This window comes from Colius striatus, chromosome 5, assembly GCF_028858725.1.
Source record: "Colius striatus isolate bColStr4 chromosome 5, bColStr4.1.hap1, whole genome shotgun sequence".
NCBI classification, from domain to species: domain Eukaryota; kingdom Metazoa; phylum Chordata; class Aves; order Coliiformes; family Coliidae; genus Colius; species Colius striatus.
Window position 1 is genome coordinate 15309258 of NC_084763.1, and position 60948 is coordinate 15370205.

Below are 60948 nucleotides of genomic sequence, written 5' to 3' on the forward strand. Positions count from 1 at the left end.
TTTTGTTTGGTGGTGGTGTGTTGAGTTGTTTTCCTACTCTTCCTTTGTAGCTGGAGCTACCAGTGAAGGAGTCCTAGCTAACTTCTTCAATAGTCTCCTGAGCAAGAAAACAGGTTCCCCTGGTAGCCCTGGTGGTGTTGGTGGCAGTCCAGGAGGAGGTGGCCCCGGAGGTGCTGGCAGCAACCTACCACCATCAGCAAAAAAGTCAGGTATGGTTAATGATAAAATCAACTCAATCTAAGTGGTTAGTGGTGATGGTTCCTGCTAGTGTAGTTTATCAGCAGTAGGACCGCTAACATATTGAACTGTGTGTGTTTCTGGATATGGTTGTTGCTTTTGTTTTCACAGTTTAGTAATGCCTGTTTATGGCACTCATCCGTGTAGCTGTTTAAGCAGGAATTGTGTCCACATGAGTTCTTTTCTCCTTTGTTCCCCACCACCCCAATAAAATGGCTTTTAATATTATTCAGATACACTGGGACTTAAGTTGCTTTTTTTTCTTTAAACAACACTGTCAGTGTTAAAATGATGTAAAATTTTCTTTTGCTGGTGATCTCCCTGTGGTGTGATGAAGGCTTTGATTGAGTTGAGCTTGTAAAAATACTTAGGCATTTTCTGTTGATAGCCTTTTTTTCATGTGATGTGGTTAATAAGTAGTATTAATCTAAAAATGTCTAATAGTGACTGCTGTAAAGCTAGATGCAAGACTACTCTATTGCAGATTAAAATGTTTCTGTATTGCTTAAGAACATACTTCTACGTACACCTGCCCTCCCTCCTCCCCAGAGGGTAGTGCTGTGCTGGGCTGGGAATGCTGGTCGAATTGGTACTTGACATTCATGTTTAGTTTTAGGCAGTAAGAGAAAAGAACACATTTCCCACTTATGTTTTGTGTAGACTGACCCTGGCAGTTTTTTTACATGTGCACACTTCCCTTTTTTTCAATGCAAAGTCTATAAGCACTTCCCTATCTGCAGGAGGCCGAGTGGGCAGAGTTAGTTTGAACAGCGCATGGAGACGGCTCAAACTACTGCAGCTGATGCTATGTGAGATGCCAAAGACACCCACTGAAAAATCCTGTGGGAAGTGGCCAGCACTGGGTTTGGGTGATGCCAGGCAGATGGAGGTGGCAATGCACCTGCCTTGTGTCTGAGGCCGTGGCAGAAACTTCAAGAACAGAATTAAACTATTAAGGAGCAAAAATGTTCCTGACAACTTTGCAATATGCAACAAATATAGCATTAAGGTGTAGTCAGTGGAATGTGACAAAGGAATAAGCTTTCAAGGAATTACCACAAATGCAAATTAGTTTGGCTTGGATGTAGCCTCTTCACCTTCCTGAGTATTTGCTGTCCTGTGTTATTTTAGTGTTTTCTATGACACTTTCTCCAAATCAGAAGATTTTGTTAAGAGTAGTTTGGGATTTGAGAATTACTTTTTCCCTCGGTAGCTGCAGCAATTTTTTATACTTATTAGTTGGAATATTAGTTATTTTCATTCTGATATAGTATTTGCTTTCATTAAATGATCTGAAGAGCAGGATAGTACTGAGGGGTGACCTCATTCATGTCTACAAATACAATAAATGGCAGGTGTCAGGAGGATGGAGCCAGGTTGTTCTCAGTGATATCCAATGATATGACAAGGGGCAGTGGGTACAAGCTGGAACATAGGAGGTTCCAAAGAAACAGAAAGAGAAATTTCTTCACTGTGAGAGTGAGGGAGCACTGGAACAGGCTGCCCAGATGGGTTGTGGAGTCTCCTTCTGTGGGCACATTCAAAACCCACCTGAATGAGTTGCTGTGTGACCTACTCTAGGTGTTCCTGCTCTGACAGGGATGTTGGACTTACACGATCTTTTGAGGTCCCTTCCAACCCTTAAGATTCTGTGATTCTGTGATAGTACACCTGGCAAAACTCGCTTTGTGGGTAGTTTCTGTTAATTTGTATCTTCAGAAAAGATGCTGGCACATTGCTCAGGCTCCATGTACGTCAGTTTTCCTTTCCAGTCTGGGATACTGTGTGTACTTGTCATGGCATTAGACTCTCAGTACTCTGCACTGGTTTTTCTCTTATTGTGTTCCCCAGTTTTGTGACTAGAATATGACAGGATAGAAACCTAGACTGGGGAGTAAGAATAAAGTGAGGTTGAAAAAATGGTATGTTTTAAGCTTGGAACAAGTCTAGGTGTGACTGCACATTTAGTCTGTGCCATTCCAAGTTAGGGAGGAGGCAAACAGTGGAAGGGAAGGGATTGGCCCTCTGAGGTGTGTGTCAACCCACAAGCAGCTGTATCAGGCTTTTGCTGACCAAGCATGTAGAACTGACTTTGGTCAATGATGAAGCTGCTGATTTACATTCAAAATGATTTTAAATAGCTAAAATGCAGAATACTGTATAGAAGTATTCATAACTGCTGGCCTTAATAGACTCTTCTGTGTTCTACACTTTCCAGTAACTCTGCATATACTGGCAATGAATACTTAATCATGGAAGGTTTCCTTGAGAAATTGGAAAGAGAGAAAGGTGCAACTTTCCTTCTACTGTTTCCTTTCTGCTTTTGGGTTTTGTCGTTATGTTTTCACTCTGCACCCAAAATGTGCAGTAATGGTCTTTAGGATTTGGCTGATTTGAGAATTAAAGATCCCATAGGCTTTCTTAAAAGGTGACAGAATGCTGTGTGTTTCTATTGTAGGTCAGAAGCCAGTCTTAACAGATGTTCAGGCAGAGCTGGACAGAATTTCACGAAAACCTGAAATGGTCTCTCCTACAACACCTACATCTCCCACAGAAGGTGAAGCATCTTGAAGACACCAAATAAAACCAATTGTTCATTTTTCTGCGATAATTCAAATTTGCCTCTGCCTCTTCCTTCAGTAACTGGAACTAAAGAACTGAAATATCTTTCAGATCACAAACAGTTGATGTCTGTCTTTCTTTCATATGTGTTGCCCAGCTTTATAAAAGGGAGCTGTACAGATGGAAAACAGTTATCACATCCTATAGGAGTGCTGTTCACAGTGCAAGAATAGTAAACTACATTTTTTCTGGGTTTTGTTGAAATGTCAGTGACATTCTGTAAAACTGCAAGTATGTTCACTTAAGTGACAGAGGTTGCTTAGAGCAGCAAAACTGATACACACCACAGGCACTTAATTTATATTGATTTCCCAACTGTTAGGCAAGTTTGATACTGTCTTAAATAGAATAACCTCTGCAGCGGAGAACAACTACTAGTTTTTGGGGAAGATAATGAATTGCATGAAGCTGTAACAGCAACAACAAACTTCAGTTATACTGGAACACATCCTTTGGAGCATGGTTAAAAAGAATCTCTTGGATCTTCACTGAGACTTACACTGCATCAAAAAACCCACTCAAAAATTTGTTCTAGGTAAAACTAAATTAGTGGCCAATTTAGGGGTGGTTTTTCATTTTTCTCTTTGATTAATTTCAGACACTGAATAAAAGATGTATAAAGAAAAAAGCAGAGGTTAAATGTACAGATTATCAGTATCCAGATTTGTCTATATGTATATGGCTCAGCCTTAATGTCCCCCACTATTAGTTATGGTTTAAAATTGGTCATCAAAACTGTAATCAGTTAATAAAGTATTCTCTGCATTCAAATTTAAATAACTTTCATTGAAGCCATGGTGTTCTTGTTTGTTTACAGTTCAATCTAAGGCTGTGGTGTAAAGTGTCTTAAACCATACTTTTATATTTTACCTCTGTGAGTAGTATCTCTGGTAGATATTTAACCTCCCTTAAAATGTGGTTTCTAGAAGGAAGTGTTTGTTCCTATGAGTAAAACTAGCGTATCCAACACGGGCGGGGTTCTGCTCTCCTATGTTTGAAAAGCACACTAGTTACACCAAGGGTCCTGCTTGTGTCTTCAGGATATTGGCCAAGAAGTAGCTGACCAAGATTAGGCCTTAAGCTTTCGGGACATAATTGCTGAGCATCACTTTACCACTCTCTGTGAAGTCGAGGGTTTCTTCCTACTGCTAGCCATGGAATAGAGAATGTATGAAGCATATCCTCATCCAATGATTGCTAAGAGACTAATGAGTTCAGGTTTTCTAAGGGTTTTCTTTTACTCAAGGTCTTACTTTAATTTCCCTGATTATTTAGAAAACTAATGCAGCACTGAAGAGGAGAGGGTAAATCCTCCTTATTTGGAATGCGGTGGCCCTCTTCTCCATCACATTCTGTAGCCTTTCTAGTTCAAGCTGGAGTCCTAAAAATTTTGCTTACAGCAGTGACTCAGTAAAAGTGGCAAATGAGGAAATGCAGGACTTGCTGCTGAATAGCTGTATAGAATAAATTATGTCTTGAAGAAAAAAAAAAGAAGAGCCTGTAATCACAGGTCCAGGGAATGCATCAGTATTGGAACAGTGCTCTAGATTCTGTACAGAAACATCTTGAAATGGAATCTGAAATGTATTTGAGAGAATGGATCCTGCTGTACGGTCGAGTTTTTTTAACATGGCAAAGGCTCTGTCAAAGCACAACACCCTTTCCAAACCTGGAAAACTAGACATGTAAAATATTAAAAGCTACTGCACTAGGTGCCCTATTTCTGTGGAGGCTGGGACAGGGGAAAGCCTTACTAATGACTCATTACAATTCCACTTCTTAAAGTTGGTAAATTACCCTTCTGCATATTTAAAGTTTCTAAATGTATTTCTTCCTTAAAGCCTGATAACTCTGGTTTGGTTTTTATTTGTTGATTAAAAAAAAATATTATTATTTACAAATGCCTGCTTAAAAAAAGACTGTCTGCCTACCCTGCCTTTTCCTTCTCTAAGGCTAAAGTAGCTTACTTCCCTCCTTACAAGTTCAATTCTCTTAATGCTGCTCTCACTAGCTACAGCCTGTGCATACTGTTTGGGGGAAAAAAAAAACCCAGACTTCAAGATATCTTTATTGCAAAAGGAAAACATCCAAGAATGTGTTTCTTCCTCACCTGAGGGTTTTTTGGCTTCTTATTTCTCTCTGATAAGACCAAGAGCACTGGGCTGGTTGTTCTGTCCTCTTGAGTTGCAATTCCTCTGATTACGGTTTTGGTTAGAGTAAGCAATTAAGGTGGGATTTACCAGAACTATCATGCAAAATTCTGTGACAGAAGTCCCGATTCACAAAATATAGTGCCAGTGAAGCCTTCTCCCTCCTCTCCTTCCTTCACCATCACGGCAGGCACCAAAATTAATTAAGCCCAATCCCCTATTGTGCTTTTATGACCTAAGCTGTAGATGGGTTAGGTGTGTGATGATCCCAATTTTAAAATTAATAACAGCATGAATAACACTAATTTTGCTTCTAATTGCTCTCGTGTGCCTTTAATACTTCAGTGTTATTCAGTACAAAGTTTCAGTCTAGCACACAAGATGCAGAATGCAGAGAGGTAACACAAGAACCACAGGGGATGATCTTTGGATAAAGAACAACTAATGTTTTTAAAATGCTTTGCAATATGAATACTTAAAAAACACTACAAAATAAACCAAATCAATCCTTTAGAGTTTTAAGGGCTACTTTTGTGTAGACAATGAGCTCATTTGCTTCAAACTAAACTGTTTCAGGGGAATTTTATGCATCTCCTCTTCCTCCTTCTCTCTATGCCTGTGTCAGCTCTTTGAGTATACTGGTGTAATAAAGCTGTTTTGCAGATTTTAAGCTTGAAAGTTTTGAGTAAATGGCCACTTTCTTGCTAGACAGTACACATTTTTCAGACAAAGATGCAGTCTCTGAAATCTTCATGTGAATTTTAGGTTATAGGGGCTGGCTATCATACTATACTAACCTTAAATTTCTTACGGCACATCTGAATACAAGTACCAGTCTGTTGGGCTGCAGTGTCTCCTCAGGGAGCAAACTTAGTTTGCAGTAGAACACCTGTAGCTGCAGAACCACTGCCTATTGAACACCTCATGGCTTTATGCTTCTCTGTGTGATGCAGATCAAGCAGAAAACCACTGAAGGTTGGCCTAACCCTGCATTTGGAGATCTGTAGGGTTTTTTTTTCTCTTGTGCCATAAGGGATGTTCAGAAATAGCTGCTAAAAATGCTAATGCTTCAGCTGTTTAAAAATCACACATTCTAGCACGTTAGTGTGGCGATCAGGGTTTGTGAAGTTCAGTTGCAATACTGAGCCCAAAAATAGAGCCTCGGGAGCTGAAGAAGCTTCAGCAGATCCAATGCTTTCAGATCTTTTCTGAGCTTTTTGCCGCAGTACTTGGAACATTCCATTTACTATCTAGTCATCCAGTAGGGGCTGCAGTCATGACCAAAAGCTCTGGAGGTGCTTGTGTGCAAACACCAGAAGTAAGACCAGGGAGAAAGCTGTGCTTCTGACTAGCTCTCCAAACTGTGCAGGAACAATAAAAGCTCATCACCCGTCAAATAAAACAGCATCCAGCTTCTTTAGTGGTTTGTCTTTTTCAGCTGCTTTCTCATTCCTCTACTTCCTTCTCCCTTGCCCTCCAAGAAGAAAAGAAAAAAATCAATCCACAACCAGATTCATACACAGGGGAAAAGGAGACTATTAGTTGGTGAGGTCAGTGGAGCCCTGCTGCCAAGTCTGAGCATGTGGGACTTGGGTTTTAGAGTCACACAGAAACACAGCACAAAGCTGGGTGCCAAAGAGTTACCGGAGGGCACTTGGTGAAAACAGCCATACAGCCTGGATCCACTTTATTGCAGTGGCTGACATTTACTCAACTGCTTCAAGGAGCTCCAGTCACAGGTTTTTTTGTAAAACATCAGTGGCAAGGAGTGCAAGTACTGCCACAGAGCTGTACTGTGTGCACACTGTCATCTTCCCTAATGAGGTGGCTTTCTCAATTGCCATCGCTTTTTGGCCACTGTGGTGGGAAACTTCAGAGAAGACGTAATGAGGGAGAAAACTAGGTCATTCATCACTAATCTGCTTCCACCGGTCTCTCACTCTCTGCCTGGACCTGTCACCATAGATCAGTATCTAGCTCCACGGCTGCTTCTCCACCACCATGTCCCACCTTTAGCTCTGGTCCTGCCTTTCTGGCAAAGGCTGTGGTGGAGTAAGACTTCTCTTCTTATAAAACTTCATTAGGTGTAACACATAAACAGAAGGAAAAGAATAGAAATGCATCTGCAATAGGATTTCCATTATATCACAGACAGTTACTTACAGTTTTTTGCAAGAAACAGGCTTGTTACTTATTGTAACTGTTGTTTCAATTTGCATTCCCTCTTTAAAGGGTAGTGTGCTTGAAAGGCAGTGCTGATTGAAAAGATGAAGAACAAACCTGCATCTGTGTGAATAGCAGCATTTGTATATTTTAACATACTGCCTGAAGTATTTTCAAGCTGTCAGGTGCTATGCTGCTGTCCAGTTTTCATTCCTTCTCTGTCATATCATCTTACTGTAGGCCTTGGTGGTTTGTTTTTTAATTTGCTTTTCCTACAACTCCTTATAATTAACTAACTACATAAATGACATGGTCTAAATATGTTATGCTTTAAATGGCAAGCTAGCCTTTATAATTTATGCATCATTGATATGTATTTCCTGGAGAAGACTGAACAGGAAAAACAACACTTAAACACAGCAGTAACTAGAAAAAGACTGCCATATATTTTATCTTCTGTAAGCTTGTCTTGTGTTTCTGTGACTTCTTGAAAAGCAGCCTCTCTTCCAGTCAGTTGTCTTCAATCCTAAGATCTGTGTTCATAATCTATCAATGCTGCATTTATACACTGGTAAAGATTCAAAAAGGAACAACTACAAAATAATCTAGGAGGCTACTGAACACATTAAAAGAACTGACAAGTGATTCTGTCCTGCCTCCCTCAGACCACAGCATAACCCAGTCACACACTTTGTGGCTTTGGAGTTATTCAGCCAGTTTTGAGATATAGTCAAGGCAGAAAACAAAACAAAATGGGAATTTCCTTCAGAAAAGATATGCCAGTCTGTAATGTAATCTTATTTAGAAGGTATTAATGTAAACAAACAAACAACCAAAAAGGTAATGAAGGCACTAGGGCCTTGTAAGCGGTAACAGGAACTGTTACTGACTACACTTACCTGCTCAGTCCTGCAGCCTGGGATGCTTCCAGCTGTTAGACCCATCCCAACCCCAAGCAGAAGCTAGGGCACACCCATGGTGACACCCCATTTAGCGGAGACTCCCATGCCTTGGGAGTTACAGGACTTTCCTTACTCATTTGCCTTTTGAGCCAGTTCCTGCAGCTGAACATTGTTAATAACAAAGACAAGTCTGTACTATCCTGCCTGAGGTCCTCACACGCTCCCTTGACTTGCATTGTTTTACTGGGAGAGGTCATATGTACCGCCTGCTAGTATGCGTTCAGCATGGAGTGTGGCTCAGCTCCTTCCATCTGGCCCATACAGCTCCCTCTGTCCAGTTAACAGTGGCCCTTGGCGGGGTGAAGAATAGCACCTACCTCATGGGTCACTGTGGCAGCCATCCTTCCACTTCACTGTGAGGTTCAGAAACACAGGCAGTGTCTGAATAGGCTGCTCTGTTCCCTAAGCACATAGAAAACTAAGGTTAGGAAAGCAAATAGCTGTATTTTTCCATCAGTAAATTGTATTTTAATGAATGTAAGCAGAGTACATCTGAACTTGGCTATGAATAGTTGTATAGATAACATAATAATGATATCATTTGTGTTTGTATATAATATAAAATGATTGTAACACACCTTTGCTAACATAAACCAGGCTCGAGCTACTCTTACGTAGCCATAGGTTGTTTTAAAAGCACGGCTGTCTCTTCGTAGAGACTCGGCAAAACCAGTGTTCTCTCTCACTGATAACGGAACGTTTCGGCTTAAATATATACATAAATATAGTTCTTCTGATATAATCCCGTGTTGCAAGTTTACAAATCTTGCGAAGCCTCAATTATCACCCTCACAACACCGACCGCAACCCCGGGCCCGGAGCCCGCCCTCAGCCCTCAGACGCGCCCACTGCAGGAAGCACCTTTGTCCCGCCGCGGCCTGGGCGGGCCGCCGCCTTCTCCTGCCCCGGCCGCCACCGCCTTCCTTCCCCTTCCCTGCCCTTCCCGCCGCCGCTCTTTTGCTTTCGCTTTCCCTCAGCTGACAGCGGTGAGGCTATGGAGAACGGAGCCGTCTACAACGAGACCACCGAGCCGCAGGCCAAGTCGCCCCGCCTCTCCCTCGGCTGCACCCTGCGGCACCTGGGGAGGTGGCGGCTGGCCACCAAAGCGTTGCAAACGGTGAGTTCCCTCCGCCTCGCTCCGCCCCTGCCCTCAGTCCGGTGCGGAGCGGGGCTGGCGCTGCTGCCCGCCCGCCCGCAGCCTCAGGCAGCAGCGACTGCGTCTCTCCCCTCCAGCCCGCCCCGCGGCCGGGACCGGACCCTGCGCGGAGTGAGCATCCGCAGCAGAACGGCCCCGCAGCGGAGCCGGGCGGGCCGGGCAGGGGGCAGAGGCCGCAGCTCTCCCCGAGGCGGCCGCTCCCGGGTGCGCGGGCCGAGGCTGGCTGGGCCCGCTGCCTCCGCCGCCGCGTGCTTTACGGGCGTCCCCACTTCTCAAAAGTGCCGCTCGGTACGGAAATGAGCGTGGTAACGGTGACTCGGGCTCAGCTAGGGCAATCCCCCGCCACTTTGTTATAAAGCACTTCACTGGGGGAGATGGCCGTGCACGGCCTTCAGGGGAATGACTCGTGTCGGCCGGCACGGGGCTGGCCGTACCTGAAAGCCCGGCTGCAGACGGAGCAGGGGCAGAGCCCATCGCTGCTGGTGGTCACTGAAACTATGCATCCTTGTAAATCGGCCAGAAAGCTGGCGTTGGGGTTTATGATACCTTTATCTGTACAGGTTCTGGTTACTTTATGGTGGGGAAGTAACAGGTTTGTTCCTGTTTGATGGGATAGCGGTGGGAGCAGGTGGTGACATGGGATGGGTGTGTGCATTGTGTGACCAAGGTTTGATACTGTGGCCACTGTGTTTCAGCTGGCTGCTGTCATTACATTACAGTTTAAAAACCTTAGGGGAAGTTTAGTATTTTCTTCTGAAGGCCAGGTTGGATGAAAGCAAGAGGCTGAACCACTGGGTAGGGCAGTAGAACTGAGAAGGACCTGCTGGGTCTTCAGATTCAGACTCCTCTCTCCTGCGGCCTGTTTGTAAGCTTATCATGCTTATAATTTTGTGACAAAATCAAGGGCACTCATTTCTCCCGTGATGCGTGGTAGAAAATTGCACCAGCAGCGTTGATGGTGACTTTTTGTAAGATGTTGCAGTCTATCACTTCGTGTTGGGCCGTCCTGTGCCTTCCAGGAAACAAAAGGCTTATATTCTGCTTGCTTTTTGCTACTTGTAACATTTTCCGGAATACATTCAGCAGTTGGAGGCATGATTCAGGTTCCTTTGTGTTCTGTGCTTTGCCAGGAGCGCTTCCAAAATGCACCAGTGTGGCCACTGCTACAGTTGCAATGAGCATTATTCTTCAGTACTGGCAGAGAGGTAGTGAAACTGACAATGGGAAAGGGCAGCTGACTGTAAATGTGTGTCAGGGTACATTTTCCAGTTAACTAAGAGGCTTTATAGTCAGATGTGTCACGATCACAGAAAACTGGAGGTGATTTCCAACCAGTTCTCATTAATTCACCACTGCAGAAAAGAGGATGTTTTGTTTGCAAACTTTGTCTCTCACACAGGCAAAACCCTCAACCAGAAACATAAAGTTCTTGAGTGCTGGTAAAGCTGACAGTAGCACTGCCAAAAAGAATGTTTTCAAAGAATGTGTAAAACAAATGACACCCAAGAATGCTTTAAATAAATAAGTAAATAAATATAAAAGGACATAACATTTACTTAATGTACTGGAGATTATTGAAGTAAGATCTGTTGGCTGTTGCACCCAGACTAGCACATCATTTATATAAGTAGGTTCACCGACTAAAATAAACTACTACATATGCAAATTTTCTGGTGTACTAAGGCCATAAACTGTTTACCTGAACAGAGGCATTATTTTTAAAGCTTTCTAGGTAGGAAAAAGGAAAATTATGATTATCCTAAACAGACTAAAGAGCTGCTTGCTATGCTCCTAAAGAATTAGTAGTTAATGGCCTGTACCTGTCCTTCACTGAGAGGAAAAAGAAAATGGAGTTTTAGTTGTTCACCTTCCTCATTTCCAACAGTTTCTGCCCCTCTTTTTGTTTCTGTTTACCCAAATGTAAAGTTCTCAGTCAAAATACTTCAAAAAAGTCCCCAAAATCACTGAAGGTTGAAGCCTCAGTATCTCCAGTAAAAGAAATGTTCCTGTTTTGAGGAGGTGTTGATTTTTGGAAATGCCAGTGATAGTGATGGTCATTAACATCTGTTAGCCTTATGTTGGCATAGTGATGGTGAGTTGTTGGGACTATGCGCTGATGATCCCTCCTGTGGACTGCTGAGCAGGATATTGCATTCAGAAGATCAGCTGTCTTCATTATGGGAGTGATCAAGTATTTTACAAAGTACCATGAAATCACCTGCAGAAAAGTGGGTTCTAGACCTTAGCAATTATTTTTCTTCTAATTAGTAATGGCATACATTGTAATCTTAGCCCGTTTTTTAAAGCTTTGGGGGCAATTAAAATAACAAAAAGGTAACCACCATGCTGGGAAACGTGCTCCTTGCTAGGCTTTCTAGGTTTGTTTATTTCATTTTAAATTTATAGGTGGGATGTTCTTGTTAGTCTGTGACTGGTTCAAATTCTGCATAAAGGTAAATGGCTCAGCACATATTGTGCCAAGACTGAGATGGAGATTAAATCTTATCTCAAATTGTGACCAACTGTTGTTTGACTTCAACTAAAATGCACTAACTAGAAAATTGTAATTCAATCTTAAACATCTGGTCTTTTTCTGAGCTGTTTGCTTCCTGTAGCCCTAATTGGGGAGACTGACAGGACTAAAATGTGTGCCCATCTGAGCTAGAAGGCTTTGTGCCAAGAATACCACTGCTTAGTATTGTCACAGGCTTCAGGTGTTCCCCTGGGCTTCAGAGTGACAGAGACTGTACCTAGAACGTTTAGCTCTCAAGAAAATGAGGAACTACGGAGGTGCCACTCTTCACTTGTTACTGACAGCTCAAACAAAAGCAGTAGTGATAACCTGGCCTTGGGCTGCCAGGGATTTTCCATGGCATTGATGGGGAGAGGGCAGATGTAAAACCAAAAAGCTTTGGCTGCTTCATGCAGGCTTGTAGAACTCTGTACTCAGATGAAGCTGGAGCTCCAGAAGAAGAGTTCTTGGGAAGCTGGATGAGATGTGCAATTTCTTGGCTTGATTGAAGAGGCTCGTCTGTTTATACTGGATTTAATAGTGGGATGTCACTAAAATGCAAATGAGTAATAGAGACAATACTCTGCTGGCTAATACTAGAACAAACTTCTTGATATATTATTTAGCTGTAACTATATAAAGTGAAGTTAGGAACTACTCTTATAGTAGTATCTAAAACTGTTCTTTATTTGGTAGCAGGACAACAGAGTAATCCCTTCTGTTTCTCATAGTGATACCTAGAAGAGAGTTAAGAAATGCAAACAGAACTCTCTGGCAATTTATAAATGTGTTGTTGATACACTTCTTTAATAATAATTCTTCAAGCCAAAGCTTTTTTTAATTGTGTACTGTGTTATTCAGCTTATTAATGAAAAATCAGTTATTGACTTGGACAAGTCCCACATAGAACTCCACGAGGTAAATCTCATTTATTTGACACTGAGCCCTTTATAGCTACTCTTTGAGTGGGATTTTTTTTCCTACTTGTTTGTACACTCAGCAGAGAGGGGGTTTTCAGTTATTTAGAACAAGTTGTGGTTATTTGGGCTGATACATTCTTTTTAGGACAGGTTTATTTCCATTCTGCTCTGTTTCATCCCAGGTAAAAGGGATGGCCTTCAGTTTTCAGTGATGATAAAAAGAGCTGGAACTATGAAAGCCTATCTCAGACTTTAGGTGACCTTGTGGAGAATGTGAAATGGAAAGTCATTGGATGCTGGTGTAAGCAAAAATGTTTCAAAATGCAAAAAGATGCTTAGAAACTGAAAACTCAGAGTTCAAAACATTCCTCAGCCAGCCATTGTAGTCACTGTTTTAGGTACTAGGGCTGCTGAGAAGATTTTCTTGCCACCCTCTGTGGGAAAGAAGGGAAGTATGTGGAGGCCTGATAGTAATATTACAGTTTGGGTTCTTTCCTTTTCTGAGATCTTGTTTACTGTACATGATTGCAGTGTTTTCAAAACATGATGCTTTGAAATGCCTTTCTGAAATCTGGCTTAACAGGGGGAATTTACAGTTCCTTCATACTTTTACTGTCAGAAAAGTGAAGCAAAGGTTATTTTCCAGGAACAATTCTGAATTTTAGGATTGTTTTTTAAAATTGTAGAATCATAGAATGGTAGGAGTTGGAATGGACCTTTAGAGATCATCTAGTCCAAGAACAGTCAACCTCATTGTTTCCCATATACTGTTATTAAAAATATGATTGTTGGCCTTCTATCAGTCTCCAGTTTTATGGCTGAGTCCGATTCCTACTAGTAGTTTTGTTTTAGTTTGGTGAAATCTTTACTACAGGGACCTACAATGCTTTGTTCAACTTTGTGGCATGAAGGAAGCTAGCAAGAAATGGCTAAATAGCATTTAAAGGGGTGTTTCAAATGAAGTGCAGTTATAAATAGTAAGCAATAGCATTGTTGGTTGTTCTGAGCAGGATGTGTGCTCTCCATGCTACTTGCTTTGTCTGCTTCCACCTGATAATTGCACAAATCCACAAATGAGGAATCTCAGCTGTCCAGTCCAGAAGCCTGGGTTTGGTGGTGTGTGCTCAGCTTACCTGAGTGTGGTTTATTGACCAACTTTAACAGCCAGTGTAAGCCACATCGCTACATAATTATTTCTGCCTGAAAGAAAAGAGTGTAGGATTTTACCAAGTTCTTTGTATATTGAGGATTTTCCTTGCAGCTGTCTTTATTAATGTCCATATCAGAGATGTCGACTTGCTGAAGATAGTAAAGACTTGATCCGACCCAAGCATGTTATTTGTTTGCAGATTCTCTCTCTTTTGGCTGTTATTTGTGAAGAAATTGTGGCTGATTGTATGAACTGTTCTGGACTTTACTTCTTTGAATTCATCAGCTGCAGTGCCTTTCTTTTGAACCTCCTGATCCTGGGCGTGTACTGCACAGGCGCATACGAAACATTTGGGGAAGACAAAGTACAGAAAGTGGTAAGGAAAATTGTATTTTTAAAAAAACCCAAACTACCATTTCTTTTAAGTGCTTAAAGATTACTGTGGAGTAAAAAGCCTATACAGAATGAATCTCCTTTTCTTCTCTATTTAAAGGATAGATTAAAGCAGGTTATAGTTAAAACCCAAATCACCTCTGAGAGTCCCTTTTATATTGGCAACTTTTCCAAACTTGTCATGTTGGTTATCTGCAGGAAAGTCTTTCACCCAGGCTAATACTACATATAGGTATGTATAGGGAACATAGTTTACTGCCAGCATGATGCTTGTCACTTTCCTGTTTGTCTTATCTATTTTCCTGCTGGGTGTAGCCTACCTCATTTTTTGCAATGGTCATACTTGTTACAGTTCCTGTTTCTATATTTCAGAAGATAAAAGTGGCACAAAGTTGCTCTGTACAGAATATTATAGTGTCTCATGAGCATTCCCTCCTGTCTGCAGAGCAAACAGGAAGGTTTTCTACGTGAAGGTACAGATAAGGGAGCGCAGTAGGAGATTTGAATGAGCACTTTTACTTACAGGTTTCTGGTTTCCTAGATGTTTTACATAGGGAATAATGCTAGCATCGTTGGTCTGAGCCTGAATTTGTTTGGGATAGAAGTTAAGAGGAAATCAATGAAATACTTAAAGACAAAAACACAGGAGTGCATAATGCTGATGCTTTCATGTAGCTGATAATGTTGAATGTTGTTTGTAGTCTAGCTGTAAAATATCTTTTCTGAAGCTCCCATTAGCATCAAAGCTTCAAAGCATAAATTCACTGGCATATTAGCTCAGCTGCTGTTATGGTGCTTGTTCTTTTTCAGGCAGTATATCTATAATGCTGTAACACTCATTTTTTTATGTTTGCAGAACTCTTGGGCCGTGGCAGTCATAGGTATCCTTTTCCTGTTAGCATCAATAGTGTTTACTGCAACCAGCTCTGGGTTTGCTGTTGAAAAAGCTGCATATGTAAGTCTTAAAAATGCATCATTTACTTTTGGTATTTATCTTGCATGTTAATTTTCCTCTGCCCTCTAAACTTCACTCAATTTGCAGGGACGAAACTGAGCAGGGAACAGAATTTGGTGCATTGCAATGTTTTAGGGAGGAACTGACTATTTCAGACCTTTCAGAAAGTTATCATAGGAAATCCAAAGACCAAGCTTTCCTCAGGATTGCTGATAGCCTCTGTGTACACTTGCAGCTCTCCAGCATTTACAGCTTGCTTCTGGGATCCTCAGACTTCTCTGCTTTGGCTCTGTATTATTCCTTGTCATCTGTTCCTCTTTCAACACTGCAGCCTCTCACGGCTTCCCCAGTTCTCTGATACCCTCATCCTCAGTTGTCCTTTCATAATGTCACCCTCTGACAAAGTCTGCAAGAAATCATGGGTTTTTTGCCAGGCATGATAGACCATGTGTGGAGAATGCTGACTTGCAAAGGCTGTAATATGAGCAGCACTTTCCTCAGTTTCCTAGTTAGAAGAGCAACAGGGCATGCATCTCCCTGGGGACACTGAAGAGGCTCAGGACAAGGCACTGAGGAGACTTTGGAATGCTGTAGGTGCTGTAATTCCTTGCTCATTTGGCACTTCTGTAGAATAACCTTGGAAGTGTGAATATGTGAGTTTAAAAGAGAAAATTTTTATTTCATTACTGAATGTGAAAAAAAAAGTTAGAAAAGAAAACAAAAGAATTCTGTTCCACAGACAGCACAAGCTGCACTTCTGTATAATCATCTTCTGTGGTGTTGATGTATTCAACCCTGATGGTTTGAGCATAAAGGCTTTCAGGTTTGTTTCATTTTGGGAATTTTTCCTTTTTGTTTGTGCTAGAAATACCAAGACTCTCATTACAAGACTTACCATGGTCAAATTGCTTTGGGACAAACCAGTTGTGTCAACTTTTGGTAAAAGTTAGAATAATGCGTGAGTTTCTTTGTTTGGAAGAAGCTGCTGAAATCAACCTTGCCTTTATTGCTATCTTGCTATGAGTAATAATGAAAAGTCATTAGCCAAATGTCAATTCATCTCCTTCTTGCAGTAAGGACTTGATCAGCCTCTGCAGATCTTTATCTTCTTTCACCTTCATGCGTTACTTAGTTCCTTGAATCAGCATCCATCTCTAGGATTGATACTCCACTATACCACAATGCCATGCTTCTTTCATAACAAATTTTGGCAATAAAATGAATATACTTTTAAGTGCTGTTCAGAACATATTGTATGGTTCAGGTTTGATTAAGAGATAGGAACTGTAAGAACTTAGATGGGCTAGAATTGTGATTTCTGATCCATTTCTAATTTAAACAGAACTACCGATTTAAGGAGGACTGTAATCTTGATCTATAAGCGTTATTAGCTCGTGTAGTAGTCCAGCAAATCTTTCCAGACAATGTTAGAGCGCTGTCAATGTTTGTGCATTTTAAAATCATATATATTCCTTTCACTTTTGCAGGTGTTTGGATTTCTTGCAAGTACTGCATTTTTAGCTGAATTTATTGCAGAGCTTATTTACCATTGGAATCAGAAACAAAAAACGGAGGGACGCTCTGAAAATCCCGGCAACACTCAGACTGCCACAGAAAACCAGCCACTGAATAAGCAAAGCTAACTTTCTGCAGGTTTTTTTTTTTTTCTTCTTTTGTGGAGCAAACTAAAATGAACTTTCAGTGCACTGTAGGTAACAACTTCTTTCTCTTCCTTCTAATCAATTTTGTACGCACTGCTCACGGCAAATTTTATAGATCCTTAGGTCAAGTAATGGCATCTTGAGCATCGTTGTGTTCTCAGGTCCTGCTTAATAACTGGTCCTGCCACCTGTCCAGGTGACCTACACTAAAAAACCCTTGTGTCTAAGTAGAATAAGATAACAATGTCCTGATTTGATTTTGACAGAGATGACTAATAAAGGTTAACACGTGACACACAAATTCTGAGCTATACCCTAAAGATATCTGCTGTATAAATGGACCAGATATTTTTGTTATGAATTATAAATTACTGGTCAAGCTGGGAATATAAAAGGGATACCTAATTGGAGCCTTACAGAAACGCTGATCCTTGCATAAGGACGTTCCTTTTGTTTTTATTGTTCATGTGTCTCAGTTCTGTCTGTGGAGATCTGTTTAAGGGAATTGTGAGTGTAGGGGGTTTATGGGAAGGGTAATGTAATGGTGAATTAAGGAGGCAGTTTTGCACCCCATGATCGTCAAAGCTGGGACTGGTATGCCAGAATCTTCTCTCAGATTGTTTTGAAAGCTGTAAAAGTTGCAGGAAGAAACTTGAAAAGCCATCTGTGAGAGGAAAAATATGATGAATAGATGTTTTTCACAAACAATAACCTGAACATCAACGGGGAAAAAACATCACGGCATGTTGGTACTATTCTGGTGAATATTACTTGCAAGGTTAATACCATATGCATAACATATACTTGTTTATGCACAGTAAATGGTAAGTTTTGCCAGAATGGTTACAGACCCCAGCATTTTCTTTGTTTATAAATATGGCACTGGCTTGAGACTTCATGCTGCTGACTAGGTCAGCTGGAAAAGAGGGGAATAACTGCTTGTACCCTTGATTTGTCTTAAAAGCGATAGGACTGAGAGAAACACTACTGATGCAATACATACCAGACAAGTGCTAGACATATCAGACAAGATGTGGATGGCTGTGAAAGGAACAAAGTGGTGAAAAGGCATTTTTCAGGTGTCTGAGGTCAAAGCAAGACTGCTGGACCTCAGGAAAGCCTTTTCAAAAGTAGGGCAAGTGGCTGTAAGCCAGGAGATGTTCCAAAACACCAAAGCAAATGAGAAAAAGATGATTATGCAAAAACAGTTCTTGTTTGAGTGCTCATGACATTTGCTGTGTCTTGCCAGGCATTAACTCCATTTCATCAGTACCCTGGTCTGACAAATTTATGGTCCTGTAACCTGTTGTGGAAGCACTGAGACGAAGCCTCTAAAAATTGACTGGGCAAGCTCTGTTTGGGAAAGGGTGAGGAAGCTGTTGTAAGATAGAGCACTGTAAAAGGTCAAAGGGTTTTTTTCCAGTGCTGCCACTTTGTGATGAATGTTAGTTTGTGATGTTCTTTCTCCAGGGTCTGAGACTTAAGGCTGACACTACACTTTGCTTGGAGGATGTAAAATTTTTGACAGACAGTGTAAAGCATCAAGTTGAAGCTGTAGCTTACTTTCAGGGCCATGCATAACAGATATACTTCCCTTCTTCATAGAATGTCCTTCTTTGTGAGGAAGAAATGCTCTTTGGAGTGTTGGGTTTTTTTCCTTGTATTTATTAATGTGCATTTGCACTAAAACCTGGTCTCAGTCTAGGTGTAGCTGTTTGCGAAAACTGGGTAGATTAGGGATGTTTTGTTTACAAGCAATGTTACTAGTGATGCAAAGCTTGCTATTATGAGAAATATCTCTGCTATGATTTGCAATGCCTTACCTTGGGGATTGTGTCCGTAACTGTGATTCACATTCCAAGGGGTTTGTTTCATTTTTTAATTGCCCAGGGTTCTGATGAATTTACTTTCACATCAAAACGTCTGTAGTCTCTAAATCTTGATCCACGACTAAAAGCTGTAAATACAGTGTAAGAGTAACACTGCTGCTGCTATTTATTAAGCAATCCAGCACCATGACAGGACTTCTATCCTGAGGTAATTGTTCCTGTAATTTTTCTCAGCTTGAAAATACATGAATAGAGTTCTGGGTTTTGGTTGCTTTTTCTATAGACTTTTTTTCCTCCAAGTGCTTTGTTATTGGTGTCTATTTCTGAATTGGAGATACTGGCACAGAAAAGGGGATTTGTAAAGTCATCTCTCTGCCTTGGCCTCCCTATCTGTGTTACCTACTGCTGATATTTCAGAGAGAAACTGAAATACAGAGCAAGTTATTTTTATGAAGAAGTGTCAGAAGGAGTTGGTATCAGAAGTGACTCTGACTCTCACGATCCAACTGTTAGGCCTTTCGAAACAAACACTCCCAGCCTTGGCAGAAGGGTTTGATGGTTTCTCCAACCACATACCTGCTGGCATCCCTGGTATGTTTTGGGTTATGTGGGGGTTGTTGGCATGTGTTTGGTTTGCGTTTTAGCTATTCCATGTAGGTAGTTTGTACCAATTCTCTCACCACTGATCCATGTATAGGTTTGAGGATCGGATTCCGTCTCTGAAAGAGATGCAGGTGTTGCCATCAGCTAATGAAAATGACAAATGGTAGGCTTTGGGAAGCTGGCTGATTGTTTTCCCACCTGTCTCAGGAAGAGTCCTGCCATTCTTCACAATACCTATTGCTCTACTCCAGATGCTTTATAGCTGGCGTTAATCTGTCATGTAGAATTAAATACTACAAGCAAGTCACATACTGGTTATAGGGTTGAGGCAGTTGCTAACTTGTTGCTTCCAAACCAGTTTTTGGCTAACAGAACAGTTTCTGCATGGTGGTAATATTAATCCTAGACTGATAAGTATGAGGTGTTCTTTTTGTTCTGCTTTAAAATAGTTGAGAAGCAGGTTTGCTAGTGTGTTAATGCTGCTGCCTGCTTCTGTGAGTTTGCTTCCTTAACTGCTTCATCAGCTTCCTAAGGTAAAGGGGCAGGTGTGTGTCCTTCCTAGCTCCTCTGCCCTCACAGGAGAGGTGAGGGAGAGATTTCCTAGCCACAATAGCTGAGCAGGCTAGTCTTCTGCAGTCTTGATGTGGCCCTTTTGCGCTTCTGGTGTCAGATCCAGGCTTTGAGTGCCTATCTTTCACTTAGACTGATCCCAGACAATGATACTGGAGGTGGATTAAATGTCTGGTTTTGTAGGAGCTCTAGGCAGGTGTCTGGATGTCTCTTACCTCCTCTGCTCTGTCAGCAAAGCAGTCTGCTTGTTTCCCAACGTGCTTCCGGTGAAATCAGCCTGTATTATTTAAACCACCTGTTTATTAAATTAAGGTGGCTGGTTTTGATTGGAGTGGATCAGGGATTGTTCAGGAGTGGTTCAGGAGTGCTCTGGCAGGAGCACTGTTACAAGCAACCGTCTTATATTTCATCTTCTATTTGCAAAATGACCTGCAATGTATGATCCTAAGCGGTAGTAAAACCTATGGAAAGTAGCAACAGGCCCAGTCTACCTGGGGCTTGCCTTCTCCCTTCCTCACCACAGTGCTTGGCAGTGGTGGTGTGAGCCTCCTCTGACACATTAAAAGCTTTATTTTTTTTTCCAGTTGAGCCCATCCAAAAATATTTCAAAGCTCTGCCTGCACTTTCAGGCTTTGTCTACAGTGCCTTGAGAATCGGTGTAGAGGATTCTGTGGGACATGTGAGGACTGAAGAGGCAGGACTGTGAGCTTCTCCTCTGAAAATCTGCACGTAGATTGTGTAGACTGTGAATGGCTTTTAGTCCACATTAAAGTCACAATGCTACCAGTGCCCTTTGAGTTTTAAATATGTGAAGGAATTGTGCCTTCATGCTTGCACTTTGTGCTTAAAAATAGCAGAGGCCTGTGGTCTGTTACAACCGAGTTCTGTGTTTGCACTCTCCCCCTCTAAAAGCAGTGAGCTATCCATCTCACACAAATTCTGAGCTCCGCACAAGACGTTTTTGCATAATGGCCATCATGGTGATCCTCATTCCAGTTTGTGCAATAAAATTACCAAGCTTTCTACACTGAAGGGAAAGAAATACTTTGTGAAATCTTTAAAAGCTTATATAAATATGTAACGAATCAAGATGCTGGTAGTGCCTTTAAGATGGAAATTCATCTTTGGTTTAGTCTATTGCTGTAAACTCAAACAGTTCTCTAGATATGAAATTTTATGATGTTCAGAACTATAATACCTTTGAGAATTTAAGTGACTTTTAATGACTGTTAAATCAGGATGATCATAGTGTTTATATATATATAAAATCTTTTTATACAGTTTTATTGCTGGTGTTGCCTTGAATTTCCACTTAAATAATTTTGAAATGCTCAAGTATGTTTTTTTCTATTCTAAACTTGTGGTCTATTTTATTGCATTGTGCTTTTTTATTCTTCAGAACTTCCTAAAATATTTTGTAATCATGTTAAAAATAAACTCTTGGTAAATAAGTGTATCTCGTTTCTGCTGCAATGATTTGGTGGTGCTGTGTAGTTCTCCTAGAGCCAGCCATAGGAAATAACATCATTTTTTGTTCCTGGTTCAGAAGAAAAAGCTTGCATTGTGCTTGCCTGTTACTGAGGAAGAGGGTCCACCTTGCAAAACTGGATATTCTTGCTGCAAGTTTCCAGGGCAAAGGTCTGATAAGGTCAGTATTGCCTGTTTCCATAGTGTCCAGCCAAACTCCTTTGCAATAGCCTTTACACCTATCCTGGTCTTTAGGTTACTGTGACAAGTGTAACTCGAGTGCCGCTTTCCTATTGTCTTGATTCATTGGAGCTGAAACAAATAGAGTGGCAGGCTTGCTAAAGGCAGGAGCACACACTAGCAATTGGTGTTGAGAGCGAACAATTTCTTCTGGTGTAGGAAAAGGCAGGTGACCAAGTTACTTGGCTGAGGGAGAGCTGCCAGATCCTTGAAAAATGTTTAATCTGGCTGTCAGTGATGGGCTAGGAAAAGGAAGTAAACCTGTGTGTTTTCTGGCAGGGCAGCTTTTTTGTTTTATCACCCTACAGGTTGGCCATTACCTGGTGATCATCTTGTAAACAAGAGGGTGGCTCTTCCTGTGTTGTCGGCATGGAAACTGGAATATATTTCTCTTTATAGGTGAAACTATATTTATAGGTGAACTCTTTGATGGACTTGATGAAGAAGTGAATGTAACTATAAAGATTCATAAGGGGAGAAGGTCTCTAATGCTTTTAATTATGCTTGAAAACTGGATGCAAGAAAATAATCAAGGCAAAATGTTCTCCTGAAAGGGTTTGTTAATGGTGGATTTACACAGCACAAGAAAATAGCTTGTAAGTCCTGAGAAAGATTGTAATGAAGAGGGAATAATTTCGTGTATGAGCACACAGTTTAAGTTGTGTTATTGCTAGAATTGTGACAGCTCCTTCCTCGGGAGTGTAATGCCAGGTTCCTGTCAGTGACCACACAGGGCAGCACAGGGGCTGGTGGGCTGTGGCTTTGCTGGAGGGCACAGGCGCCCCTGGGTGCTGCAGCTGGCTCATCCAGCTGCCTTCTCAAGGCACCTACCTGCTTCCTTCCCTTTGGGTGGGCCTCCTCCCTGCAGCGAGGAAGGACTGGGGTTTGGGCTTGACTACTTCTTGGATTCAGACTAGCCATCCTTTGCCTGCTCGAGGAGGCAGAAGCAAGGCCTGCAATTCTGCATTCTGTTGGTGCAGTTGTCTGCACAGGAATCTGCTGAGGAGCTGCAGGAGAGACGTTTGCCCACAAGAGGGCAAAGATGATCCAGTGATTGAAATGATTGTGTCTGGAGGACTTCCTCCTCTTCCCACCTGTTTTCAGTGAAGCTGAAAGCCCCTTGCTCTGTCAGCGTGGCTGTGAATGGGACCGTGCGTTTTAGTGACACTGTTTCTTATTTCTGTAGCCCAAACGTTTTTTGATAATATAATCAGATCGATATTGTCTTGAGAAGATCCTTTACCTAAGCAGTTCTACTTTTATTCCTTTTGTTTTGTAACCTGTTTGTCAAGAGATGTTTTTAAAAGTCCATTTAATTACAAAGCCAACGTTCAGCTGCACGCCTGCATCTGTGACTTTGAAGACTTCCATGGTCTGTACTACACTGTGGTTTTCAGTGAAAGGTCTGTGGATTATGAGTGGGAGAACAAAGGAATGGGGAGTACCCGAGCATTTCTTGAGCTTTTGAGAAGTTAAATAAGAGATGTTTATTATCCAAAAATGCAAATTATGCATGCCAGAGAAATCTCAGGGCCCAAACCCAGAAATGTTGGCAGCCATGGCTGTAAAGCGAGTTGGCCAGGGCTCCTGGCAATCCCAGGCCTCTCCAGGAACTCCAGCAAAACTTGCTCTGACTTGCCCACGTGTCCTGATTGCTCATTCAGTTTATTTCTTGTGGCCTATTATCTCTTGGGTGAATATTAGAAACAGGAATGGGAAAATACAACAGACTTGGCTGTTTTGAAGTTGGCAAGTCCTGAGGTGAGAGTCAGGGCTTCAGGAGGAGACAGCATATGCACATTCTTCTGTAGTATGACTCATCTGCCAGATGAGGCCAGCAAATACCCAGTCAGGTATCTGTTGCTAGATGTGCTGCTTTGAAAGCATTCTGCAGTGCCAATTTCAGGGTGTACTTTAGAACTCTCCTTTTAGTCCTCATTTGGGACTTACTGAAAGCATAAGGTTGTAAAAGACAAAAGCATGAGAAGCTTTTTATTGCCATATGCCCTTGCTTGGAGAATGGTGGAATGTTGCTCAAAATAATGCAAGTCTGTCTGCACTACAGCCCTCCTTTCAGCTGCTTCCCTTGCACCAGCTGTCAACTCTTCCAAAAATATCAGTGCAGACACAATTCTTAAATCCTTGTTCATGATGAGCTGTAGGTAAGCAAGGAACAGTTATCTAATTGTTCTGTAGTCTTTGCACACCACTAACCGCAGATGAGCTGCTACCCTGGTGCAGCACCAAGGCATCCTCAGAAACAAGGACAGACTCACCACTTCTATTTTTATTGTTAACACCCATTTTCACTCTCCTATTCCTGTCTGCTCCATTTCAAAGGCTGCAGATCACTGCTTCTTGATACATTGTTAAAGCCTTACTTCTCCTTCCTGTCCCTTGAACCTAAACTAAACCTCTCAGTGCAGTTCACAGCAAGGTAGCTTTGAGGAAAGCTCTCTCTGCCTGCTTGTTTCTCAAACCAGCTGGGATAAAGTGGCTGTGGAGGTCTAGCTGTTCAGTACAGCTCTAGAAACAACTGCCTTGTTAACATAAGTCTGCTTTCTGCCTCAGTCTTCTTGCTCAGAAAGGCTTGTTTTATGAATGAACAAATGTTGTCCTTGACTTGATAACAGAGTTTTTTACTATTATTGTAAACGCTTGTTTCTGGCAATCGTGCCTCTCATTTGAGGGTAACAAGGGCATAATTATTCAGCTTTCATGCACCACAAACTGCTGAGCATGAGGTATTAATGGAGTGCTTTGCTGCCACCGTAGCTTAATAGCTACAGCTGCAGCATTGTGCTCTTGTTTGGCTGGGGTTCATGAAAAAGGGGGAGGCAGATCATTAAGTTTTATGTGAAGAGTGATTTACAGATAACAGTACACTGCACTAGATGGACGAAGCACTTCTGATTTAAAAGGAGCTGTCACACCAGCATAACTGTGATTCGTACTCATGGTACGAAGCCACCAGCATCAGCTCACCTCACACAGTCCCCCATCGTCTCAATAAACCTACATTGTGTCACTGTCATTGTGGGTGCTGGCAGGGCTCTGTTAGGGGAGGGAGGGAGAAATCATACCCTACCATCACGGCTGGCCAGCAGATGTAATACAAGGATGCTGCAAATTGATGCTTTTGGCTTGCTACAGGCTTGGAGGGTGATACACAGCACCTAACCCGGCTTCTTGCCATCCACCCAGCCATCCCATTAACTCTCTTCAGTGCTGAGATGCAAGTGCTGGAATCGAGGTAGGTGTTGCCTCAGTTCCACATGGAAAAGTAAAAGGGCATTTCCTCAGCCCTGCCCTGGGATGTCACAGCTGTGGCCAAGCTTCTGGGTAGCTGATGGAGGAGGGGGCACATCTGGAGGGGCTGGGTAAGTCCTGCACTCTGAGTGCTGCTGTGATTCACTCTTGCCCTTCCCTTTCTTCACCGGACACCCAAAGGAGAATGGCTGGGTGTTAAAGCTACTCCCATGCAAACAGCCTCCAACACACACCATGCTTTTCCCTGGAAGAATAATATTTACTGTCTTTGGGCTGTAAAAGCAGGTACAGGATGAATGCTGTCTCTAATTTCCTAGTCTGTCCTTATATGCCTAAGGGTTAGGTGCAGGTGCCTCTATGTCTACACCTGTGAAGGTTTTTTTCCCCAAGGTTTCTGGAGTCTTGCTACAATTCTTCCTATGCCAACAGGGCTGCTTGTCTGTGGTTGCTCTTCCTACACAAGTGCAAACATGTGAGAAAGGAATAAGTGGTTCAGACATACTTAATTTAGCGATGACTCTATGTTAGTGGCTCAGGGATATTCACCCCTGCGGGAAGAAATGCCCCACTACTCTTCTGCTTAGCCTACCATGTCATCCACATACACACACTAGTTCCACTTCAAAAGATGGCACATTCTTGTCTTTCTGGTAGCCCCCTCGTTGGCCCCAGAGCCTTGCAGGTGTTTCCTTCACCACCACACATTACTTTTTTCTACACATACACACAAAGCACAGAGCACTCAGTCTGTTTCTATTCTCTGCTATTCCCTCTGTTCCCTGGGTACTTGGATTGCCACAGCTGTATTGCCTTTGCAGGGCCCCAGCCTGTGGGGACACTCCCCTGGAGTCACAGGCATGCAGGACTCTGAGGGTGTTGCACATGGCAGTGCCGAAACCATTTTGGGGCCAGTCAGATTAACCTGGGAGCTTCGTAGCACTTGAGTGTTTGCACTGGGACACCTGAGCCTTCCTGTGTTACTTCACACTGCTGGCTGAATTTCCTGTCACGGTGAGGAGGGCAGGGCTGCTGCTCTTTTACTAATGCTTTAGAGGTTGCAGTTAATTCCTTTCAACTGGTTGCTGTATGCATTGCTGTTATTCTAGGTCTGTAAACATCTAAAGAGCAATACATAAAATCTACATTTTCATCTGATTCAGTTCAAGCCCGAATCTCCACCCCCCCCCAAAAAAAAGCATTTTAATTGAAGTAATGTTCTCTGTCCTAATCTTTTCTTCTGCCTCAGCAGCTCTGGCCTTCGTGCCTGGCTAATGTCTGGAGGACATGCTCTGCTCAAGCACGAGTGTCACCCGAATGCCTGTTAGCACTTACCAGTGACAAAACTGCACTTGAAAATATTTCTCTTCTGTGCCTTTCTAAAAAGCTGTAGCTCACCAATATGCAATAAGCAGGTGCTGCTGGAGGCCTTGCCCTGTTCAGGAAGTGGTATGAAAACATTAAGCCGAGGAACAGCACCGTTGCGAGCCGCTCGCTCAGGAAATGGTGGCTAGTGCTGCTACTCTGCAGTGGCCCCTTGATTTTAGCTTCTTAGTGCTTTCTTTTCTAGCTCTGCCCTCCCTATTCCCTACCACCACCCCTGTAAAAGACGAGGTGCCTCGCAGCCTCCTTGTTACGAACCCTGCCTATCATACTACTGTCTCCCCCAGGGTTTAACAAGCAGCCACAATATCGTTACTTCAGCTACTCAACACTGTCTTCTTAAAGCTAAGCTTCCCCAGCACTAAGCCAGAGCAATGCCAGAGATCTCAGTATCTAAATTCCGCCTCCCTGTCAAACTGAAAGATTGCCTTGGCAGCCACCACACCTTTGAGGCCTGCAGCACCACAGGAGTTTCAACTCCTTTTTTCTTTTTCTTCCTTTTTTTTCCCCTCCTAACTTTCAAGCTTCCTACCTGCAGGAGGCTGGGCATAGACAAACAGCTTCAATTTTGCTGTCAGAGCAGCTCAGCCAAAAGTCTGTCAGAGGGCAAAAACCAGATCGATTTTTGGCAACTGCCCCAAGGCAGAGGGGTTGGTCCAGGCAGGTGATGGAGTTTGTGTGATACTTAAACTGGCAAGTCATTAAACCAGTAAACCAGTGCAGATAGGACATAATACGAGGATAAAGCTGCTTCATCCTTTTTTTGTTTATAAATATGGCCTTTTTTCTTTAATGTGAGCTCCTGGATGGAGGGAACTCCCTGGTCAGTCATAAACAGTGGTGCATACTACCACTGGCCATGAGAAACCAGTGCTGACCCAGGGGATTAGCCGAGGCTGATGAACTCTGGGCTCAGGGACAGGCAGAACAGAAACAAACTCTGGAGCAGCCAGCTGTGGGTAATCACTGACCTCTAGAAGGGACAGGCGTAGGAAGGAGCAGCCAACAGCACTTACTGGTTTTCCTGTTTTGCAGCTGCCATTGTGTGGGAATAAAGTAATCATCTTTCTCCAGGACAGAAAGATGACAAGCACCAGTTCAACTCACTGAGCTGCTTCCATGCAGCAGGGTTCAACAAGGCCTGGGACCAGGGGCCAAGCCCAAGAGCTGCCTGTTCCGCAGGGGGTGGCCTGGCCAGTGTGTAGCCCTGTGCATCTGCAGAGCAAGGGGAGGTAAGTCAAGGCTATGGCACCCACATCTGTGCTCCTGTCTGCAAACTGAAAAAGCTTTGACAGGAGGCTTGCTTCAGAATGCCCAAGAGCTTTGTGGTGAGGGCTCTTTCCTGCCACCTGGGTGTAAATCTCTGCAGGCAGAAAGGACAAGGCACAGGCCTCCTACAGACCTTTCTCTGGTACCCACTTCTCCCCCTCTCACACTACCAACAGCACCTCCTGGATGTCAGTTCCGTGTCAAGCTCAGTGATATGTAACTCCAGCTTTCCCTGGCTTTCAGATGACTGTCTAAAACAGGGAACTTCTAGAGAGAGTCCATGGAGGGCTACAAAGATGATGAGTAGACTAGAAAATCCTTCTTATGAGGAAAGGCTGCAAGACTTGGGCCTGTTTAGGCTGGAGAAATCTGAGAGGTGACCTCATCTACACTTTTAAGTACCTAAAGGGTGGATGTCAAGAGGATGGGGTGACACTTTTCTCTGTAGTGTCCAGTGCCACGACAAGGGGTAATGGACACGAGTGGGAACACAAAAAGTTCCACACAAACACAAGGGAAAACAACTTTCCTGGGAGGAGCACAGGCTGCCCAGGGAGGGCGTGGAGTCTCCTTCTCTGGAGGTTTTCAAACCCACCTGGACGTGTTCCTATGTCCTGATCTAGGTGGACCTGCTTTAGCAGGAGGGTTGGACTGGATGATCTCTAAAGGTCCCTTCCAACCCCTACCACTCTGATTCTGTAAATGCAGGTCTCTATTTTTGCCCCCAGCCCTTGGATGTCCAAGACCACTGGCCAGCATGCAGCCTCTCACACTCAGCAGCAGCATTTTGTTCCATGCTGACTCTAAGAACAGTGGAGCCCTGAGCAATTCAAAGTTAAATAGGGCAGAACATGTGGCAACTTGATGCTGTGTTCTACAGCCTCTGGGTCAGGTATAGTGCAATCTCCCGCAGAACATGAAAATCCCAGGCACAGGGTATGAAGTGTACATAGCAGGCAAGTAGAAAAGAAACTTTTCTATCAATCCAGGCAGGTTTGCCCTTTAAGTACTGGCACAGCCAGAGACTGTTGATATGTCATAGCACTTCTATTAGTTCACAATGTGCTCAAGTTATTTCCTTCTCATAAACTTTCTACTGATGTTTGTACCTGCTCTTCCTTGGTTCCTACTCCTTTTTGTCCTAATAAGCTCTCGGTCTTCTCCCCTGGAGCATGAGTCAACACGCCTCTCCTCCAGCCCTTTCATTAAAAGTTAGCATTATCCTGGTGTCCTGCTATCCCCCCGATACTCCACATAGTGATTTGTTCCCAAAGCCTTTTAGGAGCAAAGAACTCATCCCTTCGTGGTTCACACAATGCAAAACAAGCATTTCAAGCAGCAGAAAATGTGCCAGCTGTCGCATAACCTGCAGTGTTGCCATCCAGCACTGTAGTCCTCAAACTTTTAAAAGCCACCCTTCCTTGTTTGAAAAGTTTCGTTTCTTCTTCTCACCTTCCCAGTTTCTACCTGACAAATGCACTATTCATAGATTCATAGAATGGTTTGGGTTGGAAAAAGACCTTAAAGATTATCTCATTTTAACCCCCCTGCCATGGCCAAGGACACCTTCCCCTAGACCAGGTTGCTCAAAGCCCTGTCCAACCTGGCCTTAACTAACTTTTCTCTCCTCACTCCCTAACTTATTTCAAACCCCCAGAACTCAAATACCAGGCTTTATTTTTTGTTTTACAGGGTTTTCTTTCAATATGAAACAGTTTGTACTATGTTATTTTCTCCCCCCAACAACTACATTTTCAGTAAAACAGAACTGCAAGCTCTACCTGTGTTGTCTCAAAGGATATACTACACTCATTTTGGAACTGAAGAGGATGGACAGCTTTTGGGTGGAATAGTCATAGACCAGCACATCCAAACAGAGCAGCACATGCAGAGTTTTTTTCTGTGGCTCCTACCTCTCGTCCTTCAGTTACAGGATGTTTCCTGACACTCCCCAGAGAGAAAGTCATTGTTCTAATGGTGGAAGAACAAAAACGTGTAAGACGGCAATCTGATTCTCAAGGCTACTACATCATCCAAACAGCAAGCAGAGTTTATTTCTAAAACAGCTGGAATCCCACACTTGAGAAAGTTGCAGACAGATGGAGCTTTCAGAACCAGGTTGACACTGAAGGAAATTTAAAACACTTTTGCTGGCAGAGCAAGAGTAGCAAGGTGCCAAAGTCCCTGCCAGACAGAGCTGTCGCTCAAAGACCCACGACAGAACTGGTGATACCAGAAAAAACCTGTGCATTTCTTGGTAGACATGTTTCACAGGGAGGATTTGGGGGAAGTGAGGAAGCTTTGGCAGCCAAGATGTCAGTTTTCCAGCCTAAAAGCATCCTGCATTAACAGCATCTGGTGGGTCTACGGACCCAGCACCGTCATAACAGCAAAAGCTGCAGGCATACCTTAGACATGTTGATAGGCACAAAAAACAAAGGGAAACTTGTAATTTACTTCTCTTGATCCAGTATAAACAAGTGCACTTGCAGCAAAATGAATTCTTTGGATGATCACAGAGCACAGTTCATAAATTCTTTGCTTGTCAGACTGCAGGAAATTGCCCCTAATTGGTTTTTATTTCCTCACGTGGTGACAAGTGTCAGAGTGATGTGGGAGGCCGAAAAAAAGATGTCAGTGTAGTGCCAGGAGAGAGGGCATAATTCCAGCAGAGTGAAAACAGCTTTTTCTCCAGAGCAAGCTCGGGCTTCAGCCCCAGTCCTTACCAGGTGCCTCCCCCCACTGCTGCCGCAGCGCTGAGGCCTCAGCTGCAGTCACACCGTGTGCAGCAGGACACTGGTTACCCACAGGATACCAAGGGAGCCTAATGCTTGTAGGAAGGTGCCTACTGTTGATCTGAGGCGATAGCCCAGGAGATGAAGGAAAAATAGAGCCCTGTTCCTCCGGGGAAACAGAAGAGGTTGTATCCTTAAATATCTGCCATGTCAGTCCAAATTAAAGTCAGAGTGCTCGTTTCCAAAAACTCCAGTTAAGTCAGTCTTGGTAAGAGAATAGATGATCAAGCACCCCTGTTGCAAAAAAGATCCCCAAACTTACATATGTGTCTGTGTGTGCACCTTCCTCTGCAGGTAATTTTGCTCCAAGTGCCCAGCATGAAGCCCTTTGTCACATACATCCTTTGGATCTGATCCTGTGCTGTCAGGGCGAGGAAGCCTGAACTATCATCGACTTTGCCAACAGTGTATTTCTAGCTGAGAAGGAAGGATGCCTGTTCTCTTAAGCCAGAGAGCCTGTGTGACATGTTCAATTCAGGTCATTTAAAATAAAAAAGCGACCCATTTCTGACCAAATAGAAACTATGTCATCTGAAGACAGGGGGCAGAAAAGCAGGCTAAAGTTGGACATGATAAAGAAATAAAAGGTAGTCAATATGAGATGAATAACATTATAATCGCTTGTTATATAGTTATATTGGAATAATCCTCTATTAACATCCTCTATATCAATGTCAAAGCAGCAAGATCCCACAAAATATTAAACACATATTCTGGAGTAGGCATTATCCTGGATTTGGCAGAGGGAAATTGTTAAGAACAATTCTTGTTGATAACGTGTAAAAATTCATGGAGAAAACTGATTTCATCATGTATTTTTTGGGCTAGGAGGGACTGTTTGCACTGATGTATTCAAGTTGCAGTTCACAGTTTGTGATGCTGCCTGAGCTGATGTTAGAAAAAGTCCACAGTTCTGATAAAAAGGTACCAAAGACTTGTGTCAGCTTATTCAGGCACAAATCAGTTTGTAACAGCTCCTTCGTTAAACAAGTCATACTTGGAAATTAAGAATTAGGTAGGAATTTGCAGGATTTCCCTTCTGTAAACAGATGGAGGAAATCAGAAGCATTTTTTTATGCCTCTGAAGGGATAACCAAATGACTCTTCATATGAGTTTTAAATACACGTATTGCAAATAGCTGGAAGTGGCCACTGCCCAGAATGTGAGACAGAAGTTGTCTTTGTAAAGCTCATAAAAAGCAGGTTCTCCATGATAAACTTCCTGGGGGTGGGGGGCAAAAAACCTTTGGTTCACAACACTGTTTTGCATAGGCATTCAAGTAGATCTTCAAAAGCTACTGGCTGTCCAGGCTAGTAACAAAATACCCATGCTCTCTTCAGTAGTGGATGCTCCTCTTTGGTATCCTATTTTGTAAGGCAGGCGTCTTGCAGAGATGAAGGAGTCATACAGATGCATCTTTGAAAAGAAAGACACTGTCACTTGTGTTTCCACAAACAAGTTCATCTACTTGATTAAGGAACACACAGGAAACCTTCTTTTGGTGGGGGGTAATACAGGGAGAAAAGAATGCACTGATACATTCACTTCTTGCTAGCAGCAAGTTACTGTGCTCTTGTAGTTACTTGTTAACAGCTATCAGCAGCTGTGATACATCTGTGTTGACAGAAAATATGGAATTATTGCTTTGTGAGTAAGCTTGAGGAACAGGACATCAATAAATCCTTTCAGGTAGACACAGCCCTGCGGCAGAAAATACAAACATTCATTTTGGAAAGCATTCAGGCACTCACTAAGCATGATACTTACTTGTCGACTGAGTGATACACGAAACCTTGTAGGATGACCATAGGCTTAAAACACAAAGGATTGTAGCTAGGAACCCGAAAGTCTGGATGAGAGAACAAACCACAAATACAGAACATTAGATGACACACATTCCATGAATGTATGGACACTCTTGTACACCCAAATACACACTTTATGGCATCAACAGACACTCAAAAAAGTTATTTTTAACTCCATTCTGCCAATATATGAAAAAAAAGTTTCCATAATAGCAGCTTATGTCTTGTCAAAACAATGATTGAAAGATATAGTCATATATAAGGAGGGAGAAAAAGCTCAACAGAAGCATAGAGTCTCACCTTCTACATGTCTCACTAGGATTCTGCCACAAAGAAAAGTCTTTTCCTACCAGCTCTGATTACTGCTCTTTTACAAATCCATTCAAAACAAGTCTTGCTCTAGCATCTGGCCAATAAATAAGTCAGGTAAGTCTTCCAGTCCATTTGCATCATCAGGACTAAGTTTCTGAAAGTAATTCTTTACTCTGGAGGAGTTGTATTTCAGGGCCTGCTGCTGTGAAAATACTGTGGCCCAAACTCAGAGACCATGCTTCTCTGAAGCCCTTCAGTCAATAGAGGCAGAGAATATCTTCCTGTAAGTCAGCCCAGGACCCTGGTGCGTTTTAGCTCGGGAGAAATTATCTCAAACAGAGGTCTGGTTCAGGAGCAGGAAGCATCAAAAGCCAAAGACTGGCATGAAATCTTTTAGGTACCTTCTAGCTGCCACAACAGCCATTTTTCAAACCAGAATTGTCTTAATTCTTCTCCTAAATGCTTTAGTTCCTATGAGTTAAAGCAGGAGCCTTTGGTTTCCACTCTCTGACAGGACAAACACCCACTTTAGTGGGGAGTCTGGAGTCTCATAACAAAATATTTTTGTTGGCATTGTCTATAAGAACATTCACAGAAATGAGCTAGAAGGTAGTTCATCCAACCAAGACACAAGCAAAGCAAGTCTATAGGAAAATAAAATCACAAGTAATAGATTTGCAGTGCCCTACTTAACATATATTGCAATTAAAGAAAGTGTCAAGACTAATAAACACAGTCTTACCGCTCCAGCCACAAGTCCAGTCACATTGTAACTCTTGGATGCTGCTACAATCGATGCAATGAGAAGCAGAATTGTACCAATTAAATAATGAAGAAACTCCTGTAAAGACAAGCACAGAAGGCAAATTTATCAGGAAAGCATTTTGATGTGTTTCAGAACAAAAACTAGTTGGCTGTGGTTACTCAAATCCAGAGAACAAAACACCAGTCAAAAGAAAAAAAAAATCATTTAAAGCTAAAAGAAAAAAAGGGGGAAAAAAAAGAGTAAAAACCCCATCTTGTAAATGGATTTTGTACCATCCTTGACCCTGTTCAGGGAGAAGAGGGACAGTCTTCAGATCTACTAGTGTCACTGGCAGAAGATCTACTTACTGGACATGGATGCACTCCTTTCGAGTCAATGTGCTACATTACTGAGGGCAAAACATGTACTTTTATTGCATCAAGTATGTACCTTACTTAGACAGCTCTGGAGGAAGGAAGAAGCCTTAAAGGAATATTTCTCTAACTCACATGAAATGGCAAGAAACGGCAGCAAATGGCGTAAGTAGAAAACCAAATGCTCCCATTCTGATGATCTTGGAAAGTAAACAGAGATCTACTGCTGAGTTTATCAACAACTTACATCAACCAAGACTGGAAGCAGCAAAGAAGCCACGAAAAGCACAACTTCTAACCAACACCCAGGCTCCTGACTCTGACGGTGGCTGCAGCTGTCCTGCAGCAAAACATGATGCGATGGGTTTTCCTGAGAGAACGCTGAGGCACTACATTTAAATTCTTCTCTAGTGTGACAAGTATGAGCCCAGGAGTCAAGCTGACCTTGTTATAAGCAGGGGCTATGTGTGCATTTAGATTCTGAATCCTCACAGAGCTTATGGCAATCAATATAGTTGTCTGCAAACTGAACATGGGTTGTTCCTTTTGCATACTGGGGTGGGCACAAGAGTATTTCCTTACTTTAGTTGAGTTCCACTGCCAGCATGAGCCAAGCAAATGCCATGTATAAGGGACAAGAGAAATTCCATCTCAAACCAAAGGAGAACGAATACAGTCTTTAAAGAAAAGTGTTCAAGGAAATTCACAAGAAAAATAGCCTCTCGTACCACAGCACAGATTCCCTCTGCTCACACATTCATAAACAGCTGAGGAGGGTCTTTGCCATAAACTAGGTTCTGAGACTGCAACATAGTCTCCTCATTTCTAACCTTGTTTCGGGTAATCAAGATCTCAACCCTTGCTTTTTCTAGGACAAATTATTTCTGTAAGGAGGCTTCTCTGGCCACTCCACAATCCAGCAGGCCAATTAGGTGTGCCATTGCCTGCTTAGAGACACCACGTAAAGCAGTGTACACACACCACTACTTTAGAGGAATCCAAGGGAAGGGCAAAGCGGCAAAATAATCATCAAAGGCTAAATTAGGTGGAGAATCAATCCTTGGCAGGGCTGGGAGAGTGTCCCTCTGGAGAAATAGTGCCTAGCTTTAAAAAATGTCCATGCTGAACAACCTCTTGAAACACTGCAACTTCATTGAGTGGCAATCACATCCCAGATTGCAATGCAGAGATCCTGCCAGGAAGCTCAGCCAAACACCAGCTGCAGTTTCCCAAAGTCTCTTACAGGTCTTCCTATTCTCTTCTAAAGATACTTAAATATGTGACTGAAAAGGAGGTTGGTTGTAGAGGCACAGCAATGTTCAAGCATCATGTCCCACAAAGCTATCTGAAGCTCAGAAGCCACATACTGCAGTGCCTTAAACTCACAAGTGACTCTGGAACATTTAGGAATGATTAAGCACACAACAAAAGCAGCTATGCAGAGGTCAAAATGGCATTGCACACATGAAATGCTGCTTTTGCAGCTTATTCCAATCCCTTATTTCAATCTCTGCATCTGTACTACTTTCAGACAAACAAGTATGTCCTAGAGAGAGATAGTGGTGGTACACATTTGAAAAAACAAAAAAGAGCACAAGTCTAACCATTTTTCAGGTAAAATTAAACTTTTCCTCTCTGGATAGAGGGATAAACTGTTACCTTAGATCTGCAAGCTACTTACACAGCTTCAACTAAATGCCATCCAATCACTTCTTGAATTTCAAAATCCCTCCCTATCTCTCCAGTTGGCTTTCCCCATCCCCTTGGTTCTTTCTCTGTGGAACTAACATGTTGCTATGCAGAAGGGAGCTGTGTTCTAAGAGGTTATTCAAATCTGTCATCCCACACCAGGACACAGGTCTCCTGTTAGCTGACCTGACCCAAAGTTACTGAGGAAGTTCAGGTCTCGCATTTTCTGTGCTGCTTGTTAGTTCTCTGCTAGGATATGAGAGATGGATTTGCAGGGGAAATGTGGGAATGAGGCAGGAACATCCTGCAGGATATTCCAGCAATAGCCAGGCAACTGCAATCAGGCTGAGGCTCCTACTTCTTGCTATTGTTTAAGTTACGTAAAACCATACCAAAAAGAGACGCATTTGACTTAAATAGCACTCATTGACTTTATTTTGGGACAGGATGTAGCACACGAATTCTAATGCTATGATTTGGTACTCTGTCAATCCCTTAGCTGCTATAAATGACCTGAGCCCAGACCCATCTGCTGAAAGCTTGATAATCATTAGCTTCTTTTTAGTTGTCTCAGAATAACACTATTGCCTTCCTTGGAGAAAATCTGGATTTATATCTGTGTAAAGGAGGGCAGGATCAGATACAGATCAGCTAGAAAACTTACAGTTACAGCATCTGCTAATGGAATACTAATAACAGAATAAACAAAAGGATTTGTATACAAGGCAAAAAAGAACTACATGAAAGACAGCCTATCACTATGGGACAGCACGAGAAAATGAACTAAGTCATTGAGACACCAACCTACAAGAGAGGCACTTCACCCAGACAACGTAACAGGCTTACCGCAAGCGGCCAGCTAACGCAATTCAGCTTCCTGTAGATTCTGAAGATGTGGATGATGTAGAAGAACAGAATCATAACCAAGTCGCACATGGTGACAATCTGAAAGTAGCTGTATGCACTGTAATCTGTCCATGGGGAATGATTTACACTGATGAAGCCAACCAGCAGTGAGATCTGAAAGGCAGGAGGCACATTAAAGATTTTTACAATGATATTTAGAGGGAGATGATTTTAAACACACACAAAAAAGGCACTTAGAAACAGAAGACAAATATCTAATATAAATTGGATTGTCCCAACAAAATGGATGGTGAAGTAATGAGCATGGTAATAATGTTTTAAAATATGCTGTTAAATGAGTTAAAACAAGCACTAAGAGTGGGGAAAGAGCCAACTGCTCGAAGGAAAGCAGCAGTTTCAGACTGAAGAATCCACCCTGAAGAATTCTCTCTGTACAAGACATCCCAAATACAGAAGAGGCATCAAATGCCTGGAGTTGCACCAGTGACTGCAGCACCTAAAAGTCACAGACTTTCAGAAGGAAATCACTGAAAGCTGTGAAAATGAAGGTGCCCATGAACACATACACCTTTACTTCCCTTCAGTGAGACTTCTCACATGTAAAATCAGAGGACCTGGCTGCAACAGAGCTAACAGTTTCACCTTTTCTTTTCTACCACATACAGAGCAGGAATATTAGCAGACTACAAGGTGATATCACAAGAAATAATATGAACATTTTGAGGAATTGATTAATTCACCCCACCTCAACACACTAGTTCTAAAGTTTTAATATGTTAACATCACATAAAACTATAAAGTATTTTTTTCTGTATGTGTGTGTGTATATATATATATATATATATATATATATGTAGATATATAAAACTTCTTTCAGTTGTAGACTTGTAAAGGACAAAAGCTATTTTGTTTCCTTTTAATCTAAAGCTCCTTACTTAGTTTCATAATCTTGCTGCTTTTACCAGCCTGGCTAGCCTAGGTGATAAAAACAAATCTACCAAGGATATACCCAATCTTTGTTAATGCATGCTTTCAGCCACTGTAATTTTTAGTTCATCCAAAGTCAGCCAGGAGCCATAATGATTCATATTTTAAGTGTTTCTCCAACACACTAAAAAACTGAGGAAGCCAGCACTTCAAGACCGCACCATCCCTTCCTGCGTGCTTGTCTTCCAAACTCCTAACCAATTGCATCCATTATCCAAATAGTTTCCTTAAGATTAAAAGGGGAAAAATAACCCTCAACACCCAAACAACATAGTTTAGATTCTCCCTGCTGTAATTTTAACTGCGTCTCAGCTGCTAGGTTCTAAACAGACAGGCTAAACATATGCATCCTCAAGGGCAATCAAAAGCTCTATACACACATAAGAGCTTCACAAGAAGTTTACAAGAACTTGTCACTTTGGCCAAACTCCATCCGAACAGCCTCATCAATGTCACAGCAGTGAACAACCTCAAAAGTGCGTCTCCAAAGAGAAAAGCCAATGCTCCAGGATCCTTTCCTACACAAGCGGCTGAACAATTGTTAGATCTGTTCCAGGTCCATTATTTTACTGTAGTAATCCAAGGAGTTGATATTAAGCATCATAAGCAATGCTCAGTCCAAGCCAGTGACACGCTTCTGTGCTATAGTAAGGCTACACCTCCCACCTTTGAAACGGATATCAAGTAAGCAAGACAGGACTTCAAGGTGCCGGGCTAGATCATGCCCAATGCTTCTTAGGGATTGAGCTTACATATGCCTTTGAAAATGCATAATACTGTTCAGTCCCCACCTCCCCAAACATGTTCCTGGCCTCTGCTTTGGAAGCGTAACACCACAGCAGCACCCTGCACATTTTAGTGTCTGTATCATGCCTGCTCTCTGGGCCTCACAGCCTAGCCACTGCGAAGTCCTAAATGCACCAAGTCTTGCATGTTATGCACAGCAGAGCTTTCTGAGATGCTACATTTCCTAAAAGAAAACAAAGCACTGCTCTCCACAATCCAGCATTTAAAGACTTCTGGCCCAGTTCTTCAATTCTGAGATAATTTCAATGAAGTTTTTGTCCAACTTATGTCTACACACACCATGTCTACATTGAGTTGTGGTTTCATGAGGGGCCATGGCCTTTGTCATCTTCAAGAGTGTGGCCAGCAGGTTAAGGGAGGTTCTCCTCCCCCTCTAGTCTGCCTTGGTGAGGCTTCATCTGGAGTCCTGTGTCCAGTTCTGGGCTCTTCAGCTCAAGAGGGACAGGGAACTGCTGGACAGAGTCCAGCACAGGCCCACCAAGATGATCAGGGGACTGGAACATGTTCCTTATAAGGAAGGGCTGTGGGAACTGGGGCTGTTCAGCCTGAAGAAGAGACTGAAGGAGGACCTCATTAATACAAGTATTTGAAAGGTGGATGTCAAGGGGATGGAGAAACACTTTTTTCTGTAGTGTCTAGTGATAGGACAAGCAGTAACTGAAAAAAGCTGGAACACAAAAAGTTCTGCTTAAATGTAAGGAAAAATTTCTTTGCCGTGAGGGTGAGGCAGCCCTGGCACAGGTTGCCCAGGGAGGGTGTGGATTCTCCTTCTCTTGAGACTTTTCAGGAGCTGTCTGAATGCCTTCCTGTGTGACCTGATCTAGGTGGACCTACTTTAGCAGGAGGGTTGGGCTAGATGATCTCTAGAGGTCCCTTCCAACCCCTACAAGTCTATGATTCTGCTTCCCACCCAGATTTCACTCCCTGTCATGTACTGTCTCCTCCACTCACTTGAGCCACGTCTGCCAGCAGAAAAGTGAACTACGAAAAGCCCTGACTCTGTCATCATACAAGGCACGGTCAGGTGAGTGAGGGAGTGTGAGGGAGAAGCTAAGACTCCAACAGAAAGGATAGGAAGGACTGAGCAGGCAGGATGGCAGCAGCCAGTAACCGCACTGGCTCAGGCTGCCTCAGACCATCCACCTTGGTCCCTTGAACCCTAATGTCAGTTAAACAAAGGGTCATCTGACTTAGCTGTGGAACAACTTGAAGAATCAGAAGGACATCAGCAGGTCATTTACCCTATAATCCAGGAGAACACTTGAAGTGATGCAAGATACAGCTTTGTTTTCACAAGAAAATGAAAACTAAATTTAATGAAATTTCATTCTACGGGAAAGCTCAACAAGTCACAGCAAGCATTGCATCTTGCTCTTGGATAAAGGTGGGATGAGGACAACACTTCTCTAACCACCAAAGGCTAAAAGGGGTCTTCCTTATTCAGGTGTATCCACAATAATGAGCTCTCAGTTTCAATTGCAGTGTACCAGTCAAGAAGAAAGTGCTAAATCATGGAAATAGTAAATCTGCCTATTTACTCACTTTATACTTGAATCATTAACTTCATCAGCATTTTTACTGTGTACAAAAGTTAAGAAGGAATGGATCACTGGAGTACAATCACCACCCAAATAATAAGCATAAAGAATGTGAGCCATCCAACGAGAAGGTCAGAAAATCTGAGGTGCTATATTCCTCTGAAATAAGAAGATGCAAGGCATCAACCAGTCACCAAAGAATTCGCTCAGCTCCCAAAACCAGAGCAGAAATATGGATTAGAACAAACATGCTTTCCATTCCAAGTGTACTGCACAATTAAAACAATTCCAAAATCAATTAGTAAAGATTCTCCCTTCTTTGACTGTAGATGTGCCTCAAAACACAGGTAGGAAAAAAATCTCGGTGTATGTCTTTTGAAGATTTCATTTCTTAGCATAAATTTCATGACAGGAGATTTATATGCAATTTCTAGAGAGGGTTCTCTGAGCAGAGGCACATAATGCTACCTCACAGGACAGCTGCGAAGGGCACCACATCAACAACTTTGTGTAAGGCCATGTTTGCCACACTCGATGGCCTGCATGGCTAGCAGGTACAGTCAGAGTTTAAAACTCGCCTGTTGAATTTAACAAATGCAAGAAACAGAGCCACATAATATGATTTGTCCTTTACAACTGACAAATACCAAAGTTCCTTCAGTAGATATTGGTTTATCATGATATATTAGGTGATGATTGTATTTCCCCCCCCCCCCTTGAATGTCTATTTCCAGAGAACCTTAAATTGAGCAATAAAATGATTAATATGTAACTGTCTAGGATAGAGTTCAACATATATCTTATAAATCAGCTAGTGGCACAGAAAAAGAGAGAGAGACGAATGGCAAAGCACTAAAATGATCAAATGTTATGAGTGTTCTTTATGTACCTGTGCTCAGGGGAGCGGGTTAATACATCTTGAAAATAAAAACCAGAGGCATAAAAAACTGAAGGCACTGCCGTTGCCATTTCTGTACAGTATTTCCCAGATTGTGAGAGCAGCAGACATGTCACCCATAGCCATCAAGCCAGTCAGACCAGAAGTACAGGTCAAATGATGGTTAGTCTCATTACAAGATTTCAATGCCTTTCACAAAATACACACAGGCTTCAGAGATGCCTCACAAAAGGGGCAAGGGACATGCAAAACAAAGAACATATGCATCAAACAACTCCAATGAGGGATTTGGGGATTTAAATAAAGTTCCATATTACTCTTTCACAAAAGTGCATCAGCTTAAGTTAATCCAATTCTTAACTTTCCATTGGACCAGATACCTGAAGTGAGTCATGAAGCATGTTTAGGAACACTGGTATATATCAGGAACTATCTCATAGTGAAGCCAACATGAGCTAAAGGCAGTGAGCAAGAGGCACTCAACACCTCAACAGACAGAACAAACATCATAAAAGAAAGATGGTAACAGTCTGCATTCTTTGCTCTATTTTGAGCTGCAGATGAGGCAACCACATCCTCTGTAATGTGCCTGTTGAAAATGTTGGCTCTTGAATAGCTCCCAAGGCTATTCTGACTTGAAATGAGCACAGCTCTACCAAAACTGAAACATATTTTGCCCTTTCCTGGTATGGCCTTCCTTCAAACGCCAACCTAAAAAAGAGTGAACAAGCACAGACCTTTCAAGGATGTTAATGGGAGCTGAGACATAGGCGGGGAGAGCTGATCTTTGAAACAAAGAAGGGCCAGTTGTTATGCTGCTGCTGCCCTTAAGACCTTTTTTCTCATGTGCTATGACACCACTCTCTCAATGTGCCAGTCATGGGCCAGGTCAGTCAGCCACACTCAAGGCTGGACCTGTGCTGGACTCACTCCAGTAAGTCCAGGTCTCTCTCACCACGGGGAGCCCACAACTGCACACAGCACCACAGACATGGCCTCATCTGTGCCAAGCAGAGGAGAAGGATCTTGACTCTCTGGCAACACGTTCCTTATAGCTGCCATTGCCACAGGAGTGCATTGCTGCCTCATGGTCAGCTGCTTTCCACCAAGATGCCAAGGTCTTCTCTGCACAGCTGCTTTCCAGCCAGTTGGCCTCCAGCCTTTACTGGTGCAGGGGCTTCCCTTCAGATACTCCCAGCGGCAGGACTTTGCATTTCCCTGTGTTGAACTTGAGGAGATTCCTCTCTGTCCAGTCTGTCAATGTCTCTCCCCATGGCACCACAACCCTCATGGCTTCTTTATCATCTGCAAACTTGCCAAGGGTGCACTCTGTCCCGTTGTCCAGGTCATTAGTGAAGATGTTCAACAGCTGGCTTTAGTATTGACCCCTGGGGTATGCCACTGGTGACTGGCCTCCAACTGGACCTTCTAGCACTCATCACAACCCTCTGGGCCTGACCATTCAGATAGTTTTTAATCCACCTCATTGCCCACTTACCTAATCCATACTCTATCAGCTTGTCTGTGAGGATGCTATGGGAGACCATAACCTCAATAAGATTAAAGTAGACAACACCCACTGCTCTCTCATCCACCAAGCAAGTTGCCTTATTACAGAAAGCAGGAAGGCTGGTCAAGCATGATTTCCCCTTTGTAAATCCAAGCTGACTACTCCTGATCATCTTCTTGTCTTGTCTTGTGTTTAGATGTGCTCTCCAGGAGTGTCTTCATCACCTTTCAAGGGACTGAGGTGAGGCTGACCAAAGTTCAGTTCCCTGGATCTTCCCTCCTACCCGTAAAGATGACATCAATCTATTCAGAATGGCACACTTCCCTCCTGTACCTCTCAGACTGGAGAGGATACGGAAGGACTGGACAAGAGAGACAACTTCTCTTCCCTGTGCCAACAAATGCTACTTGAAGCATTCCCTGGAAATTCCATTCCTTTTTAAAAATCATCTGCTTTTCTCCCTGTTTCTTCTTATCCCTGACAAAGAACAAGCATCTAAAGCCCATTAGCATTGATTACACTCAGAAAAAAAAAAAAGAAAATGTGTATCAAGACTACAAAGAAGTCAATCTTTCACTGCAGAGAAATTCAAAACCTTCTTCAGGAAAGGTGAACAATCGTGCCTTTGTACTATAAAGAAATTATGTACAGGAGGAAGAGTCCAACTTCCATTATTCCTAGGGCAAACGCACATTGGAGAAAAGGCCCGTGGCATTAGGCCCAGATGCCATTGTACTTCTGATTTCAGGTGGTTTGAATTCCACCTAATTCCCTGAACTTACTCTTGGTTGGATGTAGCTCTGCAGATGCAGTTAAGTTACAGAGAAAGCTTGGCTCCAAACATCCTGACTTCACAGGAATGGGCTGCGCAAGACGCTGGGACCAAGAGTAAGCCAGCAACACAGCCTCTCCGGTGGCTAGATCCTCCTACAGTTTGCAGTCCTGTTGTCAGTCACCTGGGCTACTGGGAAACTGCCCAAGAGCTGTCTGCATCTCAGGACTAATAGGATGGACTTCACTAACACAATCATGCTGGAGTGTACCAGCAAAGAGAGAACTTGGACCAAACCAGCAAGTTAAAAGCAGCTAATAGAGAATTTCCTGCTTGAAAGAAGGTGCAGGCAGAAGTGTAGGCCCACCAGTCAAGAGGTTACAGATACAATTTTCCTCACTGGTGCCTTGAGGGTAACGAAGGAACCATAATAAAAGCAAGGAACTGTTTTTGCTCTCTATGTTCCCACAGGCCAGCTGGCATCACAGAGCATTTTCTGATCATCTAGTAGAAGACTGTGGTTTGCCTGACAACAGAACAATTTTATAACCCAGGAATCAACCTGTGCAAGTGCTTTGTATGATCTTTCTCTACTGTCCTGCTTTGATGAATGTAATAAATAAAGCTCTGGCTTTATTACCAATACTTAATTATTTTGTAACATTTGCAGAGAACTAAAGTTTTCTCAGACAAACATAAATCCAGCGTGATCTCCAATACTGACAAGAATCTACTCTGAAGGAAAGCCTAATGTTCTAAGCATTAGAGACACATTTACACAAACACTGACACAGAAAGCAGGGAATTGAATGTCACTGGCTCTTGAATTCTGACCTCAGTTTTGTAACCATCTCACTGTCTGAACTTCAGTAAATTACGTACTTTGCCGTTTCAGCTCACCCAGTCACTAAATGAGGACTAATGAAGATTTCACATGCATCGTGCTGAAGTTTTTCACCTTTAAAACACTTTAGACGTGGAGAAACAAGGCAAAAATGCTGAGCACCACTAATAAATGACTAGGTCAAGATGACCATTTTCCTTTAAGGTGTGCGTGGGAATAGACACTTACTAAAAAACCCCAAAGAAACCACAGCAGCCCCCCTCTTCCCCCAAAAAAAGTCCACATCAACCACCAACAGGTCACAGATGTAACAGACAAGCATGGGTGAAAATATGTGTGGAAATGACCCTACAACATCCAAGGAGGAAGCCACAGAACAAGAAAAACAGTAGGAAACTGTTGGTCTTTGTTGCCATTACACCACAAACTGGGAAGGGACACAGCCAGGACAGCTGTCTCCAGCTGACTGCTCCTTGCCTTGACTTCTAGCAGTGCAGCAGCACAAAGAACAATATTCAAAATCTTCATTGCAGAAAGGGACTGAACATCGCTTTTTGCAAATCCCAAGATCATACACTGAACTGGCAGGCTCGGATTGCTGCCTTACTGTGTAACTTTTAACTATGGACAATAATTTTCTCCTTCTATACAGGAAATATATGTTAAATGCCAGCCACGCTGCAGGGAGGAAATATGACATGGATAAGAAGCAAAATTGCCTCGAGGCACGTAGTTCTAGAGAAACACTATAACTCTTATCTCAAAGACTTATCATAATACTGTGACACACGTACAATCCACGTAGCACTGCATCATCTTCTCATTGAATTATTTTGCCACACAACGTACAACCACATTCCTGCTTTTCTCAGAATATTCTCTGACCTTTCTTGACTGCATTCTCCTCTGCTACATTCTCCCATAAGAAGTTGTACCATGACTTTTTGTCTCCAGCATTTCCTTTCCTTTTCTTCTGCTCTTTATTTCGGTTTCCTCTTCTTTCCCTACAGTACACTCCATATTTCTTCTCCTTAATCTCTCCCATTCTCTTCCATCCAAATTCCCCTCTATACACATGAACACACCATACTTCTCTGTTTTAATCTCTCCTAGCTATCTTCCCTGTTCCCTTGAATCAGGACATGCATTGCAATTAGCTAACTAAAAATCAGCACTGTTCAGGAAAAAAAGGTCAGGGGACAGGATTCAGCATAGCACTACACGTGTACAAGGACCGCAGGCAGCAGCTCTGGTTTATCAGTCTCCACTTGGTAGCTGGCAATACCTGAAAGTCTTTTTCCTTTCCATCCTTCTCTGACAATTTAACTGTCTAGAAGACAAGAAGTCTAGGGTCAGGTAAACTTAGACTTAGATCAGTTACAGCTCTGGGCAGTAATTACAACTTTTTGCATCTGGAGACACCAGTAGCAGTATAACCCACACCAGCCATGGTTTAAGTCTCTGCAAAGAAAAGGATGGAGTTAAGTAAGAATAGATAGGAACCTCATGAGGTTCAACAAGGACAAGTGCAGAGTCCTGCATCTGGGAAGGAACAACCCCATGCACCAGGACAGGCTGGGAGTTGAACTGCTGAAGAGCAGCTCTGCAGAGAGAGACCTGGGAGTCCTGATTGATAATCAGCTAAATATGAGCCAGCAATGTGCCCTCGTGGCCAAGAAGGCCAATGGCATCCTGGGATGCATCAAGAAGAGTGTGGGCAGCAGGTCCAGGGAGGTTCTGCTCCCCCTCTACTCTATCCTGGTGAGGCCTCATCTGGAGTCCTGTGTCCAGTTCTGGGCTGCCCAGCTCGAGACGGACAGAGAACTTCTGGAGAGAGCCCAGCATACGGCCACCAAGATGATCAGGGGACTGGAGCATCTTTAATATGAGGAAAGGCTGCGGGAACTGGGGCTGTTTAGTCTGGAGAAGAGGAGACTGAGGGGAGATCTTATTAACATTTATAAATATCTAAAGGGTGGGTGTCAGGAGGTTGGGACATCCCTTTTTTCTGTTGTAGCTAGCAACAGGACAAGGGGTAATGGGATGAAGCTGGAACACAAAAAGTTCCACTTAAACATAAGAAAAAACTATTTCCCTGTTGAGGTGAGGGAGCCCTGGCACAGGCTGCCCAGAGGGGTTGTGGAGGCTCCTTCCTTGGAGGTCTTCAAGACCCGCCTGGACATGTTCCTATGCGACCCGATCTAGGTGAACCTGCTTCTGCAGGGGGTTGGACTAGATGATCTCTAAAGGTCCCTTCCAACCCCTACCATTCTATGATTCTGTGATAGGTTGATAGTTCTGTCTTCTTCCCACCAGCCATTGAATTTGGGACGGTTTGGCAGAAGCCCTTTCTCTGAGGTTACAAGAAAGTCATCTGTGACAAGTGCCGTGCAAACATTACTGTAGCATCATGCTCTCAGAAGTTGCTCCCAGAGTGGCAGGTCTTTGTGCTTGGGTACCTAGTCAGGAAAAGTGCTGTGCTTATTTAGAAGTGTGAAAAAGTAGATAGAAACAATTAAATTTGGAAAACAGGGAAAAAGAAGACAGAAATGGTTGGGGGTCTTTTTTCCCTTGGATGCTGTAAAACAGCAGAGAGGAGAGCTTCCCCATCGCACTTGCTGCAGCACTGATCAACCTTTGTATCGCTTTAACATCCCTGCTCCTGAATGTGAAGAGGAGAATTCTGAGAACTACCCATGAAATTGATGAAAAACTGGTTGATTTCCACTCTCAAGTTCCAGTGCAAACAACAGCACAGAAACTGTCTACAGATTCTGAGCAAGGGACATCACTGACTCATATCTAGTTTTATCATAGCCTTTTAAAAAAACCAACACAATAAAAGCTAAATGCTTTTTGTATTTGAACAACAACAACAAAAAAGCCAAATTTTCCAGCTTGTGAAACCAGCCAAGCAGTTGGTGGAATTTTCCATCCCTAAGCAAGCCAATCAGGATAAGCATGCCTTAGAAAAATGTCACTGACTGTAGCTGTACATTTCCAAATGTGACATCTCAACATATTGAAGCAACACCCATACATTAAGTACATATTTCTGGGCAGAATAAAACAATTTTTCTAACAGCTTCCCAAACCAGAAAGATGAACGGCAGCCAAGGTTGCAACTGTAGTTAATGCGAGACTGGCTCAGCTAATTTAAGCAACAACATTGTTGTAATTGAGATTACCTTCTTCCATGGCACTGTTGGAAACATGAGCTGGAACAGCCAAATCCCTACTAGAGAAAAGAAGATAAAATACCCAGACCATTTACAACTTCACTAAAGGCAGATGAAACCATCTGCCTTCAAGTGCATGGTTCTGTGAAGCAGCCAGTCTTTGGTGGGACAATCATCTCTCAGCCCCTTTGTCTGGGCAGATTTCCTTCTTGTCTGGCTGTTTTTCTAAAATAAGGAGGCTGCTTGGCCTCTGATAAGTGACTTCTCCTGTGCACCATCATCCACAGGCTATTTATTGAAGATAAAAATGGTGGAAGGGTGAGAAAAGGCGAAACAATCATATTCAGACCCTCTAGACTCAGATAAGAGGACAATCCCAAGTATGAGCAAGTGGTATTCTGTATCTATTAATAAAAAGTTACCTATCTGTTCAGGCCTCAGTGATAGAAAAGGATGTAGGGTAATCACAGAACTGGCATATGAATGACATTATTAAAGAGCCCTTGCTACAGGGTGTTACCCATCACCATTAAAAAGGTAATTCTTCGTAATGACTGGCTACAATTAAATTCTGCCTACCACTGATGACAGTGGATGTAATACTTCAATCACACCTGCCTCAATCCCCCAAGCTGCCTGCACCACCACTGTACCACACTGAAAGACACCACACAATCCTGTACCTTATTAACTGAAAGCTGAGGACTTTGCAGTTGTATGGCAAAGAATATTCTACCTTCTCAACAGGCAGCGAATTAAGTAAAAAAACCCAACATGATACAAGTTTGTTTCCAACAACCACCTCATAATTTTACTTTTTTTCTCTCTAATACAACACGAACAGATTTGGTTTTAAAAATCAAATTTAAAACATTTCAACTGTAAAAGCATTATCAGTAAGTTTTTCCAATCTACATAAAAGATGCACACACAACCTTCAAAATGCTGCAGCAATGCAAGTGATAATTGAGTAACATTGCACAAGTGCCATACTCAAGCCGCAAACAATTCGCAAAACACATAAAAGTCATTGCAAAACAGTATTAACAGCACAGTTGACTTGTTACCATGTCTGCAAAGGAGAGGAACAGAATTGTAAATATAGCACATACCCTGACAGGGTTTTAACTCTGGGAAACACAACTGCTTCTCCTCTAACTCTCAAGAGGGTGCTTCCTAGACACCTGCAATGGCTGCAGGTACCACCCTGGACAAAGCCAGGAGATCCCCATATCTTGCAGGCATGTAGCCTGCCCAGCTATAAGTAAGGAATTCCTCTCTGCCCAGGCAACAGCCCCCACATAACAGCCAGCCTGCCACTCACTCCAGTCCTTTCTCCCATGTCTGATCAAGTCCTAATCCTCAAACCATGGATGAATCTGCTGCTTCAGGGAAGAGCGGGTAGTAAGAACTGTTCTTCTCTGCAGATGCACAGATACAATCACCTGCCATCCTAGCAGGTAAGGTACTGGTTGTGGTGCTTGTTGGGAACCTATGGCCTATATCACCAACTGCTCATTTAGAAAAATACTACCTGACTGCTGCAAAAACCATGCTTGTGCATGGCTCCTGCTGTAACTCACTCTACTGCAGAAGATCTTGCACAGTAGGGACAATCACAATATATCACAATACAGATTATGGAAAGTAAAAAACATTGTAAGAGACTTGAATCTCCAGAGTCCTCTTGTAAGAAGTGTGGGATTCAGTGATAGTAGGGATTAATAGAAACAACTTCCTACAGATTCAGAAATCGCACAGCAAGCTGTGATTGTTACTTCTCTCCTCTGCAAGACAAGCACTTCCAACATCTAGGTCCTCCTGGAGACCCATGGTAAGTGTTCTTTCAGTCTAGTAAACGTAAGAGTCAGATAGAATAATAGCAGAAAGCAGTCCACAGTGTGGGCAGGTTTGAGTAAACAGAGAAAGACTGTCTCAAGTATACAAGGTGTTTGTGAGGCAAAAAAAAAAAACCAGAAAAGAATCAGGAGAAGAGAACTGTAGGCCAACAAAAGTGGGTTTGGTAGAACCTCAAAATTAAGAGGTTTGAGCTGTCTTAGAGAAAGGCAGAGAAGTGGCTCTTAATGGCAGAAAGGAATCCAACAATGATGTAGAGGCACATACAGGCTCATGGAGGTGCAAAGACACCTAAAGTGTGTAAACACTGCTGGAGAACTTGTCCTTTGAGGCTATTGCTGCAAAAGCAGGAACAGTCCATCAACCCCAGGTCTGGAGTGGAAGTTCTTGGGGGCAGGAGACTGTTCACCTCACCTGCCAGGGCTGCCTGGGAGGAAGAGCTCAAGGCACCTCTGAAACCACTCCCTGAACCATTCTCAGATACGTTGTTTGTATTGTTTGCTCTTTGAATAGTCAATAAAGTCCAATATTGTCAGCAATACGTAAGAGCAAGCTTAATCCTTACCTGTGAGCTATAGAGCTCTTATAAAGTTCATGCCTTTCTAAAAATGGATTTACCAACCATGCATGGCAATACCACCTACAGAGAAGGAGCCCACGTTGGCTGACCAGCCAAGCCTGGCTCAGACTGGCTGTCTGCTTGAACCCCAGGGTGCGCTGGGTTTACTATTAACCAACACCCACAAACTCTGCACAGCAAGCTGCCAAACTTCCCCCTTGACCTGGGTATCCAACACATACCTAACAGCACGCAGCTACTTAAAACTCAAACAGGAACATATAACACAAAACCAGTACATCACAGCAAAAATCACTCTAGCAACCTATCAAACTAGATGTGCAATCAATGAAGAGCATACGCAACCTCATGTCCCTGAAAGTTGTCACTAAGATAAGGAATACCTTGTGAGCTGCTTGGCGAAGGCTCGGTGCCTATGCCTGCTAACCCTTAGCAAGCTATCTGTTCATCACTCGCTCTTACAGATGCTGCTCACAACACAACTCCTTCTCCTTGTCTGAGGCATTTATTGCTTGACTGATTCAAATCTTCAGTTAACACCTGCTGTATCTCTCCCTGCCCCAGAGAACACCACACTGACACCTGGCAGTCGCACAGACAGCAGTTAGAAGTTCCTATCTGTCATCTCCAGCAGAGACTTTTGGCATGGCAACGGAGCCTTGAGCAAGGTCTCCTTGAATAAGAGGAGGACTTGTTTACACAACTGAAGTTACACATTGTTAGCTGTGCTGGCACATCATAATTTTTATCACGAAAAAACAGGTGAGAGCTCCTGAAAATGCTAACATCATGACAATTTACAGACCAACAGGCATCCTCACAACCTGGCTGCAGGATCAGACTGGGCCTCAGCACACAAAAGAATGACCTTTTCTAAGTGCAAACACTTGATGCTTGGCAAGGTGACAGAGAAGTGAAGGGTGATGAATGAAGGGGAAAAATGAGAACGGATGAGATTCCCCAGTGGCACTGTCAGAGCTGACAGCTTTCAGTGACTGCCTGGAGACTGGTGGGCCTCTCAGACAGGCTGGGACAGCACTCTGTCTACCAGGAAGCTTCACTCAGGCAATCTACAACAGGCTCAATTAGCCAGCAGGTGCCAAGCAGCAACTTGGGGACTGTGTTTTTCCCAAACAAGTAAGAGCTCTCCAAGTGGCCTTCCCAGAGTGTGATTACAGACTTGCAGAAAAGTATGTTAAGTCATTCTGTAGTTCCACAGCTGCTGCTGGTCATCTCAGGTAAAGCAGCATACTTCTTTCCCAGCAGTTGTTACTTGTTTCTTGAACTCGCTAATGGCATTTAAAAAAACCTCCAACCAACCAAACCACCAAAAACATTCTAAGAAAATTCCCCCTTGAAGCAGCTTCTCAAGCTTGTCATCATCATGTTTCCATTTTCCTTAAGGGAAGCAGAAGAGGAAGTTGTAAGCGTTGCAGCTGCTGCTATTGTTGCAAGAAAACAGCAGCCAAATTTTCTTTGCCTTTGAAAGCTGTCGTCACCTAGCTTTGACCAGTCAGACACATCTGTACTGGCCATTACTCTCATCAAATTACCAGCATCACAGTGCAGGGAGTTGTCTCAGCTGTGACGATCCCTTAAGAATCTGAGTTATGTTAAAAACGGGGGAAGCTGACAGGTGGGTGAAAGGAAATCACAGGAATTTTAGAGTTTGATCTCTGTGTACAGAAAGTAGCAATTTCTGGCTGCTGTATACTTTACATCTCACCACAAAATAGGAGGACAAGGCCACAGTGTACACCACCTGACCATAGCGCAAGGAGACAACTCGGCCGCAGTACTGAGTGAGTACCTCACAATGGCTCCCCAGGGAGGGGAGGAGAGGAAATACTTACTCAGAGTAAGCAAACACCTCTGGCTTTGGGGGACAATGCTCTATTACCCCAGTAATGCAGAGCAAGTACCTAGCTAAGCCAGGTACTTGCTTAGGTCAGGAATGCTGCCCTCACTGAGGTATGGCCACATCTTTACTGGATCACAATGGCACAAACCAGATCGTTTCAGCATCTACATCCCTTTGGCAAGATGCTCTCTATCCTTTACAGGCTCCGAGCAGATGGAGACTGCTCTTGAAAAGAAGATCCCCTGGTTTCTGTTTCTGTGGGGCAGGAGAGGAAGATGTCCAAAGGGACACCATCTCCAATGACACTGAAGAGCGGGAATACACTGCACTTGCACATCTTAAAGAGAAGTCAGGGAGCAGTAGGAATCCACGCTTCTCACCACATCTTATTATCCACAGACACCATGTGCACCTGATTAACATTTTGAAATGGCATTTGAAAATCTAACTTCCTGTAAAACAAATGTGCTACGAAACCACTGCCAATACTTCACTCTGCTCTTTCAGGCATACTAAACATGTCTCAGATGATGTGGTAAATTTCTAGGCTTCATTTCCTTTTTTTTTTTGGTTTCAGAAAGTGTATTTGCTAACCCCTGTTCAATCACCTCTATACAAAGAGCACTACATATGCACCGGTGTTGCTAATGAGTGTACTGCACTAAATCCTAATGGTGGGTCAAATGAGCAATGAAAGGTAGCTCCAGCTCTGTGCTTTTAGGATACAAATGAAACATTCACTGACACATTCAGAAGAGAGATTCCATAGTGTTTAACAATGACTGTCTTTTTACAAATTGTACTGGAATTGATTTTATTTGGCCTTCTAGGGCAGCTTCAACATCAGAAAAAATACCGTTTATTTTTTGCTGAAAGGAGACAGAAACTAAAACAGATGGTAGAAAACGTTCCTCCACCCAAGAGAAAAAGGACTACATTCTCAGCTTGTGGTTTGAAGCACATGGAACCGCTTCAGCATTATGTAGTTTCTGCCCTTATAACACACCAGACGCTTGCTCTTGTTGACAGCAGTCTCTATGGCTGCACTGTTCTCTAAAAACTCTTATGAAAAACAGAAAACCGAAGGAGAGCTGAAGTAAAGTTGCATCAGTTCCCTGGTTTGGTTTACTGTGTAACCTTGTGTACGGCTGCATGGAGGTGAGGCAGAAAGGAAAAATCCTTAAACTGACGTTGCTTGTGAAGATTTGGCTCATCAAATAAAATTCAGTCAGCCTACCACCAAGCACTCTTTAGTTAACACACAGAGCACACTCTGTTTGCTCTCAGCTCTTAAGCAAATACCTGGGCAGAACTTGTAAAATGGCCACCCAGAGCAAAGGCATGGAAAAAATACAACTGGTCAAGCCAGCCTGTTTCAGTGATGTCAGAGTGGAAATAACAGGACTTCTCAGATCTATTGGTTTTAATTACTAGGCTTGGACATTCCTCACTCAAGTGTTCCTGCTGGCTTTAGAGCCATCTAAGACTTAGATATTTTTCATCTCTCCTTGCTCAGCGTGCCAAGCAAGGTCCTCTTTCTGCAGCTTTTAGCAGAATAACAAAAATAATTAGCAGTTACAACCCACAGCTCCAACCTTGGCCTCAAAATAACTGCTGCTAAAAATCATGTCCCATTCCTTATAGCTTAACTAGTAGTTTATCACATAGATGCAGACTGATGACACCTGCACATTCTTGGAGTGGTTTTCATCAATTATTATTTTCTTTGCAAACACAAAATGTTTCCTACATGCCTCAAAATAACACCTTTTGTACAGTACATTGTGACATCACTGACAGCTATTACAGCATTACTTTTCATGTTTTCTGTTATCAGCCAGATGAAAAGTCAAGCAGAACATGGAATTGTCTGAATCTAAGCTTCACAGTTTAGCATCCAGCAACTTTCACCAAGCTGGTCACTTCTGGCCATTGGTTTTTTCTTTGGAAGAACTGTAGACAGAGTGATAGTAGAGGAAAGTTGAAAGTGCAGTCTACACAGCACCCAGAGACAGGCTTAGAGTTTCAGTATCTCTGCAGATCACCAGAATCTCTCTCTTTAAGACTGAACAGCGTTATCACCACACAGACAAAACCTCCAACGTGCTGCTGCAGAGAGAGAACTAGATGTTTCACTTCAACGGCCTCCATGGACAGAAAGATGTTTCGAGCTCAAAATCAAGTTTGAAGACTCAGTAAGTAGCTCTCAAATCATTCCAAGCATCATTTGCTTTTATAAGTTTCTTTCTCCTGTATAAATGGTTTTGATTAGGAATTGTTTTCTTTCACTAAAAGATTTTACTTTCTTTTCATATGTTAACTTCTTCTGAATTTAACTCCCCAGTAAATTAATCTGATATAATCCCATATATTCAGAAACTGATCCTGGCTCCAGCTACCTGACTAACAGCACTTTATAGCTTTCAGTGTTAGATATATTGATACTCTCTTGAATACTATTATTCAACCGTATGTTAGCATGTTAATAACCCAGAGAGCTTTCAGCACACTTCAAAGTTACTCAGAATTACTGTCTTGTTGGCCACTCACTTAAAAGGTATGTAATGGCTTTTGTCAAGATATACTTTGGAGATTAAATGGATACTCAGATGAAAAGTTTGAACTATTGCCTCAGCATTTTAAACAAGCTAAAATTATAGTGTGAAGTCAACTTTTATTGAGTTTATAGTTTTTTACCTTGCAATAGTTTGTGATTTTTTTTCTTCAGCCTTGAGAACACTATTTTTATTTTCTTCTTTCCTGTCTGGTAGAACTGCTCTCCTCTGGTTCATATTGAGATGAATGAATCAGTGCTGCATTTAGCTTAAAACACCCTGGATTCTGAGGCTGTGCTTACTTAGAACTACTGTTTCCTCAGTAACAACAGTGTCATTGTGAGAACAGTTGCCTTCAGTCTGAACTATGGTCAAAATTAGCTTGATCCAACCTGAAGGAAGTGAAAGAGGCAAAAAAAGGCATGGTCCACCTCTGCACCTCTCATGTCCAGAAGCAAGGGACAGTCCAAGAAGAGTTTGAGCAACCTGAGAGACCTACATAAGCATGCGCTGTGCTGTGATGATCCTTCTTCTACATATGAGTTCTCAACACTTCTCTCTTCAGTCTGTATGGGTCACACTCTTGCAAATCTCTGCATCAGACACTTTGGACAGGTGATACAATCACAGCCATTCCCACTAAACAGTTGCCTAAGATGGTCAACATAGGCAGTGCTGAAAGCAGGAATTAATCCAATGTGGTGTTTGTGGCCTCCTCTAGACATCGGTCGTAAAAAACACAAGGGTTCCACAAGAAATTCAGCTGAATCAGACTTGTTTCAATATATGAACACTGCCACTTGAGCCACCCTGGTGACAACAGGCATGTAAATTCATATTGCTGCCTCTAATGGCACAGGATGCCTCAAAAGGCTTCCAAGAACACATCTACTGAGAACTCATCAAACTAAGTGATATGGGTTCCCAGAAACAAAATACAACAAGCCAACGCAGACACAGAGTAAATGTGCTTCAAAGAAATCATCACAGTTACGGTAGTGTACTTGAGATTGCCACGTGTGTCAATTTTGCCAAACTGGCTAAAATTCAAGTTATTTTGTTCCTCTGGTGTAAGTGTATTGAGCACACTGACAAACACACACTCACACACTTACTTAGTGCACTGCTGCTATAGAACCAAGGTGGCCACAACAGGATCCTGCACATATCCCCATGAATATGAGATGCTCCATATTTGGAGTTGGCAAAACTGCAAACACAAAAAAAAACCCAAAAAAGAAAACAAAGGCAAAAGCTGTATTAATCACCACCAAGGTAAATCAGCTGAAGTGGGTTAGATGCTTAAGATACTTCATAACTTCCTGTTAAAAATTAAGAGTGTCAGCTAAGGCTGGATTTTGAAAATGAGCCCCTACTAACATTAGTAATATTCACATATGAAAAAAGAGCTTTCAGACTATCACTGCCATGTAAAACACACAACTCAGAACTATATTTTCTCCTCCATATTATTTTCAAAGTATTTACAGACCATTCACAGAATCACACAATGGCAGAGGTTGGAAGGACCTTGAGAGATCACCCAGTCTAACCTCCCTGCAGAACCAGGGTCACCTAGATCGGATCACACAGGAACACGTCCAGGCAGGTTTAGAAACCTCCAGAGAAGGAGACTCCACACCCTCCCTGGGCAGCCTGTGCCAGGGCTCCCTCACCTCAACAGTAAAAAAGTTTTTCCATAAGTGCAACATTTTGTGTTCCATTATCCCTTGTCCTGTCACTGGACACTACAGAAAAAAAAGTGATGCCCCACTCTCTTGACAAACACCTTTCAAATACTTTTAAGTATTAATAAGATCCCCCCTCAGTCTCCTCCAGACTAAACAGCCCCAGTTCCCGCAGCCTTTCCTCGTAAGTGAGATGCTCCAATCCCCTGATCATCTCAGTGGCCCTGTGCTGGTCTCTTTCCAGCACTTCCCTGTCCCTCTTGAGCTGGGGAGTCCAGGACACAGGACTCCAGATGAGGCCTCACCAGGGCAGAGTAATAATTCTGTAAGGTTAAAGAAATTCTTCGGCCAAAAAAATAAATAAAGGAATTTCTCAGCTTGCAGGCAACAACATTTTTGCTTCCTAATTTCATTCTGTGCTGGACACCACAGCACCCAGAATTTGAAGTGAAAGCACTGGTAACATTTAGACACTAGCAACGATTCAGTAATAATCAGAGTGCTGCACAATCTCTCCATTTTGTCCAAGACTGCTGAGTTTTAGCATTGTAACTTTTCTTACAGAAGAGCTGCAACATGATCTTCTATTTCCTTTGTATAATTTCCATAGCATATTGTTGTCAGCTATTAGAATTATTTCATGTACATATATATACAATTTTTTTAAGCTTCCAACACTACAAATAGTCTTTTACGTTACAGTAAATGATGAAATGTTTCCTTCTCGTTCTCATTTACTTCTTGGTAAAGGGGATTGAGCAAGAAAGACAAAACAGAAACGGCAACGCCTCCTCTTCATAACCACAACAATGCAGAGGCCCAGTAGACAATGCAGAGTGGTACATGTCTAACCCAAAACACCTTACCTTTGTCCTCTGCCAGCATAATGGTTCTCCTTAGTAAGACTGCAGGCCCACCAGCCACACTGACACTAGCCCAGGAATGTTTACAGACTAAGCATAAAGAATTACATAAGAAGGATAATGCCAACACTTCCTACTAGAAGAACTGAAGCCTTATACCAGTGGAAATACTGTCTGAGAAGAGATGGACAGTTGCAAAAATATTTCACTCTCCATATTTTATTGGGTGTGGAAGTAAATCTAGAACTACCCTGTCCTGGTTATTTCTACACACTGCAGCACAAATGTTAAGTTTTCTTAGGGAGTTATTTGGAAGATACTATCATGAAACCACACTAAAAGAAGTTAATTTGCCCAAAGTTCCTCAGATACCTGAGGTAACTCCTACTGATGTTATTTACAAGCAAGACGGAAAGCAGAAAAATGTAAGAAGGGGAAGCTGAAGGAGTGCTAAGGAGAATTAACTTCCATTATTTTAACTTCTGTTAAGTTCACCACAGAAAGACACTAGCTTAAATACTGATAAATTTGATACAGAAAAGCATTGATAAAATATGACTTTGTGTCAAGAATTTAAAGCATTACATAAAACTACACAGATTTATGTACATTATATAAAAATATGTGAAGTACACACACATCATTTATATGTGCACCAAAACCTGAAATTTTATCACAAATAAGGATGCCTGTGCCAGCTGTGAGAGTCACACATCACAGCTGTAGTGACATCACAACAGTATGGAGAGCAGAAAGGTCTAAGTGTTCCTAGTCCATAAAAGGAACTGTTCTTTCCACAGTGGTAAAAGCAAAAGGATAAATAGACTTTTAGCTAATCAGCAAAGCACAAGTCTGCTGTTTTAGGACTACAGGTTGATTTACAATGTAGACACACTTCATCTGGAATCTTGTGTCCAGTTCTGGGCTTCCCAGCTCAAGAGGGACAGGGAACTGCTGGAGAGAGTCCAGCACAGGGCTACCAAGATGATCAGGGGACTGGAGCATCTTTCCTATGAGGAAAGGCTGTGGGAACTGGGGCTGTTTAGTCTGGAAGAAATTAAGGAGGGTTCTCATTAATATTTACAAATACCTAAATGATGGATGTCAGGAGGTTGGGGCATCACTTTTTTGTGTTGTATCCAGTGACAGAACACGGGGTGATGGAAAGTAGCTGGAACACAAAAAGTTCCATTTAAATATAAGGAAAAGCTACTTCACCGTTCAGGTGAGGGAGCCCTGGGAGAGTGTGGAGGCTCCTTCTCTGGAGGCTTTTCAAGAACAGCCTGGACACGTTCCTGTGTGACCTGATCTAGGTGGACCTGCTTCTTCAGGGATGTTGGACTAGATGATCTCTAAAGGTCCCTTCCAACCCTACCATTCTGTTAAAAGAATGCCATTTGTCTCCTGAAAGGATACTGCACATCCACACGATGCTTTGGGAACAACCCAAGCGAAGAGGAGGCAGCAGACAACTATTTGTACTCCTGGCAAACCGAATTCCTAGTGTGGGACAACTCTGAGGTCTCACGAGCACAGTACAAATGCTCAGCGGGAGCAGGCAGCCATGTCCAGTCACACTCAGTTGCGTTTCTTGCTACCAAGGACCATTTCTAAGGGCAGCTGATGGCTACTAATGAACAGGAAGAAACTGGGTGGCTTCTAAAGAGAAACTTGAGGATTTGCTTTTACTCTACAGTAACCTGGAACAAAATGATTTGTAACTTTTAATGTCAATTTAGGACCCTAGATGCTAATAACTTAAACAACTTTTAAAAAAAAATACTCTACCAACAAAGGTGGGGGAAAAAAAAAACAGGCGTTGGGGTTTATAATGCATGGAGGCAGCAACTCCAGCATAACATGTTGTCGAAGTACAAGTTTTAGCAGTAGGTGAGGAGGTATTGCTATATGTTGTCTTCCATGTTCTTTCCTAGCCATTGTTTGCTGCCACTACTAGAATTAAGCTAACAAGTCACAGACAATTACGCACCAGAAGTGAGAAACAGCTCATCCATCTGCTAACCCTCTCTAGATCTGGATGGAACAAAATTTCCTGCACTAAGCCAAGTCAAGGCTTTAGCTCAAATCCTGGCTATTTTTTCCTTTTGAATTTCTGCTTTTCAGCCATATGTTTCCCAGATCCCTCCCTGTGCCACAGCGTCACTGCCTGGAGGTCTCCCATAGACACGGCATGGGACCAGCCGGACTAGCAGTCTCAGCACTGGTGCCCACCATCACCAGTGCCCACTGTTGGCGCTGGCGCTTGGCTCCGCTTCCTCCCCAAAACTTACCCAGCCTAAGGAATGAGGAGTTCCACTGGAGTACGACGTGTCTCCTCATCACTGCGTCACCGCTGTTATTTGGCAAAGCAGTTGTTAACAGTTATCACTGTGGCTAGCCACCGTTACCGAGATAACGCCACGCAGTACCTCGAGTGAGTACCGTCACGCTGGGCTCGCACGCGTCCGTCTGACCAGAATCGCGTGTTGCCGCCTCGGGAGAAGGCAAACGCAGCTCCTGGCAGACTGTAACGCTTCACTTTGCCAGAGGAACCGCGGCTCTTCTTCGTCCCGCGAGCCGCGGGAGCTGAGGCGCGGAATCGCAGCGGCCAGAGCCGGGAGCCCGACGACGCGGCTCAGCGCGGCCGCCAAGAGCAACGCCCGTCGCGGCCAGCGCCACGCCCGCGCGGGCCGAGGGTCCCAGCGGACCCCAGCGGACCCCAGCGCCTCGCCGGCCGCCCCGCCCGCCCCGCTCGCCCCTTACCATCTGAGCCACCTTCAGCATGCCGGCGCAGGAGCGGAAATAGGCGCCGTCCATGAGCTCCCCGTCCGAGCCCGCTGAGGACGAGGCGGCAGTGGCAGGCGGCGGGGCCGCGGGCCCCCCGCTGCTCACTCCGGTGCGGATCACTCGTGCCCCGTGAGACATGGCTCCTTCCTGCACTCCCCTCGCTGCCGCCCGGCCCGGGACAAGGGGAACGGGACGGGACGAGGCGGGACGACGAGGGGTGGGCGGCGGCGCCTCGGGGCTGGCGGGGGCCGGGCGGAACGCGGCGCCTCCCCGGCCGGAGCGGCTGCGGGGCGGGGGCCGCGCAGAGGAAGGGCGAGGAGAAGGCGCGGGGGCTGCCCGCGGGGGAGACGCCGCCGCGCCCGCGCGGGGGGAAGGCGGGAGCCGGGCACGGGGGGGAAGGCGGCAGCTGGGCGCAGGAGCGCGCTCAGGCCCCTTGCAACACCTTCCAGCCCGGAGTCACCCCCCCGCTCCCGCGGCACTTCCCGGACCGACAGCCGCCGCGGGCCGTCCGGCTGTCCTCCTTGTGCGGCTGGGTTACAGGGAACGAGGGGCCGAAGCGAGCATTTCCGCGCAGCCTGAGTGGCACATAACTGTACGTTGTGGGGTCGCAGGAGGGGGGCTCCGCACTGAACCGGCCGCCACAGAGAAAGAGCAGAAGACCCCTCAGCCTCTCAGAGCTTGCCCGTGGAGCTGCTCCGGTGCTTCTCAGTGCAGGTAGAGCTGCGAACAGCTTCTTCCCACACATTTATTCCCACCAAAAAAAACCCCAAAACCCCCAAATTCATGATCCCGTAAAAGGCAAAAAACCATTTGCATTAAAAAGGCAGGAACAGGCAGAACTGCAACGACTGTCCAATTGTCTCAGCCCCACTGTTTGAATTAAAACATGCAGAGATCCTATCAAAACTCGAAAAAGGAAGCTTTATGTTTCTTCAAGTTCAAAAATAACTTTTGGTTCGCCTTCTGACAAGTGAGGTAGTAGCAGGCCTCCAAGCTAGGCAGACACCACTTTTAGACTCATTAGAGTCGTAACCTCATCTGTGGCTGCTCTGATCTGCACCGGGGATGCACATTCTGGTCATATTTGGTATTTAACAGCTGCTACAGCAACTCACATTGTCTTAATAGGGAACAGGGAAGTTCAGATGATCTCCAACACAAATAAAGGACTAGCCTAAGTAATTTACATGAGCAAGACAGGGTTTGCCAGCATAGGCAGTGGTCTGTAATAAGACTAAGCAGTACATAGCTTTCATAGTTTTGGGCTTCTATTAAGCCAGCTAGTAACTGCAATAAAAGATGGTACCTGTCCCACTCTTTTAATAGATATCAAAGCTGCAGCACTGCCAGTCTCCACAAGAGTAAAACACTAGCTGCTGAGAAACTTTCTGAGTTTTGTTTGTTGGCTTTTGTTTTCTGGGAAAAAAACAGCAGCTTGTGGAGGTTTTTCCTCTTCTTACAGTCCAAGTTCAGAAACGTGCACATTTATAAGCTTCTTGCAAGCATTGTGGAGGAACTTCTGTTCTTCCTCTTAAGAAATACATTTTCCTTACCTGCTGATTCAGCTTCTTTAGTTCTTAACTTCTTTTGAAGCTGTGTATGGGCCTTGCTGATCTGACTTCCACCCCGTGAAACAGAAACACCTTTAAATTAATACAAGTAGAACACAGTCGTATTTTCTACTGCAAAATTCAGGCATCTTCTGTAAACCACTGGCACAAAGTCAGTGTGAAATACTGCTGAACTTGAAATTCTTATTGCTTCATCTTGTTAAGTGCATCGTGTATGATGACGATTAAAGGTATGGGCAAGCTCCTTAAAAAATGAAAGCTGATGGCCATAGTTGTCATCAAGTATCTTTATCTATGTGGAAGAGATTTTTCAGAGAGACTGTCTGAAATAAGTTATTTCTAATGTCGAATACCTTCATTTTGATTTTGCAAGTTGATGAGCACGTTGTTTATTCTTCTAGCTGTATTAAGTTCATTAATGATTGCATCACTTACCACTTGTTCTTTTAAATAAAAGTTCCTTTCAGTCTTATGAACACTAAGCAATGCCTACAGCCACAAACCTTGGTTTAATTGTTAGATGATAATCCATAGCTAGAATAAGTCATAGCTTG

At 43.2% G+C, this 60948-nt stretch overlaps 3 protein-coding genes across 4 annotated transcripts in view; 2 read left to right on the forward strand and 1 right to left on the reverse strand.

The window, feature by feature from the left end:
- DYNC1LI1 (dynein cytoplasmic 1 light intermediate chain 1) overlaps positions 1-2848 on the forward strand; it is a 26280-nt gene extending 23432 nt beyond the window's left edge. The window contains exons 12-13 of the mRNA XM_061997004.1: positions 51-209; positions 2696-2848. Coding sequence (XP_061852988.1) covers positions 51-209; positions 2696-2808 — 272 coding nt within the window. The 3' untranslated portion in view covers positions 2809-2848. The remainder of the gene's footprint in view (positions 1-50; positions 210-2695) is intronic.
- A 6217-nt stretch (positions 2849-9065) lies between these two features.
- On the forward strand, positions 9066-21196 carry CMTM6 (CKLF like MARVEL transmembrane domain containing 6). The gene is made up of 4 exons (XM_061997163.1): positions 9066-9251; positions 14072-14248; positions 15122-15220; positions 16708-21196. The coding sequence occupies exons 1-4, from the start codon at positions 9129-9131 to the stop codon at positions 16861-16863; spliced, it is 555 nt and encodes a 184-aa protein (XP_061853147.1). The 5' UTR covers positions 9066-9128; the 3' UTR covers positions 16864-21196.
- An 8342-nt stretch (positions 21197-29538) lies between these two features.
- CMTM7 (CKLF like MARVEL transmembrane domain containing 7) lies at positions 29539-59102 on the reverse strand. 2 transcript variants are annotated; one of them, XM_061996621.1, is made up of 6 exons: positions 58328-58377; positions 54601-54695; positions 36077-36250; positions 33165-33263; positions 32073-32154; positions 29539-31721 (listed from the first exon to the last, which is right to left on the reverse strand). In XM_061996621.1, the coding sequence occupies exons 3-6, from the start codon at positions 36164-36166 to the stop codon at positions 31708-31710; spliced, it is 285 nt and encodes a 94-aa protein (XP_061852605.1). In that variant the 5' UTR covers positions 36167-36250; positions 54601-54695; positions 58328-58377; the 3' UTR covers positions 29539-31707. The 2 variants fall into 2 exon arrangements, with proteins under 2 accessions (XP_061852605.1, XP_061852604.1); XM_061996620.1 differs by lacking the exons at positions 54601-54695; positions 58328-58377 and adding an exon at positions 58800-59102.
- Positions 59103-60948: the final 1846 nt, after the last annotated feature.

What these genes read in the sequence shown, in the direction of transcription:
- CMTM6 (XM_061997163.1), top strand. Translation starts at nt 9,129, where the DNA reads ATGGAGAACGGAGCCGTCTACAACGAGACCACCGAGCCGCAGGCCAAG. An exon ending in AAGACAAAGTACAGAAAGTG is followed by an intron (nt 14,249 to 15,121) that starts GTAAGGAAAATT and finishes TTATGTTTGCAG; the next exon opens with AACTCTTGGGCCGTGGCAGT. An exon ending in CTGTTGAAAAAGCTGCATAT is followed by an intron (nt 15,221 to 16,707) that starts GTAAGTCTTAAA and finishes TCACTTTTGCAG; the next exon opens with GTGTTTGGATTTCTTGCAAG.
- CMTM7 (XM_061996620.1), bottom strand. Translation starts at nt 58,961, where the DNA reads ATGTCTCACGGGGCACGAGTGATCCGCACCGGAGTGAGCAGCGGGGGG. An exon ending in TGCTGAAGGTGGCTCAGATG is followed by an intron (nt 36,251 to 58,799) that starts GTAAGGGGCGAG and finishes CCTGCCTTTCAG; the next exon opens with ATCTCACTGCTGGTTGGCTT. An exon ending in GCGTTAGCTGGCCGCTTGCG is followed by an intron (nt 33,264 to 36,076) that starts GTAAGCCTGTTA and finishes TTGTCTTTACAG; the next exon opens with GAGTTTCTTCATTATTTAAT.